At 41.5% G+C, this 72,089-nt stretch overlaps 2 protein-coding genes across 4 annotated transcripts in view; one reads left to right on the top strand and one right to left on the bottom strand.

The window, feature by feature from the left end:
- Positions 1-21,639: 21,639 nt before the first annotated feature.
- On the top strand, positions 21,640-65,164 carry LOC115128271 (sodium/hydrogen exchanger 3-like). Its single transcript, XM_029657964.2, has 16 exons — positions 21,640-21,991; positions 28,464-28,766; positions 28,975-29,135; positions 33,723-33,801; positions 34,393-34,570; positions 35,070-35,290; positions 41,776-41,978; positions 42,124-42,213; positions 48,944-49,014; positions 49,161-49,290; positions 49,583-49,734; positions 55,083-55,203; positions 55,312-55,485; positions 55,585-55,639; positions 61,346-61,426; positions 61,569-65,164. The coding sequence occupies exons 1-16, from the start codon at positions 21,766-21,768 to the stop codon at positions 61,742-61,744; spliced, it is 2,421 nt and encodes an 806-aa protein (XP_029513824.2). The 5' UTR covers positions 21,640-21,765; the 3' UTR covers positions 61,745-65,164.
- Positions 65,165-70,801: 5,637 nt separating this feature from the next.
- olah (oleoyl-ACP hydrolase) overlaps positions 70,802-72,089 on the bottom strand; it is an 11,490-nt gene continuing 10,202 nt past the window's right edge. For all 3 annotated transcript variants that reach the window (XM_029657962.2, XM_029657963.2, XM_065017678.1), the window contains exon 7: positions 70,802-72,089. This exon is cut by the window's right edge and continues 1,684 nt beyond it. The gene's annotated coding sequence lies outside the window, so the exon portion shown is untranslated.

The following is a 72,089-nucleotide window of genomic DNA, read 5'->3' as shown; positions in this document are numbered from 1 at the left end:
CCTACATTACAAGCAGATATAGGACCCTCTAATGGGTCATCCAACCTGACCACATCCATGGCACATATAGAACTGACCAATCATTTGTGCAAGAGACATTCCACCACCCCTGACACAGATTGTAAGGTCAACGACATACGGAGCACGACCGTTTGCGTCCCCGCAAACGCAACTAATATCATTAACATCCCTTGGGGGACTTTAGGGTACTCTAGGCTAAAGGGGAGGGAACAGGTGGGGGCCAATGCACTCTGGTTTGCCGGACATGTCTGGTATATGACATTAGGGAAGGTTGGCGATTGGTCTTGGAGGAATTTGGTGGGGGAGACAGGTAATGGGTGGGAAGACTGGACAACAGACGAGGGGGCAGTGAAATGGCGGAAGCGACTGACTTTAACTAAGACAAATACGGGACTGAAACTTACTGTTAGGCCAGGGGGCCAGCCCTTAGGGTGTTATGATTTCATACTGGCCCCAGGGAATTCCGGGGTCAGATATTGGTTGTGGCGAATTTGCGTGACTAATAATCCTAAACCGACTTCGGTTACAGTAAGGAATGACATGACCACACCCGTAAAAGGGTCCCTGTCATCCCCACTGTTTGGCCCGGTGGAGGCAATATCCAGGCTTAAAAGTCCGGATGATGTAATTTTAACAGCCACAGGAGTCTCAGGTTTTCCAATAATTGGCTATTGTTGACCGAGGAAGCTGCAAATACCACCAGGCAGAGTTGTGTGGTGTGCATGGGAGCTCGTCCATTGCTCCGCATTGTCCCAGCAGTAGTGACTCTAGCATGTCTAATCCCTCTTATGACTACAGATAACCCCAGGGATAATTGTACTGCCTGGGATGAGGTCTATCCGATTACTAAATTCACCACTAGGAACCCAGTGTTTTCCAACCAGGTTGCAAGGGCAAATTTTACTTGTGTCAATATGACGGGAGGAGGAACCGAGGTGGGATGGATTCCTGCGGATTGGTGTCTGGATACAGTTAATATTAAGGGGAGCCTCAGGCCAATATCCAGAGCAGATGTGTGGTGGTGGTGTGGTAGTACGGTCCTGTTTGATAAGTTACCCTCCAACAGTACTGGACGCTGTGCACTTGTTACTCTCTTGTTGCCTGTTTCTATCTACCCTATAGGAGCCGAGGACCTTGTTCTGCGGATCCAGGGAGTGAATCCCGGATATAGGGGACGTTCCAGGAGAGACACCACCCCATCTAGTGTAGACCCCTCCGACATAGACGCTATCGGAGTCCCTAGGGGAGTGCCTGATGAGTATAAGTTAATAGATCAGGTAGCTGCAGGGTTTGAATCATCCATCTGTTGGTGGTGCACAATTAACAAGAATGTTGATCGTATTAACTATATACATTACAACGTCCAAAGACTAGGCAACTGGACTCAGCAGGGTTTTGAAGCAGTACATGGTCAACTGGCTGCAACCAGCCTGATGGCTTTCCAAAATCGTATTGCCATTGATATGTTACTCTCTGAGAAGGGCGGAGTTTGCTCTATGTTTGGTGACCAGTGTTGTACTTTCATCCCTAATAACACAGCCTCGGATGGTAGTTTGACGGTCGCTTTGGAGGGTCTGCGGACGCTTAATGGTAAAATGAAATCTCATTCTGGGATAGATACCTCGATGTGGGACTCCTGGATGAGTGCGTTTGGTAAATATAAAACCCTGGTTTCCTCCATTTTGGTATCCATTTCGGTGTTCGCTGCCATTTTAGTTCTCTGTGGATGCTGTTGCATTCCATGCATCCGTTCCCTTACCACTAGGGTTATCTCTAGAGCTATTGACCCTTCCTCCCCTTCCCAGATGTTTCCTCTGCTGGATAAAGACCTACTTGAATTCGAGGATGAGGAGGAGAGTGCCTATTAAGTTTACATTATATCTGCTGTTGCCTTGTGGGGATGTATGTATGTGTTATGCAAGTGGATCATTCCGCCTGACTTGCCTAGTTTAAGTCACATCTCTTTGGAGATGTGAAGAGAAGGAATCACAACTTTTTCCTGCAGGAAAAAGTTGGCTTATGTGGACAAGCATTTTACTTTTATTTTGAGCTGTTGTTCTCCGCTCTGTTAAATGAGGGTTGTAAGTTCCTAGGTGGCTGGTAGCCAACTTAGTACATAGTGGGATTGAATGGAGAACATGATGGTAATACATATATATCTATTTCTGTTTAATACCGTGCCTTATTTCATAGTCCCTTAGGGAGAAGTTTCTCTTTGTGTCTGGATCTAGTTAGGTTGTGTCACGTCTCTGGTGAGACGTGAAGAGAGGGTTTTGTAAAGAAATGCTATTTCTTATGCAGGTGACCAGCATACTGCTATTACATTGCTATAACTCACAGTAAAGCCTGTTGGGCCCCCTACAGGATAGCTCCCACATTACACACTAACTGCCAAACCAGCGCACACACATAATCTCCTTTCTAGCCGAACATTGTGTGCCCGAAGAGGATTCTACGATGACGGACAGGCAACTGAGCCAATGGCGGAAGACTACAGACTACACCCCAGCCTGAACCAATCCAAAGATCCGATCTTCTAGAATCAACCTACTTTCTGTTCCACTTATAAGGATTATGTAAATTGTTAACGGTCTCTTTTCCTGCTGTTCTGTGCGAGATAACGGAAGAGCCGTAATTACGCTGTACCAGATATCTTCACTCTGAATAAACTGTCGCTTGTCATACAATTTACCACTTTGTCTGAATCGATCCTTGACCGGCTCACCCTTCTACATATCTAATTACTAACATTACCCATCGCTCCACAAAAGCCACAGCCCTTGCAGAGCAAAAGGAACAACTACTTCAAGGTAGTTTATTGAATCGCTATTAGCGTGCACCACCGCTAACTAGCTAGCCATTTCACATCGGTTACACTACGACAGGCAACCACGCACCGCCATCCGAAATGATCATTAGCAAATGTAAGCATAACTAAACTTAACAAATTGCAATTATTATTACTACTGGTTCTATTACATGTACTGTAGTTCTGCGTGTGGTTTGTCCAAGTGGTGTTGCCTTACCCCAGCAGAAGCCATTGCTCGACTGCTCTCTATTTCAATACTTTCAAATGTATTAAGTGAAAACTAGAATGTAATATGAGTGTTACGTAGGCTATATCAATGTCGATAGTGATAGTTTTAACGTCAACGTCAATACGTCAATTCCTCATTTTGCTTTGGAACTGTAATTGTGGAAATAAATCATATTTTGTTAAGTGTCAGTAATTACATGGAGTGGAAACAAACGTTTTTGGTGAAAATGGGCCTGGAAAGTTAATTAGCCACACATTCACCCAGCGACCAACAATGGTGCTCACAGGCGTATTCAACTAACGTTAATGTCTTTATTACGTTATACTGGTCAGAAAGCCCACGTGAAGTCTGAGTAAAGTGTCAACCATTTATGTTGCGCTGCATGTGTAATTTAGCTTTACTGTATTGTATACTGTATAGATATACTGTATAGATGTACTGTATAGTACACTATATAGATGTACTGTATATATTTACTGTAGATTTGTACTGAGTACTGTATGCTGTACGGTATAGCTGTACGGTATAGTACACTGTATAGATGTACGGTATAGTACACTGTATAGATGTACCGTATAGTACACTGTATAGATGTACCGTATAGTACACTGTATAGATGTACCGTATAGTACACGGTATAGATGCACTGTAAAGCTGTACTTGTGATAAATAGCATTATTAGTGTTTGTTTGATTAAAGTGCAAACAGTTTTATTACAGTCAGCTGATATCGCCAAGTTGGTTTTGTTCCTACAACATAATTAATGTTGCTTCAGGACCATCATTGCAACTGACCTTTTTTTTAAAAACTTTTTTTATTTATTAACAACAAATCAATACATAAAGCACATGAGGGAACACAAGCATACATAGATTACAAACAATAGACAATCGAGCTAGGGGGTACAATATCACATTACAATTACACAAGGACCTTAAGGGACATGCATATACTTACAATTCTAACAGCTTTTTTGTTAGTAGAGCATTTAACCGTCTTAAAATACAGTTCAATTTATTTTTGTAGGGTACGAAAATGTGGTTTTCTGTTTGTACATTTACATTTGTGTATATAATCATTGCAACTGACCTGTCGTTAGTTGGTTACGAATAATGACATCACAACAGTCTAATCAAAATGTACAGACTTGTTAGCCTCCATAGGTTAGCCTTTTATCATTTTAAAAGGCTAATTGATCATTAGAAAACCCTTTTGCAATTATGTTAGCACAGCTAAAAACTGTTGTCCTGATTTAAAGAAGCAATAAAACTGGCCTTGTTTATATTAGTTGAGTATCTGGAGCATCAGATTACAGGCTCAAAAAGACCTTTCTTCTGAAACTCGTCCATCTATTCTTGTTCTGAGAAATGAAGACTATTCCATGCGAGAAATTGCCAAGAAACTGAAGATCTCGTACAACGCTGTGTACTACTCCCTTCACAGAACAGTGCAAACGGGCTCAAACCAGAATAGAAAGAGGAGTGGGAGGCCCCAGTGCACAACTGGCAGCTTTTAAATAGTACCCGCAAAACACCAGTCTCAATGTCAACAGTGAAGAGACTGCTCCAGGATGCTGGTCTTCTAGGCAGAGTTCCTCTGTCCAGTGTGTGTTCTTTTGCCCATTTTTAATAATGTATTTTTATTGGCCAGCATCCCGGAGTCGCCTATTCACTGTTGATGTTGAGACTGGAGACAGCCTAGCCGCACTGCTCCTTGACACAATGCCTGCTTAACCCGGAAGGCAGCCACACCAATGTGTCGAAGGAAACACCATACACCTGGTGACAGTGTGCATTGCGCCTGGCCCGCCACAGGAGCCAATTTGTAAGTCGCTCTGGATAAGAGCGTCTGCTAAATGACTTAAATGTAAATGTAATGCGCCATGTCTTTGACCATTTTAAGGGCCTTCCTCTGACACCGCATGGTATAGAGGTCCTGGATGGCAGGGAGCTCGGCTGTCCGTATGCACTACCTTCTGTAGTGCAGTTGGATGCCAAGCAATTGCCATACCAAGCGGTGATGCAGCTTTTTGAGGATCTGAAGACCAATGCCTTTCAGCCTACTGAGGGGGAAGAGGTTGCCGTGCCTTCTACATGACTGTGTTGTTGTGTGTGGACTATGTTAATTCCTTAGTAGAACTTGAAGCTCTCAACCCGTTCCACTACAGCCCCATCGGTGTGGATGGAGGCGTGCTTGGCCCTCCATTTCCTGTAGTCCGCGATGAGCTCCTTTTGTCTTGCGGATGTTGAGGGAGAGGTTGTTGTCCTGGCACCCTATAGGCTGTCTCATCGTCGTCTGTGATCAGGTCTCCCACCGGCGTGTCATCAAGCAAACTTAATGATGGTGTTGGAGTCATGTGCGTCCACACGGTTGTGGGTGAACAGGGAGTACAGGAAGGGACTAAGCACGCACCACTGAGGGGCCTCAGTGTTTAGGGTCAGTGAGGTGGATGTGTTGTTGCCAACTCTCACCACCTGGGGGCGGCCCATCAGGAAGTCCAGGATCCAGTTGCAGAGAGAGGTGTTCAGTTCCAGGGTCCTGTGCTTAATGAACTTGGATGGTGTTGAACACTGAGCTGTAGTCTATGAACAGCATTGTCACATAGGTGTTCCTCTTGTCCAGGTGGAAAAGTGTGGACAGCAATAGAGATTGCGTCATCTGTGGTCTGTTGGGGTGGTATGTGAATTGGAATGGGTCAAGAGAGTCTGGAATGATGGTGTTGATGTGGGCCATGACCAGCCTTTCAAAGCATTTCATGGCTACAGATGTGAGTGCTACGGGGTGTTGAATTTATTTTATTAACGTTGAAAGTCCCAAGGAACAATAGTTTATAATGAGCTTATAATTGTATACGGGTGAAATGTAATGTCCAAATCAAAAGTCATCTATAGATGAGGTTTCCAGGAAGGAGAATACATACTGATTATCATTAAAGAGTCACACACATAGTCAGACAGAAAAGCAACAAAAGTAACTAAGTAACGGTAAATAGCAGATTCATAGAAAACACGCACATAGGTAAGTGATTAAATACCATAGCTACATAACGGTAAGGGTTAAAGATGGGTATAAATTCCTCAAAGGAAGTGCCGGAACTAACGGGAGACGAGCGTTATATGGAACAGAAAGACAAGAGAAACATTGATTTCGGTCTAAAATGGAGAAAGAAATATGATTTTGATGGCCGTCTAAATGTAGAAAAGCTGGAATCACTTATAAAACAGATACATAAGGAATGTGGAAATAATGTGAAAAAGAAGAATAAACAGGGGTTATACACAGCCGGAGTTTGGCTTTCAGAAGCAAAAAAGAGTTGAGGGTGAAAAAAGTAGTGAGCCTAAAAGGAGCAAAGATGGGCTGCTCTCCGCTCCCGCAGATGAAAAAAAGGTTAACCAATTGGGTGTAGTTTGATACCCTCACCTATGTCCTTCTCGAATAAGCCAAAAATACAGAGGTAATCTAGTCGATGAAATAGTGGTGGTGAGAATACGGCTGCAGGAGATATCTGCGGGATTATCACCTATATATGTGAATCCTGCTGAAGCCGAGGGAGGTATATTAGGGGTAGAAAAAGGAATAAAGTCGAGAAAAGAGCATAAGGTGAGTCAAAAGAAAAAGGGAAAATGTTTTAATTGTAACGAAATTGGACATTTCGCCCGGGAGTGTAACACTCCCTGCAAAAGACGTCACTACCAATATTGTAGTTTAACTGAGGGAAAGGTCAGAGGCGACAATCGGGTAAAGAAAAAGGGTCAGATACAAAGGGAGCAAGATTAATGAGAATCCTAACTGAGGGAAAACTTTGGACGTCTAAATTAGGGCTATTTTCTGTTGTTCAGATGCCGGAGTAACAAATACAGATAACTGTAAATTGGGTCTATTTGCGAAGAATCTCAGTTCCGTAGCATAGGTGGTATAGTGGTGAGCGTAGCAGTCTCACAACCTGCAGTCCAGGGTTCGGTTCCCAGCTGAGGCGTAAAAAATAATAATATATATATCTGAGTTTTTGGTTGTAATTAAACTAATTGTTTTTCAGAGAAAGTTATAGTCACTAGTATTGGTATAAGATATAAACTGAATGTTTTAAATAGTTTGTTTGGTTCAAATTGAAAGACTAATTCATTCAACTTAAAATAAGAACGAAGCGAATTTTGATGCAAGACGATGTCTGTTCACTAAATTATCTGTTGGGAATAATGTATTGGGAATAGTCGTAAATAAAATGATAAATCAAAGACGAGACAGTAACTTAAATCAAATGAATTCTGAATAATAACGGGGAAACAATTACGATAGATTTGTGTCCATCGAAATGTTTTTATAAAATTAGCGAATTGAGAGATGTTGAATGATGTTGTAAACTCTAATTCAGGATTCAGATGTGATAAATTAGGTTTGGTTTATCGAACCCGGAAATACTGTTGCTGCAGACAGCCAACCATTATTTACAATTCATTGAAAATCGTTGCGAAGTGAGTCGAGGTTGAGCGCTTGTTGATGACATCACTCGCGAGTCTTTCGTCGCCACGGAAATGATGTCGTGACTGGGGGTAACGGAGAAAATGGTTCGTGTCTTTTAGAAGGAAAATGCGTGCATTATTGTTGAGTCACTTTTCAGAAGTTGACAAAAATGTCGAAATACATTTTTAAAAGGAGTATGTAAGTCGTCAGGAAAGATGCTAAAAACTAGCAGCTGATTCGCTAGGTGGGTATCATTGATTTGTGGCGTTTATTTGGACTGTAATTAGGCCATGAGAAAGGGAGATTGAATGTCTGAATCGTAAAACATCGTGATAATGGATTCTGATGGTTATTGATTCCTGGTTTGATTTAATTTAATTAAGCATTTGTTCTGGTGTGTTTAAGTAAGGATTCTTTATACCGGGACGGATGGAAGTTATCTAAAATATGTGAGTTGAAGGAGCCAAGGGAAAATACGTTACATTTTTATTAAATATCTGGGATTATAATCTTGGGGAGAATGAGGCCATAAACGACCAAATTGGAAAAGGCCTGGAAGTTTTGATTAATCATTAAGGTTTGCAAATATATACACATAAAACATTTGTTAGGACTATTTGTTTTGGTGCAAAGGTATTTTAAAGAGGCACGCTAAAATATGGAACTTTATGAGTTTTTATTTTATGAGTTTTAAATTACACAAGTGAATTTTGATTTTAAGGATAAAGGGTTCTTTAATATGTCTAATGTAGTATAGAACTTGACTATAAAAGGGTGGGTTGACTTATTGACCTTATCATGACTGTCTTATGAGGTCTGATCAGCCTCAGGGGAGAGTCATTGGTATAATGAATGTGGTCATATTGAGTTACTAGTTTTAAGGTAAATTCATTATAATGGAGTTTTGGTTAGGGGTTTGGAATTATTGTTTGAATCACTGAAGAGAAAGTGGTTCAGGATTCTGTTTTACAACATTAGTTGTGAAGTTTTGAATGGGCTATTAATGATTTGGTATTGTAACAGAGAAAAAAAAAATCCTATTTATCATTGAGAATAAATAGGGGAAGATACATTGAGGTTTGGATAGGAGATATATTAAGCCAATAGGGCAGGGAATTACATAGAAAAATAAGTTTCAGTTCTTAGGGGTGATAAATTACTGTAGATAAGGTATTCCACACTTTGCAACATATATTAAATTCATGTTATTGTCAGATAGAATACTGAGGGTCCCTGAAGGAAAGAGCTTGTTGGTGTAGGAAGGATTATGATATGATTAGCATTTGTTTTGAATTTGTTATTAGGAGTTTTTTTTAAATTAGTATTACATTTAACAGTAATATAGGACATCTGTGATGATTTAGGATTATTGTTAGGATTAAGATAGATTGATTAAGGAAATGTAAGGACTTTAGAGATTGCTACTCATAGACATGTTTTTTCTAAAATCAATGATTTTAGATAAAGTCAAACAGTTAGAAGCTTAGTGGTATTTGAGAGATATGAGAGAAAAGGGTTATCGGTAAATATATATTTAAGAAAAGATATAAGTAGCACAGATACTTCTTTAAAGTAGATAAGAAACTTGACAGAGTATTGTTACAGGATTGACATGAATGGACGCCCAAGGGAGAATTGGACATGTGGAAAAGGGGCTCCTACATGATGATGTCAGACATAAGGATAATTTACTAATCTTACCTAAGTCATTGTTTAAGAGTAGGCAAGGTTGTTACCTGGGCAGAGCCAGGTAACAAAGGGGGGATGGGTAAATTGTGTTCTAGGATAGGATGTGACCTACGGGATAATTAACTGATAAAAAAAAAAATATTAGCTAATAATAGAACAAATGAGAAACTGTTTGTTAAGCAAACCTGTATGTCCAAGATTGTATGCACTACAGGTGAATTACAGGTGAAGTCACTCAATCCAGTCCCTGGGGCCTGTTGGGGGGACCATACCAAGTACTCCTGGTGACAGCTAGCAGAAAGAACTACTAACTATGTCAATACTACCCATATCACACTGCGGGAGGGTAAGACACCTTAACACTGTTGAACAATAACAGAATTCGAGAGAAGAACTGGAATTAACAGAATTCTGGGGGCCATCTCTCGAATGAAAAATACCTTACCTGTCGTTTCCTCACTGTTCTTGTTCATAGAAGTGAAAATGTGTCTGACTCTTGCTAATGATGTGTTTTCTGGAAGAGGGTGGGGCTTTATAGGTGAGCTGTCCATCCTAAGCTGTATGGTTGGAGATCTTATTCCTACAACATGAACCCGAGAAGGCCAGAGGGTAATATTGACATAGTTAAACAAGGAGAAATTAGTATTAACCCAGCATGGAAGGAGATGGAGTGTAGTGAAAGTAAGGGTTTCAGTTGATAACCTAGTGCATTCCAGGTAGAAAAAGTTAGAGCAGCTGGTTGCTCTATAGGCAGCAGAATACAAGCATAGTCCATGACAAAGCAGATACTGACTGTGGAGTTGTCCAGAGCCAAGAGCCGGTGTGGATAGTTCAGAAATGGCATTATTCACCTAAGGGAACAGCCTGTATGGTAAAGCTATTCATGGAAGCAGGAAAGCCAGATAATAAGTTGTATGGATTTGCACTATTTATATCCACATGTTCCTCTGAAATCTGAGCTTCCTCCTTTCACAGAGGCAACGGGAGACTGTTTATTATTTGATTCAGTATAGTACTCCTGAGAAATATGTGAGGTAAAATCAGTACTGCAATAGGATAATGTTACTTCTGATGCGACCAATGAGTGATTTGGCAGACTGGTTGAGATCTGGGGATTTCAGTAAGATAAGGAGGCTCAGGGCTCACATCTGTTGAATGTGTGGGAGAATGACATGATGGCTGATTATTATTGGCTAATTGAACAGAGGTATGTGTACTGGTACATTTTGAGAATGCCTTTTACGCTCATTCATGACATGGTGTTGACTAAACGGGAGAAAATAAGTACTCCGACTGGATCTTTTGATGATAGGGTTTGTATTAATAACATTGTGGATCCAAGGGTGGCAGAGGAGATCAAAGCTATAAATTCGATCCTGGCAGGATTAGAGTCAAGTATTTTTTGGTGGTCCACTCTCAATGAGAATGTGGATTGGATCGATTATATCTATTAAAAATCCACAGCGCTTCACCAATTATTTTAGAGATGTAATGAATGACTTGGCAGAATAGAATAGTCTTGGATGTTTGCTGGCTGAAGAGGTTGGGGGTGTATAGGTAATTTGACTCCAGGATATACAGTTAGGATTGATCAGTGACCAAGGCCTTGTCTGGTTTACACACCCTAGTTCACGAGTTGGAAATAAACTCAGGGGTGGATACTTCTTTGGCTAATTGGGTTGACAGTGTGTTTGGAAGATGGAAAAATGTTATGATTACTGTGTTATGGGCTACCTTCACCTGTGTGACTGTGTTCGTTTTGTACGGACGTGGTTGATTGCGTGTATGTATGAAAGTTATCATTTCCAGGACTCAGGAGAAATCGATGACACTTCAGATGGAGATATATGGACCAATCCTAAGCTCTGACCAGTGGAATACAAAATACATGGCTTGGACGTAATAGAAGAATCCGGATCCTTTCACTCGTGAGCAGACCATATTTGATGTTTAGGAAATTTAGATGTTTTCTTGTTTCAATGTATAGACTGTATTTTTCATGAAGATTAACAGAAAATCCTGATAAGTAGAATTAAGATTCTGATGTAGGATAGAACAGTCACGGGCGTTGATTATGTACATACGTGTATTGGTTTGTCTTATTCCTAGGATATCATTGAAGTTTCCTTTTAGTGTTTAATGAAAGTCATTTTCAGGGTGGATTGTTGAATTTATTATGGATTTATTATGGATAAATGAATAAACAATATCCCAATTTTAAATAGAATTGTATCTAGGTAAACTTATACTCTGTTGTATAAGTAATAGACAATATGAGTTCATAAGAAGAAATTGTGTGACAGGACAAGGAGTAATAAAATGTTAATGAACACCATTCCAACTAGGCAGGAACAAATGGGTTGTGGACTGTGTAAACACATAAGGTCGTTAGCCTATGGTTGACCCAACTGAAACTTAGCTCTGGGGTTTTTAGATAAGGCAGTGAGTGCATTCCTAGGGTTTCTGTTAATTAAAACTGTCAGTTCAGTGGTGATCGATAATGTTGAGGGGTCAAAAGTTATCTGGGAGTGTGTTAGTAAGTTAGAATGAACTTTTCACCTTACTTTGTCCCGGTTGAGAGGAGGGGATTCGGTTAAGGCTGTGAAATGACGTCCTGATCTGTATATAAACTGATGCATGTGTTTAAGTGGTAGCGCGCTCCGAGAATAAATTCTATTACCTATTATTTAAAGACTGGTCTGCGTCTATTTTATGCAAACAAGAAATCTTACAAATTCTCATAAAATAGATTAAGGGCTTTCAATTGATGAAAGCACATTGTCATAATTAAATTATACTAACAGGGGTGAGTCATTTAGACAGGTTCTTGGGCACAGGGACTATAGTGTTCTGCTTGAAACATGTAGGTATTACAGACTGGCTCAGGGAGAGGTTGAAAATGACACTTGCCAGTTGCCAGTTGGTCAGCGCATGCTCTTAGTACGTGTGCTGGTAATCCGTATGGACCCACGGCTTTGTGAATGTTGACCTGTTTAAAGTTCTTACTCACATCGGCTACGGAGAGCAAGTTCACACAGTTATCCAGAACAGCTGGTTTTCTCATGCATGGTTCAGTGTCTGGTAGTATCGCATCACTGGGCAGTTCCCTGCTGGGTTTCCCTTTGTAATCTGTGATAGTTTGCAAGCCCTGCCACATCTGCCGAGTGTCAGAGCCAGCATCGTAGGATTTGATCTCAATCCTGTATTGATGTTTTACCTGTTTGATGACTCGTCAGAGATCGTAACGAGATTTTCTATGCACGTAGCGGGATGTTTAATCTTGATATATGTACTATCGGATGAATCCCGCAACATATTCCGGTCTGTGCTAGCAAAACAGGGCTGTAGCTTCCCTCTTAGACCACTTCCCTATTGAGTACATCAGTGGTACTTCCTGTTTGAGTTTTTACTTGTAATCAGGAGGATAAAGTTATGGTCAGATTTGCCGAAGGGAGTGCGAGGGAGAATCTTGTATGCGTTTCTGTGTGTGGAGTAAAGGGGATCTAGAATTTTGTCGCCTCTAGTTGCACATCTGACATGATGGTAAAAATGAGGTCAAACAGATTTCGGTTTCCCTGCATTAAAATCACGGGCCACGAGAAGCGCCACCTCTGGGTGTGCATTTTCTTCTTTGCTTATGGCTTTTGCACTCATTGTGTCACGCCCTGATCTGTTTCACCTGTCCTTGTGCTTGTCTCCACCCCCCTCCAGGTGTCGCCCATCTTCCCAATTATCCCCTGGGTACTTATACCTGTGTTCTCTGTTTGTCTGTTGCCAGTCATCCAGCCTTTTCTCAACTCCTGCTTTTCCCCGGTCTCTCTTTTTTTCACCCTCCTGGTTTTGACCCTTGCCTGTCCTAACTCTGAGCCCACCTGCCTGAGAACTCTGCCTGCCCCTGAACCTGAGCCTGCCTGCCATCCTTTACCTTTGCCCCACTACTCTGGATTATCGACCCCTGCCTGCCTTGACCTGTCATTTGCCTGCCCCTGTTGTAATCAACATTGTTACTTCAACACAGTCTGCACTTGGGTCTTACCTGAAACGTGATACAATGAGCTGTACGTCTTAGTGCCAGCATCAGTTTGTGGTGGGAAATAGACAGCTACAAAAAATATAGATGACAACTCTCAACTCTGGCGAGCAAAAACTTGAGACTTCCTTAACATTAGAGATTGTGCTCCAGCTGGTGTTAACAAAGAGTCACATCCTCCCCTGTCATCTTACCCAAGGCTTCCCGTCCGGTCTTGACGATGCATGGAAAAGCCAGCGAGATGTATATGATCCATATCTTTGTTCAGTCATTACTCTGTGAAACACAGAATATTACAGTTCTTCAGGTCCTGTTGATAGGATAGTCTAGACCGGAGCTCGTCCATTTTGTTCTGTAGTGACTATGTTCGCCAATGCATCTGAGGATCGAGGTGGTTTATTTGCACGCCAACGTAGTCTAGTCAGGATACTGGCTCGTCTGCCTCTTGCACTATTGCTTCCTCTTTCGAGCCCCGGGGATTAGTGCCTGGTCCGAATTAAGCAGAACGTCCAGAGCTGCCGACTCGTTGTAGAAATTGCCATCCACATTCAGGTTAGTGATCACTGTTCTGATCTCCAGAAGCTGTTTTCAGTTATAGGCATTATGTACACAAAAAGTTAGTGGGAAAAAAGAGCATAATTGGTCATAAAATGGCTGCTATTCACTGCAGTGTCATCTTAGATCAATTGAGTTATATTTTACCACTAGGCTACTTTCTGTCATTTCTGCCTCAATGTGGTTCATGTGTGATTTGTGCAATGATGTGACCAGTCTGGGATTTAGTGCACTATTGGGTGAACATGATAAGCCGTCTCAATAGCCTACAGTATTTGCAGCCATAGGTGGTTTTCAAATGTAAGAAAGTATTTTTTTTTACATTGTCACCTTAGTTACATTGATATGTCTTAGTTGTACTGCCTTTCTCCTTTCTAAATCCACCTTTTCAGTGGGATCAAGAAAATCCAGATTTTATTGATTAACGGTCAGATTGGATTATGAAATCACTATCTGTTCCATGTAGTGAATCTGTTATTCAGTTCGTTTGAATGGACTAATGGCAGTAAAGGCCTACAAATATATAAAAAAAGAGGAACAAATACAGTACCAGTCAAAAATTTGGACACCTACTCATTCACCTACTCATATTTGTACTATTTTCTACATTGTAGAATAATAGTGAAGACACAAACTATGAACAATTCAAAATATATTTGAGATTCTTCAAAGTAGCCACCCTTTGTCTTGATGACAACTTTGCACACTCTTACGGTGCATGTACACTAGATAGCGGTAAATTGCCACGTGCCGCTTAGGCCTCCCGCATATGGCAGCATATAGCAGCATGTTAGATTGTGCGTCAATAATTCAGCATAGCATTTTTGTTTGAAGGCCGGATTATTAAATGGGTACATAGTTCAATAGTAATATCCTCTAAAACGTTCTGGTGACAAAAAAACTTTTTTGTTTCCAATCGTCCACATGGCTGGGAGAACCTATTCAAGTAAGTAAATATATTTTGAAAATGTAAAGAAAACAATGTATTATTAACTAACTAGCTACAGTGCAGGCTAACTCAAATGAGCTGCTAAATGTGCTAGCTAGTTGGCTAGCTATCTACCTAGCCAACTTCACATACTGTATAGATAGCTAAGTGAATGAAATGTCACCATCTACCTAACTTCATATTAGCTAGCTATATGCATTTGTAGGTAGCTAGCTAACGGCCATGGAGGCGGGTGAAAGGATAGCCGCCCCAACTTTCAGTGAGAGAGTAGGCTATTCTGGATTAGGGCAGGTACTTTGTTGTTCCTGTCCCTAGAAGTGAGGATGGAGATAATAGTAACATAATATTCAGTGCGGTGTAATATGACTATAATGAAGTCTGTTTCTTGTGAGGTTTTCTGTCTTCAGATACAGAGAGCTGTGAAAGCCTGTCTCCAGATGAAGAGGTCCCAATGAAGAGCAGTGGTTCTCAGTCCTGGTCCAGGAGACTCAGAGGTGCATATTTTTGTTTTTGCCTCAGCACTGCACAACTGATTCAAATGATCAACTCCTCATCAAGCTTCAAGTGGTATTTATGTATTCATTTCTGATGCTATCCTTGATATGATCCTGTTATTGTCACATGCTACACATGCACATGTGTGTGCCAATGCATCTATCAATCCAATGTTATCATGATTTGTTATCAAGGATATTATACTTTAGTAATCCACAATGACCTGGTGATGTAAAAGTCTAATGATTACATTATCTTCCATATTCCTACCGATACCTTGTGACTGGAGATTCCTTCAAAACAATTGCCTACAGTTAACGTGTAGGGCACTGCAAGGTTGGGTGACCAGGGTCATCTGGGACTACCTCCTGGAGGAATTCAAGTGTGTGAAAACTACCAGTGTCCTGCATAACTTCATGAGAATGGACACGAGGACCAGGAGGGGATCTGCAGCCATGTGCCAGAGGAGAAGTCTGCTGCTCTGCAGGATGTTTCAATCAATCACATTTCAATCAAATGTATTTATGCAGCCCTTCTTACATCACCTGATTCACAAAGTGCTGTACAGAAACCCAGCCTAAAACCCCAAACATCAAGCAATGCAGGTGTAGAAGCATGGTGGCTAGGAAAAACTCCCTAGAAAGGCCAGAACCTAGGAAGAAACCTAGAGAGGAACCAGGCTATGAGGGGTGGCCAGTCCTCTTCTGGCTGTGCCGAGTGGAGATTATAACAGAACATGTCCAAGATGTTCAAACGCTCATAGATGACCAGCAGGGTCAAATAATAATAATCACAGTGGTTGTTAAGGGTGCAACAGGTCAGCACATCAGGAGTAAATGTCAGTTGGCTTTTCATAGCCGATCATTGAGAGTATCTCTACCTCTCCTGCTGTCTCTAGAGAGTTGAAAACAGCAGGTCTGGGACAGGTAGCATGTCCAGTGAACAGGTCAGGGTTCCATAGCCGCAGGCAGAACAGTTGAAACTGGAGCAGCAGCACAACCAGGTGGACTGGGGACCACAAGTAGCCATCAGGTCAGGTAGTCCTGATGAGGCATGGTCCTAGGGCTCAGGTCCTCCGAGAGAGAGAAAGAGAGAGAATTAGAGAAAGCATACTTAAATTCACACAGGATGCCGGAAAAGATGGGAGAAATAATCCAGATATAACAGACTGACCCTAGCCCCCCGACACATAAACTACTGCAGCATAAATACTGGAGGATGAGACAGGAGGGGTCGGGAGACACTGTGGCCCCGTCCGACGATACCCCCGGACAGGGCCGAACAGGCAGTATATAACCCCACCCACTTTGCCAAAGCACAGCCCCCACAGCACTAGAGGGATATCTTCAACCACCAATTGCCATCCTGAGACAAGGATAGCCCACAAAGATCTCCGCCACGGCTCAACCCAAAGAGGGGTGCCAACCCCTACCAGGAAGATCATGTCAGTGACTCAACCCACTCAAGTGACGCACCCCTCCTAGGGACGGCATGGAAGAGCACCAGTAAGCCAGTGACTCAGCCCCTGTAATAGGGTTTGAGGCAGAGAGTCCCAGTGGAGAGAGGGGAACCGGCCAGGCAGAGACAGCAAGGGCGGTTCGTTGCACCTGAGCCTTTCCGTTCACCTTCACACTCCTGGGCCAGACTACACTCAATCATATGACTTACTGAAGAGATGAGTCTTCAATAAAGACTTAAAGGTTGAGACCGTGTCTGCGTCTCTCACATGGGTAGGCAGACCATTCCATAAAAATGGAGCTCTGTAGGGGAAAGCCCTGCCTCCAGCTGTTTGCTTAGAAATTATATGGACAGTAAGGAGGCCTGTATCTTGTTACGGTAGCGTACGTGTAGGTATGTACGTCAGAACCAAATCGGAAAGATAGGGAGGAACAAGCCCATGTAATGCTTTGTAGGTTAGCAGTAAATCCTTGAAAACAGCCCTTGGCTTAAGAGGAAGCCAGTGTAGAGAGGCTAGCACTCAAGTAATATGATCACATTTTTGGTTCTAGTCAAAATTCTAGCACTAGCTGAAGTTTATTTAGTGCTTTATCCGGGTAGCCGGAAAGTAGAGCATTGCAGTAGTCTAACCTAGAAGTAACAATGGATGAGGTCCAACAAGGATGGGGTCAAGGATGGGGTCCAACAACGCAGCAAGACAGTCAAACCGTGTGCGGGAGATCTTCACCTCCTACTTCTTCGAAGAGGGTGCTGTTCCCTGGCAACACCATAGACTACACTATGCACAATACGAGTATTCTTCCATTTACTTAGCTATGTCAACTGCAGTTATTCAATTCCCAGTTTCTCTCCCTTTGATTTCTACTTCTCAGTGAGGGTGCTGTTTAGGTAAGGGTGTGATGTCTGTACAAAAACAAAACACGCTATTTTAAATCACCCATATGTTACGTTCCCCAGTTTCTGTGTTGTGGTTTGTGTATTTTCATGTATGTATTTCAGGAAATGGCTTCCTGAAATTCTCCCCAAGCAGCTGTCTTCAATTACCAACTCCTTATGAAGCTATATAAACATGTGTTCTGTTGCTCAGAAGGGAGATGATTGCTGAGAGAGGCTGATGGCTGAGGGTTATATCATATGTTGGTTGTTGCTGAGAGTGAGACAGTACATACCAAAACTGCATATGTTAGTTGTTGCTCAGTCAGAGAGAGCTTATTTGATGTCCTGTGTTTGTCAGTTTTTTAAAAGAAATTGTTTGTAATATTCTGTTTCATTTGTTCCCAGGGGGAAGGGGAAGGCACCTAGGGAGTGCTTAGGCAAGACGCCCGCAGGCATACATAGACCCGTAGTATATACTCTGTCTATGCACACTAGGTAAGACCTGGGCGGACCACCCCCTGTATTTTGGTTAGCGCACCAGGTGGTGCTAAGTTAGATAAGTAGTGGGTAGGCAGGTAAGGTAGGAGAGGGGGCTTTGACATTTACTTTCTTTGCTTTGGTTCCGTCCAGCCTCTTTTCCCCATATTACCGTGTGAAGGAATAAATTCCTAGTAAAAGGTAAATTCCCTACCTTTTGTCATCCTTACTCGCACCTACAGTCCCATACCTCTTTCACTCCACGGGGAGTTGAGTTGTAGCAGGGTGTTGCATTCCCTCTTCCTAGAGACGTGCGTAACACCATATAGATTTTTTTTTAAACAATTAGACAACCTATAACCCACACCTACACACGTATCAATCTGATTGATGGATTGTGTTGTACAGTAAGCAGGCTCAGGTGTATATCTGGCTCCTTTCACCTTCAAAGAATAGGCAAGAGGGCCAACCACGGAGAATAGTAAGACACTTCATTATTTCTATAACTACGCTATATTATTTGTCTTTGTGTCCGTTCATGTTTTTCAGCATAAAGTACTCTGCAGCCACTTAGTGTGGTGTGGACAACAGGTGAGGCCACACACACAGATTCCTGTTGAACACTGTCCCTGAGAGAGGCTGGACTGAGGGCTTGTAGGCCTGTTGTAAGGCAGGTTCTCACCAGACATCACCGGCAACAACGTCGCCTATGGGAACAAACCCACCGTTGCTGGACCAGACAGGACTGGCAAAAAGTGCTCTTCACTGACGAGTCGCGGTTTTGTCTCACCAGGGGTGATGGTCGGATTCACGTTTATCGTTGAAGGAATGAGCGGTACATCGAGGCCTGTACTCTGGAGCGTGATCGAGGTGGCGGGTCCATCATGGTCTGGGGCGGTGTGTCACAGCATCATCGGACTGAGCTTGTCATTGCAGGCAAACTCAACGCTGTGCGTTACAGGGAAGACATCCTCCTCCCTCATGTGGTACCCTTACTGAAGGCTCATCCTGACATGACCCTCCAGCATGACAATGCCATCAGCCATACTGCTCGTTCTGTGAGTGATTTCCTACAAGACAGGAATGTCAGTGTTCTACCATGGCCATCGAAGAGCCCGGATCTCAATCCCATTGAGCATGTCTGGGACCTGTTGGATCGGAGGGTGAGGGCTAGGGCCATCCCCACAGAAATGTGCGGGAACTTGCAGGTGCCTTGGTGGAAGAGTGTGGTAACATCTCACTGCAAGAACTAACAAATCTGGTTCAGTCCATGAGGAGGAGATGCACTGCAGTACTTAATGCAGCTGGTGACCACACCAGATACTGACTTACTTTTTATTTTGACCCTCCCTTTGTTCAGGGACACATTATTCCATTTATGTTAGTCACATGTCTGTGGGACTTGTTCAGTTTATGTCTCAGTTGTCGAATCTTATGTTCATACAAATATTTACACATGTTAAGTTTGCTGAAAATAAACGCAGTTGACAGTGAGAGGATGTTTCTTTTGTTGCTGGGGTTACATCCAGACACAGCATCATTCAAATACTGGAATTTGATACTCCTGGTAATGGATATGACTGAAAAATAATCTCAGACATTCATACCTGAACTGCACCTTTATTTGCAAAGGTAGAGTACATGATCAGTGAATATATTAAATGTACAGGCTACAATGTGGGGATATCATGCATGGTAATAACTACATGCATATATGACTTGCATCCTTTGCTCAAAGTTATATTATATTCTACTCAATCCATAGGCTTCATTAATGTCACTGTTTTGAATTTGATACAACTGGCTATGATAGCTGAGGTTCATAGCTAGGTTCTGAACTAATGTGTATAAAAAACATTTTGGTCCATACACAGATCGGCTAGATAGCTAGCTACACATCCATAGGCATACAGGTATTTTTATCCTCCATTGCACAGTAAGCAAGAACATAGCTAGCTACGTTATTTCATCTATCTGTATTGCATTGCAAATATCAGCAAGTCAAGCTTACAAAATTGTACATTCAATTTGCAGTAAATGCTTTAGCTAGCTAGATTCTTTACATCCACTGTTTCATAAGACGACAGCCTGGTTTGCTGGTTGTTTCAGGAGTCCCTAAAACATTAAACAACCAGAATTACAATTTCCTACTCATGTCACAACACCATAAAGCTAGCCAGCTAGCTGGCTAATGTTAGCTAGACAGCTAGCTTCAAATTGCGATTTTCATAATTTAACTTTATGAAAAAAATATGCTTAATTGTTTGTCTTTACATTAACTAACATATTCCTGTCAACTGTTCATTTTGTGCATGATTTGTTAAAGTCACCTACATTTGCTTCCATCCTAGTGGAAACATCACTGCTCTAGAGGAGATCTGCATGGAGGAATGGGCCGAAATACCAGCAACAGTGTGTGAAAACCTTGTGACGACTTACAGAAAACGTTTGACCTCTGTCATTGCCAACAAAGGGTAAATAACAAAGTATTGAGAAACTTGTGTTATTGACCAAATACTTATTTTCCACCATAATTTGCAAATAAATTCATTAAAAATCCTACAATGTGATTTTCTGATTTTTTTCCCTCATTTTGTCTGTCATAGTTGAAGTGTATCTATGATGAAAATTACAGGCCTCTCTCATCTTTTTAAGTGGGAGAACTTGCACATTTGGTGGCTGACTAAATACTCCCCCCCCACTGTATCTCATGACTTACTATCTCATAACTCGTAGTCAAATTTGTTTTGGGTGATGGGAACAAGCTTCCATAGAATTCTATCATTAACATTTGAAAAACTAGGCCAGAGCTGTAAGTGTCCTTCCTGCAGGGGCGACATGCACCCTGGAAAGTATGTGAGGATGGCGGGGGTCCAGGGGGGGGATAGGGGCTGTCTGTATCCTCCTGACTGCTTTTTTATAAAGATACTACATTTATCTGGGAAAAAATATTTGAAGGAATGTGAGTTTTATTTAGTAATTTCTTGCTTTTCTAAAGTCTACCAACCTTGCCAGCAGGCATGCCGGCTAAGATAGTTAGACAAGCTACTTAACTACTCTAACTTGATTGATAGCCTGAAATGGCTTCTTGGTAGCTAGTTATGAGGTTGGGAGATTGGGAACTTACCTGGGCTAGCTAAAGCCAACTTCATAAAATTGGTAGGTGGCAAGAAGTGTTAGAGAAACAAAAATCTGAGGAGCCACATGTCCCTGTGCCAACCCCAAAATAAATATTGGGCCCCCTCAGATTTTTGTTAAATCCTCTAACACCTTCTAGCCAACTAGCAATTTTATGAAGTTGGCTTTAGCTAGCCCAGATAGGTTCCCAACCTCATAACTAGCCACCAAGAAGCCATTTCAGGCCATCAATCAAGTTAGAGTAGCTAGCTTGTCTAACTAGCTTAGCTTAGCTGGCGTGCCTGCTGGCAAGGGTGGCAGACTTTGGAAAAGCCTCTGGTGTCCTGAGCTAGTGATTACCAAGAGGGTGGCAAGGTGGGGCAAAACCTCCGTCCCTGGTCCGGCTAAAGAGTGGGAGGAGCTTTCATCTGTAGTGAAAAGGTGTACTCTAGCCTGAGCGAGGACAGAGAGGAGCAAACATACTTAGGGCCAGCACTGAAAATCCAGAGACGGTGAGAGAGGACAGAGAGGGAGGGAATGAGAGACAGACACCAAGATTGATCAAAGAGCAAAAGATTTGAAAAGCATCCAGCTCCAAGATGTCAGCTCTATGGCACTCCACGTTCTTCCTGGGGATTGTGCTGCTTGCCATCAGTAGGCCCAGCCTGGCATCTCAGGCAGGTAATGATGACCATCAGATGGGCACAGAAAATGGAACAACGAACCTTATCACCACCCTGCCCATCGTCTCCTGGAACTGGCATGAAATTCAATTCCCATACCTGATAGTAGTCTGGATCCTGGTCAGCTGGCTCTGCAAACTCGGTGAGTACCATGCATGTACATCCCCGTCCCCAGGCTACTTATCGTTATAGCACTTCATCGTACCATAGATCGCGTCCCCTATTCACTCTCAGAGTTATAACAGATGTTATAAACCAAGCCGATGTCAGTTTAAGACCGCTGACTTTACACTGTCATGACACAGCCAATTAACTGTGTGTTAGTGTAAAATTTTACACAATTTACTTGTGTTTCGACAGGAAAGCTGAGGAAACGTTTGGTAGAGTCTGGCAGGTGATGATGTAATTTGTGCTAATGTGTATGTAGGTAGAGATGTGAGTTATGGAGTTTCAGCTTTTGAAGGTGAATGGTTAAAGGTAATGGAGTATTCACAGTTGCGTTGACACGTGAGACGTTGGTTACACTCTGTGTATAGGTACATACACATGTGGGAGTGTGTTTTCCAAGTATACAGCCTTGATGTGTTACTGGCAGATAAAGACTTCCATATAGATTTAGGTATGGCTCTGCTTGCAGATGAACTGAAATGTAGCTGGTCATTATTCCCTTCAAATGACCCTATGCTGACATCTGTGAAACAGCTCCTCAAAACGTAACCACAGCATTTACACTGGTGACTCTGAGGAGTGCTTATCAAACCGTGATAATGTAAAAGTCTCGGATAGACCCCAGGATGGGTTGTGTCAGGTCCCTTTCCATTTAATTTGTCTACATGAATAATGGGTTGTCTGTTAATGAGTCAATGCAGAACTCTACAAACATGCTTCAATTCAATTATAATAGTAATCCGTCACTGTTTTGCAGAATGTTTCTGTAAAGAATGAATGGCTTTTAACCCTGGTACCTAAGCATTTTATATTGCACAAGAGTTGTGGTCTACTGTAGACAACAGTGTGTTTTCCCCATAATGGGAAAAGCACTGGCATATTTCTTCCTCCACAGATGTATGAAGCTTGCTTTCTTCCATCCTCTTCCCCACCAGCTCTCTCAGTCAATTTATTCTGCTTGATGACAATTGGGGACAATGGACCATGTCTGGTTGGTGTGCTTAGTACAGGAGGCCAGGATGGCGTCATACCTCCTCCAGTCAGTATAAATATGCTGTCACGTTCTGACCTTAGTTCCTTTGTTTTGTCTTTGTTTTAGTATGGTCAGGGCGTGAGTTGGGGTGGGCAGTCTGTTTGTTTTTCTAGTTTGTTATATTTCTATGTGTTGGGCCTAGTATGGTTCTTAATCAGAGGCAGGTGTCGTTTGTTGTCTCTGATCGAGAATCATACTTCGGTAGCCTGTTTTTCCCATTTTGGTTGTGGGTGTTTATTTTCTGTTTCCGTGTGAGTGTTTGTTGCCACACGGTTCGGTTTCGTTCGTTTCACGTTTATTGTTTTGTAGTGTTCAGTTTGTCTTTTAATAAACGTTATGGACACTTACCACGCTGCGCATTGGTCCTCCGATCCTTCTCGCTACTCCTCCTCAGAAGAGGAGGAAGAATGCCGTTACATATGCACTATAAAATGACCTGTTTGGACTGTAGAACTTTTGAACTGTTGCATACTTCACCTCCTGTGAACATCTACATGAAGTAGAGAGGAGATTCAGCAACTCTTGGAGGACAATGGAAGTGCGTAAAAAACATGATTTTACAATGAATATTTTGTTTATATTTTACTTTCATTGTCATGCAAAAGTTGCTGAATCTCCTCTTTACAATTCATGCACCTTGGTTGGAGAGTGAGGTAGTAGTGATCGCTTCCCTTAAGATCTACACGCTGCGCCTTGGTCTCCTCATTATGACGAACGTGACAGTAAGACTAAGTGCAGTCTGTGTGAAGTAACAATGTTTATTGTAACAACAGGGGCAGGCAAACGACAGGTCAAGGCAGGCAGGGGTCGATAATCCAGAGTTGGAGCAAAGGTACATGATGGCAGGCAGGCTCAGGGACGGGCAGAGTGGTCAGGACAAGCAAGGGTCAAAAACCAGGAGGACGAGATAAAGAGAGGCTGGGAAAAGACAGGACAAACGCTGGTAAGCTTGACAAACTGACAACAGACAGACAGAAAACACAGGTATAAGTACACAGGGGATAATGGTGAAGATGGGCAACACCTGGAGGGGTGTGGAGACAAGCACAATGGCAGGTGAAACAGATCAGGGCGTGACATAACCTAGGGTTGACAACTTGTGATGGACTGATTTCTTGTATTCATCTAATTCAATCGTCACAAAAATCTCCTGGGCTGTCTTCACTATTTGACAGGAGGTAACTCCAGTCCAAACTGGAAGGTTGGCAGTCCTGATTAGTAATCTGTAAAGAGACCTTAGAAAGAGGGGTTTCCCATGGGTAGAACATCAAAAACATATTTGGCAGTGGTTACTTATGGAAATGTGCTATAGAAGTATTTTATTGCAGGCGTAAGGTCATTTTACACAATTATGAAAATGTAAAGGACATTACAAAGCACATGAGTATTCTGAGGTTGCTGTAGGTCGCCTTCAGCAACCTGTAGGTCGCCTTTAGGGCATTAGTAGCAGAAACGCAGAAGGGTTAAAAGAACACCTGAATGCTATAGCTCGTAGTAACTCAATTGCAACTGGTATGAACTTCGCAAATGTTAAATATACACTGCAAAGATACAATTCCACAAGAATATGTAGTGTGTCTACAACTTCAGGCACAAAAATGCCATTTGTTTAACCTTTCCATCTTTCCAAGACTGAACCTTTCTAATCAGGTGTTAAAAATGGCATACTTTTACATGCTTGGAGGAACATGGGACTCAAGGCCATAATCATGTTTAACATTTTAAAGGCTAAACAGCAGGCTGTGCGCTGGTTAAAATGATACATTGGGACATTAGTTCATTTACATGGCTAATAGTGTGAATTGATGCATGCCATATTTTCCCACCCTATTTAGCCATGGAGTTAAACATTTGCCTGTAAATCAAGTAGATAATAATAAACCCGCCTCTAATGTATGTTAAAATAACATTTGACTTATTTACAATGTGTGCAAGTTAGATTACTCACCGGGTCTGTTATGCAGATGCATCCTCATGTGAATGGCTTCAGTTTCACAACACTTCCACCTGTTAGGCCTTGTTAAGTCCAACAGGCTTATGTGAGCACTGTGTTACATTGACTGCTGAACAAGTCACTATATGTACACATATACTGACACATACTGACGTACTGACTTATGACTTATTCACTTGTACACATATTACAAGCTATGATAGCAAAGAGTTCCACATTAAGAGTAGCCTAGTGGTTAGCGTGTTGGACTAGTAACCGGAAAGTTGCAAGTTCAAACCCCCGAGCTGACAAGGTACAAATCTGTCGTTCTGCCCCTCAACAGGCAGTTAGGCCACTGTTCCTAGGCCGTCATTGAAAATAAGAATTTGTTCTTAACTGACTTGCCTAGTTAAATAAAGGTAAAATAAATCAAGTTTCAGTTGGATTACCTGTGTAAGGAATATTATTCGTTATGCTGATTGAGTACAGTACATGTCCAGTGACAGTGTAGTTTTAAGGAAATAAAACACATATCCTAAATAATATGTCATGATGCCTCCGGACCCAAACAACATCGTCACTATGGAGTTCACCAGAATAGTGTTCTCATCACAAATACATGCCATTGTATACTACTTGATACGTTTCTGTTGTGCACTATATCAATTACGTTAACATACAAATACGTATCCACAGATTTCTTGTCCCATGTACACACACCTGCGTGAGAATGTGGGCATGAAACACCTCTCTGAGGCCAGGCAAACAATGAACTGAAATTACACACCAAATGTAAAAACTTCTCATTTGGCTTGAAAGCACAGATTAGTATGAAGTTTCCTCCTTGAGAGTGGCATAGTAATCTCTGCCCTTGATTGAGTACAGTAGAGACTGAGAAACACAGAGAGAGTCTCTGCCTTTGATTGAGTACAGTAGAGACTGAGAAACACAGAGAGCGTCTCTGCCTTTGAGTACAGTAGAGACTGAGAAACACAGAGAGAGAGAGAGAGAGTCTCTGCCCTTGATTGAGTACAGTAGACTGAGAAACAGAGAGAGACTCTGCCTTTGAGTACAGTAGAGACTGAGAAACACAGAGAGAGTAGTTCTGCCCCTGATTGAGTACAGTAGAGACAGAGAAACAGTCTCTGCCCTTGGCTGAGTACAGCAGAGACTGAGAAACACAGAGAGAGAGAGTCTCTGCCCTTGATTGAGTACAGTAGACTGAGAAACAGAGAGAGACTCTGCCTTTGATTGAGTACAGTAGAGACTGAGAAACACAGTCTCTGCCCCTGATTGAGTACAGTAGAGACAGAGAAACAGTCTCTGCCCTTGGTTGAGTACAGTAGAGACTGAGAAACACAGAGTCTCTGCCCTTGATTTGAGTACAGTAGAGACTGAGAAACACAGAGAGTCTCTGCCCTTGGTTGAGTACAGTAGAGATTTTTTGCAGCATTATTTATTTAGTGAAATGCCAAGCAGAACTTGCTGCTGGGGGCAGCGTTGCTGACTTGCACCATGGGCCTAGTGGTTGAGGGTATGGAGGTGGGAGCACCCCATGGGTCGCATCCAGGGGTGGCGGGATCGAACCACAGCCAGGCTGGAATGGACCATGGGTCCAGCCTGTCAGGGATACAAATTGTGACTTATGTGGTACCATGTGGAAGCCCCCTACCTCATTATCCTACGAATACTGGTGGCTGGGGTACCCAAAATGGGTATGCGGTCAGCTTTAGGGGTCTTGAGGATCAGATGACACAGCTGCAGATTCACTGTTAGGCAATGATCATTGATACATTGTTTGAATTGAGTGTTTTGAACTTTTGGGGAGAGCAGTTGTGATCAAATTAAAGCTTTAAAGAGGAAACAATACTACTCAGACTAAATCCAGGGTTCACTTCTGCCACAGTTTAAAGTAATGTTACAGACACAATCTATGTCAATGAATATATCGCAGAGTTGGTAGTATTCACAACGATGCTGGCAGACAGATAAGGCTATGAAAGTTGTAATGACTTTCTCTGTGGCCTGTACTCAAATATGACTCATGATCCTAAAACATAATCAAGAATTTGTTCTTAGATTCTGATCTTCATGTATTTTTTTGGTTAAATTCTCTTTTTTTTTTAACCTTTATTTATCCAGGCAAGTCAGTTAAGAACAAATTCTTATTTTATGTATACTTCGTGTCTCATTTCAAACGAGAAAGTTAACTTTCATAATTCAATACAATGTTCATGGGAGGGAACATGTTGGCCTAACTGAGTGCAGGACAAAGAGGGGAATAATAGGATTTGAAGTCTATTGTAAAACATCAGATCGAAGGGAGCAGGCAATATCATCCAGTGAGAATGAAAGCTGTGTTTTGTATAGCATTTGGGCCATAAATAGGCTCAACACAATTCTACTACTGTCTGGCAACTATAGCCCTCATCAGTGTTATCAACAAGTATAAGTAGCTGCGTCCCGGACTGGTTTCTATTTTATTTTTTTACCTTTATTTAACTAGGCAAGTCAGTTAAGAACGCATTCTTATTTTCAATTACTGCCTAGGGACAGTGGGTTAACTGCCTGTTCAGGGGCAGAATGACAGATTTGTACCTTGTCAGCTCAGGGATTTGCAACCTTCCGGTTACTAGTCCAATGCTCTAACCACTAGGCTACCCTGCCGGTCTCAGAGTGGGTGTGTCCAAAGCGCTCTGCTATAGGTTAGACGCTCTTGATTGAACGGTGTTGTCTATGCCATTAAGTGTTCCCATTGGTCAATCCCAGACCGTTCTCTACCTGATGTTGCGGAGCCTTGTGACATGCTGCGTTGTTTTGTAGCTAATATATTTCCTTTGTTTTCTTTTGCCGATTTTCAAAGTCACTTACTATCCAGAGCAAATGAATCACCATATTTGTCTAAACAGTGGGTAACACCGTAACAATAGCTTTTTCCATGCAATAACCAATGTTTTTTAATTTTAATTTTTTATTCATTTTACCTGTATTTTACTAGGCAAGTCAGTTAAGAACAAATTCTTATTTTCAATGACGGCCTAGGAACAGTGGGTTAACTGCCTATTCAGGGGCAGAACGACAGATTTGTACCTTGTCAGCTCGGGGATTCGAACTTGCAACCTTTCGGTTACTAGTCCAACACTCTAACCACTAGGCTACCCTACCCTGTACCAGCAGTTATAGCACAAAAGTAGGTTGCCTACAGTGGATGACTAAATATAGCATGCACGCACAACCTTACAAATATAGTTGAATTATACGAGAAACACACAGAGTATAAATGATCAATGGATAGACAGAATAACATTTACATAGGTAAGACGGAACACAGAAATCTTAAGATGATAAAGTAGTGTACATATGAGTCTGAAAGTGCTCTGTTATCATTCAACTTTCTGACCCTCTTTATCTTTCATTCACTCTACGTATCTCTGAATGTGTCTCTCTTGTCCTTGTTTCTCTCACTCTCTTCACCAACAGTGTTCCAGCTGATCCCCAGCCTGACCAGTGTGATCCCGGAGAGCGGCCTCCTCATTTGCATCGGTTGGGGCCTGGGCGGCATCATCTATGGGGCAGACAAGGTGCAGACCTTCAGGCTGCAGCCCTTCATCTTCTTCTTCTACCTGCTGCCCCAGATCGTCCTGGACTCGGGCTACTCCATGCCCAACAAGCTGTTTTTCAGCAACTTGGGCTCCATCCTGGTTTACGCCGTTATTGGCACCTGCTGGAACGCTGCCACTTTGGGACTTGCCCTTTGGGGTTGCTGGTTGGGCGGGGCCATGGGTAAGGCAGCCAATGTGTGTCCCAAATTCCTATTATAGTGCACTACTTTTGACCAGGGGGCCCATAGAGCAGATCAACATAAAATATGGGTTCTTCTATAGTTTTCCGATGATTGAAAAGGGCATTTGTGCGGTCCTCAATCAGAGTTAATGTGTAAGGTAGATGAAAGGTCTGAGATCATAACACCTTTTACCCTGGGCCTCTGTAGGTGATATCGACACTGGTCTTCTGCAGTTGCTGTTGTTTGGGAGTCTGATTGCTGCTGTGGACCCCGTGGCTGTGATTGCCGTGTTTGAGGAGGTCCATGTCAACGAGGTCCTGTACATCCTGGTGTTTGGGGAGTCCCTTCTCAACGACGGCGTCACAGTGGTCAGTCTCACAATCTTCATCTTCATTTATCATTATTAGGCTGCGTCACAAATTGTACCCTTTTCCCTATGTCAGCCATGCTGACCAAGAACGGTGTCAATACGGAATGAGGCCTACATTTTTATTTTTTTTGGAACTCCGAAGCGCTTTCAACTTACTCTTCTTGAAAGGTGTAATAGTGGAATACACAAGCTGCAATTTTGTAATTTGGCAGTGCTTCAACAGTTTTACACTTATGTCAGTCATCGCTGACCTGAAATAGCTATTTATGACAGTTGATCAACTAGCCCATGTTAGCTAACGTTTTTCACCCCATTGGTTTTGTTGTAATGTTTGAGTCACTCAGATATCACATGAACACAATTAAGACATGGCAAAATGAGAAGTGGGGGTCTGTTACTACGCTGATAATGACAATATCCATTCGGACCTTTACCATCCTAGGAAATTTGTGTGATTGGACTTTCTCAAATACTATTTGAATATCTCTGTCCTACTGTATATAGTGCACTACTTTTGATCAGGTTCCCTTCAGTTGGTAGCCTACAGTTTGTATCATTCCATTTGCTACATCTGTAAACGCTGTCACATCCGTGTTGTTGTTGCTGAGGATCACTAGTAGTAGTTCATAATATTTCATGTAAAAAAAAAGAAAAAGACATGTCTGCTAATTAAATCATTATGGAGCGCAGACCAAGCCGTAACAGTTTGAACCTGAGGCATGGCGCAATACTTGGCCACTGGGAAAATCACTTAATTTCAAGGTGGACATTTGGTTGAGACGTTCATCAATGAGATTTAAACCTTTATCCACCCAACTCCAAAATAAGAATTCCTAATGTGTACAACTTAATTCCAATGGAAAAACTGTCCGATTTTGGGTTTAGGTATCATCTAAATGTGTCATCAACTGTTGTAAAAGCACAACAACGTTCAAATGGGAATACAATGTCTGAATAGTTTGTATTTATACAACAGCTTAATGCGTTATCAGTGTGCTTCATCTAGAAACAATCAAATGACCTGGATTGCAGTTGAGAGTAGTGCATTCAGAAAGTATTCAGACCCCTTGACTTTTCCACATTTTGTTACGTTACAGCCTTAGTCTAAAATGGATTAAATAAAACATTTAAATCCTCAGCAATCTACACACTACACCCATAATGACAAAGTGAAAACAGGTTTTTAGAAATGTATGCAAATGTATTACCAATAAAGAAAATGATATCATATTTACATAAGTATTCAGACCCTTTGCTATGAGACTCAAAATTGAGCTCAGGTGCATCCGGTTTCCATTAAAAATCCTTGATGTTTCTACAACTTGGAGTCCACCTGTGGTAAATTCAATTGATTGGACATGATTAGGAAAGGCACACACCTGTCTATATAAACCTGTTTTTGCTTTGTCATTATGGGGCATTGTGTGTAGATTGAGAATTATAATTTTTCTAATCCATTTTAGAATAAGGCTGTAACCTAACAAAATGTAGAAAAAGTCAAGGGGCCTGAGTACTTTCCGAATGCACTGTACATTAAAAGTACATAGTGCAAGTCATCAATGCTGTTCGAGATTCTGCTCCGATTATTATAGCAATTGTGAAGATCAATACAGACCTGCGACCTTTTCATGCTATCTTGAACACGAATGCTTTCTATGACAACATAAGGACGTTTAGTTACAGTAACCTCAATGTGGCCATGGATGTTAACGGATTTAAGGTTGAATAAATGCTGTTACATTAGAGAGCCTTAACTTTACGCTATTTACTGTATTACAAAAGTAATATTGAAATGTGTTTTGTTGACAACGCAAACAAGTATTAAAATCTAAAGGAGATGTCTCTAATACTTGGATAATTTGAGATGAAGATGTGAATCCAGCATATCAATTATTAATTTGTAGAAAAACTGGAGTAAAGGCAGGCTAAGTCAGTGGCACAGAACATGCATCTCCTTCAAATGTTGGTGTTTGGTTGTGCTGACAACAAACAAAATTCAATTTCACTTTTGCAATAGAGTAAATAGCCTAAGTTGTCGACAAGTTAATAAATAATATGTCAGATTTACGTCTCCAACTAAACCAAAAACAAAAGTTAAAGAATAGGATTAAGCCATCTCCTTCAAATGTTGATATTTGGTTGCGTTGATAATCAAAAACAATTCAATAATCCAGTTTGTCTACAAATGAATAAATTATATATAGGATTCATGTCTCCATCTCAACCAAAAATTGAAGTTAAAGAATTGCACTAAATCAAATAAAACATTAAATTAAGTTAGTCCTATTATTTAACTTAAATATGGTGTCTTATCCATTCACCCTCTGAATGGCACATATACACAATCCATGCCTCAAGGCTTAAACATCCTTCTTTAACCTGTCCCCTCCCCTTCATCTACACTGATTGAAGTGGATTTAACAGGTGACATCAATATGGGATCATATTTTTCACCTGGTCAGTCTGTGTCATGGAAAGAACTGGTGTTTCTAATGTTTTGTACACTCAGTGTATAAAGTATGGTTACATTTCATTTAAAGGAGTTGCCTTGCCGCTTTGGTAGTAGCCGAGACAGAGCTCTTGTAAATGTGTACATTTTTTGTTATTTTCAAATGTTTTTATCCATTGTTTTTGTAACCAACATTTACCATTTTTACGAGTTTTTATTGCACATTCTGTATATTGCAGATTGACTGACAGGTCAACCCTTTTTGTTTTGGCTTGCTAGCTAGCTGGCTAATGTTTTTGTTTATGCATCTGGACACAGTACCAGATTATATATTTCACCTGTCTGCCAGTTTCTGATATTTTGAGAACATCGTGAGAGGAATGGGAGATGGACGAATACAGTGCTGAGGCAGGGTTTATAGAGGGTTTATAGAGAGGATGACTGGCTACTACTCTGAACTGTGTGTGGTTTCTGGTGCCCAGAGCTGCCAAGGCATCGCCCTAGTGGGTGCTACCCAGAGTGGAAGAGGCGAAGTCCAGTGGCTATATGACTCAGGCTTGGTTCCCAGACTTGCCCTCTACAAGACCACCAGCAGACCTCACCATCATCTACCATCCTCTGTCCAGCTCCCTCCGCTCAACCCATGAACTGACCCTCTCCATCAACAGAGGATGCAGCATTCAAAGTCTTGGCCTCAGTTGGTTGACCTGACCTGTCATGATATATTGTTTTGTTCTTTGCTTATGAAGCGTTTTGAGATTTCTATTATGAAAAGCGCTATATAAGTAAAATGTATTATTATTATTATTTGCTCTGTTAAACCAACCTTTTAGAATGACTTTGATAGCAACAGTGAATCTATTTAGTGGAGATCTCTCAATCATTCTCACAATAGCACATTGGTAGTAGTCAGTGACAGATGTCAAAGCTAAGCAGGGCAGGGCTAGGTTAAAACCCTGGGTGGTAGAACATAGGGATAGCTGTAGATCAACTTTCCAGTAGGAGGTGCTGCCCAGTGTATTTTTTCTGATAGTGGATATAACATCAAAGATCTATGTTTGTCTATGTTGAGTGATGAAACAGTACTGGTTGACATTCTGCAAATCCACGTGTTTTACACGTAGATTTGTTTTACACGTAGATTCCACGACACAATACACGTGACAAATTATATTGAAACAATGTTGATTCAACTAGTTTGTGCCTAGTGGGATCACACAGTTCCATGGTCAGGGCAACCAATAGGCCAGGGTATACTATTGTACACTATTCTCCATATTATAATTATATGCTAATTTTCCAACATTACCATGGGTTGAAGACCTGAATGTGGCCATTTTATTTAATTTAAAAAAACTCATCTTTTTTTGTGCAAAACCATATTTTTCCATGTGCGCAGCTTAGGGTTCATGAAAACTTCCCTAAGCATATAGTTAAATATCACTGCTTTTATGCATGGATCACTTTTCTATGCATGGATTCTGAAACTAAAGATAAATATGTTTTGATGGCTATCTTTCATTGATGTCCATTCTGAACGCCTTCTTCATAGGCTACATTCTAATGTTGTTCAGATCCCATTCCGTATTTAAAGGGATTACTTTAAATACTCACTGATCAAATTGGTAGGCCACCCAGTGGGTGTATTTTCTGGGATTTAATTCAAGCCACACACACCATTCTTGTTACCCATGTGCATAGGGTAAGTCTGAAGATGCCTTTCATATGGAATAGGGGTGCCATTTGGGACACAGGTTTAATGTTTACACTACAGTTTTTTGGCAAAAACATTTACATCACTTTTTGTAATGTGTTAAATAAGAATTTTGATGGGTTCCAAATGTAATGCTATTCATCATGGGAAACCTAAACCTCAAAAATGAAGTGCAAAGGCAATACACAAGACACGGCACCTTTACTGAACTGCACCAGTCAGCCACATGACTTACTTCTGGGAATGCTGTCTGTCTGTAGGTCGCCATAACAACATCAATCACGTACAAATAGACCAATAAAACAATTGTAATCTAATGGATTACATTACACAATTTATTAAATGAATTGTAATGTTTAATGAATTTGGTTGCTTAACCTCCCCACCACAGACCGGTCATCTTTATTTCCATGTTCCCTCAGGTGCTGTTCAATGTGTTTAATGCATTTGTGTCGCTTGGAGGGGCAAAAATCGACGCTGTAGAGATCATCAAAGGCATAAGTACGTAAGAGCGTCACACCTTGGCTACGTCCCAAATGGCACCCTATTCCTTATGTAGTTCACTTCTTTTGACCATGGTCCAATGTGCAGTACTTTTTACGAGAGCCCTATGTGGGGAATAGGGTGCCATTTGGGACGCATTGTTAGATTTTTAGGCCAACAAATAGAGCCCTGTCACGTAGTCAACAGCGACAGCTTCTTGTGCCAACTTGAAGCAAACTGCTAGGATAATGCAACAAGTAATTGAGTATGTAATCTATCTAAACCAGGGGTAGGCAACCCTGGTCCTGGAGAGCGGTTTTTGATTTAACCGACCTGAAAGACCAGGTATGTTGCATTTAGGCAGTCACTGAACTGATCAATTAGCTCAGTTGGTCAGGTAGGGTGGCTAGTTGGGACAAAATCCTGCAGCACCTGCGGCTCTCCAGGAACAGATTGTATGTTTTGTATTTATTCATGAAACAAGTATCTTTGTTCCCTGTTTGCCTCTCCATATGTCATTCTGTCTCACTTCTTCCTCTTCTTTCACCCTGTTTCCCTTTTCTCTGTCTCTCATCACCCTCCTCTCTCTTCCTCCTCTGCCCTGTGTAGTCTCGTTCTTCGTGGTGGCGGTTGGAGGCGCCCTGGTTGGTGTCGTCTTTGCTCTGCTGATCTCGCTCCTAACCAGATGCACCAAGAACATCCAGATCATCGAGCCAGGCTTCATCTTCATCCTGGGCTACCTCTCTTACCTCACAGCCGAGATGCTCTCGCTATCTCCTATCCTGTCGTAAGTCCTTCTGAGTGTTATGTTGATTTATTAGCCTTTTACAACCTTTCCATTACAATAGACGCAGGGGGTTTCCATTGAAAACCTAACATGATATTTCCACTTACCTTGGCTTAGTTTTTAGATACAATATGTATTTCAGTTACATAGCTCTTTTTTTTCTAAGTGTGTACTATCTAGAACCTAAGAGTTCTTCAGCTGTCCCCATAGTATAACCCTTTTGGGGTTCCAGGTAGAACCCTTTCACAGAAGGTTCTACATAGAACCCAAAAATATTCTATGTGGAAGCAAGAAGGGTTCTCCCTGGAACCGAGAAGGGTTCTACTATGGAGACAGCCGAATAAACCTTTTTTCTCAGAATGTATGTTTGAGCCATGTATGGCCCTTGGAGGTTGACTCTGGTCGACTATGGCAGAGCTCTCTACATACCATTATATACAGTACCTACTGCGTTTTAGTCTATTCTAAGTGACGTGACTCCTTTCTTGCTGTGACATAGGTGTACGTTCTATGGCATCTGCTGTCAGAAGTATATCAATGCCAACATGGACGAGAGGTCAGTCAGCACGGTACGATACGCAATGAAGGTGTTCGCAAATGGCTCAGAGACCATCATCTTCGTCTTCCTCGGCATCACGGCCATAGATCCGTCTATATGGGTGTGGAACACAGCCTTTATCTTCCTCACACTCCTCTTCATCTTTGTGTTCAGGTTCATAGGTGAGTTTGGGTCATAATCTTTAGTATTATTTTGTGAGCGGAGAAATCAATGGAGATTCTTTTCCCTTAGAACAGCTTAAATTCGTGGAGGCACGGATTCTAGAAGGTGTCGAAAGCGTTTCATAGGGATGCTGGCAATGTTGACTCCAATGCTTCCCACAGTCGTGTCAAATTGTCTGGATGTCCTTTGGGTGGTGGACCATTCTTGATTCACACGGGAAACTGTTGAGCATGAAAAGCCCAGCAGTGTTGCAGTTCTTGACACACACAAACCGATGTGCCTGGGTAGGGCAGTTGCGGTGACCATATTACCGCCACACCGGCAGTCATGAGTCATGACCTCAGTAATATTCTATGTGACCGTTGAGTCACAGTAATCTCCTCTTATGTACTCTGAAAATGCGTTGGTAGTACCCAACTCGCTAACGATCATCAGGTCGCTAATGGCCTGATACTCATGGCTCCATTGTCCCTCTAACCAAATGCAATCAAAAATCACATGAAACACTTAACTCACATCACTGTGATTGATCAATTTGAAGAAAGAAGTTCAACAACCGGTTGAAACTGAGTGGAAGGCACAGTTGTCTAAGGCACCGCAAAGCAGTTGCTGGCTGTGCCACTAGAGGTTCTGAGTTTGAGTCCAGGCTCTGTCACAGCCGGCCGCGACCGGGAGACCCATAGGGCGGCGCACAATTGGCCCAGCATCGTCCGGGTTAGGGGAAGGCATGGTTGGCAGGGACGACATGCATTGATCAACAGGCTGCCATGAGGCCCGGGTTTGTGGGGCAGGCAGAAGTTAAAGTCTTCGCCTTCTGGTTTACGCATTTCACACTTCTGCATTATGTCGTGACAGTGGGCTCAAAGAGGAGGTCTAACTTTTCTTTGTCTGTTCAGCTGAATAGGCTTAACCAAAGGGCCCTTTCGCCTACCACTGCTAAGGTCATGGTATGACCACAGCTTTGGATAGCAGTGCGGGAGACACGGAGGGTGAGGTCTGTGATATTACAGATCTCTTCCCAATCTGAATGCAGCCATCTCCCCACCTCCTCCAATAGTTCAGTCAGGTAAGCCATCAAAAAAAAGGTCTCGTTGAGAGCTCTTCTGACAGACTGGGCTGAGGCTTTGTATGGTTTCTGGAAAATGGAGGCAGTAAAGCGATCCATCTTATCAGGGAGTGAGGCATCGGTAGTGATACCTATAAGGCGTGAGGGGTAGCTGTGGTAAGCCAGAGATGGTGCCACTTTAAAGCTGATTCAAGGAAATTCCGGCAATCGCAGTGGCCATACAGCATTTATGGTGATGCGTCCTCCACAGAAATCAGGGCATTCGTACTTCTTGCACTTCACAGAGTGGAGTGTCACTTGGTCTGCACAACTTAAAGCACACCACTCATAGTGATTGAGGGCTTATCGCTATAGCCAGTCAGCTATTAGAGCAGCTGGCTAAACAAAAAGAAAATACCTCTTCTAAGATGTTGGAGTCGGTTTCCTAGGAGTTCAGGCTATCCATGATTTCGTCCCAGCTGGTCATGGGAGCAGAGCTACAGCTCCCGCTAGTGGCTCAGAGGCGAACCAGGCTACCGAGAGAGAGGCCCGTTTTACCTCAGTTAGCGACATGCAGCACTTGTAGGACTCAGTCCTTGAGTGCCACCTTGGCATGTTTCCCTCCCAAGCACATGATGCATAGAAGGTGATAATCCTTCCTAATCCTTCCTAGCTTCCGGTCCAATTTGTAAGTCGCTCTGGATAAGAGCGTCTGCTAAATGACTTAAATGTAAATGTAATTCATGTCCTGAGCTAAGCTCGTTTTGGGTACGGGTAGCGGTAGCCAGTGTGAAGAAAAAAGCCTTGCGGCTGAGGGCTAGCAGTGATTAGCACAGTAGAGAATGCTATAGCAATGAGGCTGAAACGTGTTAGCTAGCTAGCAGCTACCTGGAGGTGTACTGTAGCTAGCTCAGTGCTAGCTGAAGGGGTTGAGCTAGGATAGCATAAGCCTTCAGGTTAGCCTACTCCCACGACTTGAAGATCTGTGTGGCTGGGTAGACGGTCTAGTTAGTATCGGTGAATTAACACGGGTTAAAACTAGGCGAGGGGAAAGCTAGCAATGCTACAGTGTTGCAGGTAGAATTGTGTGGTTCGCTTGACCTGCAGCTAGCTAGCTGAGTTAGCCTGGGCTAACCGAGTCACACTAGCTCGCAATGTAGCTACCTAGCAGGAGGGGGGACCGAGGTAAAGAGATTTCTACACGTGCAGTACTACCGTGCTGCAGGTAGAATAACCTTGCAGCATGCTAGCCAAGTTAGCATGAACAGCGCAGTGTGGGCTAACTGAGTCCCAATAGCTAGTGGTGAAGCCAGCTAGCAAAGGTAGAAAAGTACATTTCTACAAGTAATACGGTTACTACTCTGCCTCATGACTGGGTCCGAAGTTTCACGTCTGGCAGCGATAAGCCTTGCGGGTGGCCTCCACTTTTAAGTGGAAAAACAGAGAACCAGTCAGAGTAGGATAGAGCAAGAATTGTCTTCAATGAGAAAGAGAAACTAAAATTGTCAGTGTGCGGGAGAGTGGCTTTGTCAGGCAGGATGAGGGCGCACCCAATTCACTGTTTTTACAGTCTGTTTTGCAAAATATGTTTTATGATTTGGTTACTTCAAGTTATGGGAATTCCGGGAATGAAATCCCATTGTGAAATACAAAATGTAATTTGAAAGAGAAAGCTCTGCAAATTCAAGTATTGTGGTGGCAGCATCATGTTATGAGTATGCTTGTCACAGGCAGGGACTGGGGAGTTTGTCAGGATCTAAAGAAATATGAAAGAAGCAAAGCCTGGGTAAAAAGTTAGAGGAAAGCCGGCCTCAGTTTAATGAAACCTTAACACTGGGATGTAGTTATTTTTTTGCTGGATGATTACACACATTTTAATAACAAAGACACACCAGAATGGGTTTCCAAGACGTATTGAGTGATCCTGAGTGGTCTAGTCTCAGTCCTGACTTAAATTTGCTTCAAAATCAGAGATTTTTATATTGCTGTCTGTCAGGATTTGGCCAGAGTTGTTCCGGTTTTGGTCACTAGATGCCCCCATTGTGCTTTTTGACCCTTTTGTTTTCCCTTGTTCCCAGTTATTATTGGCACCTGTGCCTCGTTTCCCTTGATTGTATTTAAACCCTTAGTTTTCCTCAGTTCTTTGCTCTGTGTTTGAATGTTAGCACCCAGCCCCAGTGATGCTGTGAACATTTGTTGCTCCAGTTGGACTCTCTTGTGGAACTCTGTTTTTGTTCTTGTTTATTTATTTTTGAGTATCTTTTGAGGCTTTTTTCTGCTGTACCTACCACCTTGTGGATTTACCTTTTCTTGGAGGATTACCTTTGTTCTCTTGGAATTACTTCTGACGTTGTGGAGTTATATTTTTGCCTGAAGAACTTTCCTTTTTACTTTATTAAAACACCGTCTCAAGTACTGCTGTGTCTGCCTCATCTTCTAGGTTCTGCCGACTATTCGTGGCTCAGTTTGCTAAGTGACTGTTTCTCACACCGGAGACCCGGGTTCGTAACCGGGTCCTGACAGCTGTCCATCAATGATTCTTAAACAAATTTACTGAACTTGAGCATTTTGGGCAAGAACAATGGATATGTTGCCCTAAAAGTTGTGCAAAGTTGGTAGAATCTTATTAAAAATGCTTCATAGTTGTAATGGCTACCAATGGTGCTTGCTTCAAATGGGAAACTGGGAAGTCCGATATAATTGTGTTCAAGTGCTTTTGAAGTTGGAACAATTCTTCAACCAATAAAATTTTAGTTCGCTTGATAAGCTCGCTAACATTGCTAATAAAAAAGTTAGCTAGCTTGCTTTATGCTCTGGAACATTGGCGACTACTAGGTATTTTTTAAACCTCGCGCTTTGGGCTGGATGTGTCAATGTGTAGTTCATATATGCATAATCTATGAGCAGAATTAATGTTTAACATCAATTAGCCACGAAATCCCTAGTTTGAAAGGTAGTTTTTAATGGAAGCTGTGCTGTGCCATTTTCCCTACATTTTTGCCTATGTGGGCCAGGCCAAGCAATTTGAGTTGAACCAATGAGATTCAGTCCCTCACCATATGAGTTAATGGTAGAAAGAGGCACATCAGGTACCCACAGCAAAGCGAGAAAGAGCAATGAATGATGTGGTGCACATATTTGACTCGTTTCAGAAAACTAGGCATATGTCGCGGGTCACCACTTCACAAGAGAGCCCCATTTGAACGTACACGTTTTTTAAAATTAAAATGCATTTTTTCATATTTTGTAAAGAAATGCCATCTGGAACATGTGAACCTGCATGTGCCTTAATAACAGATATGTATGCCATCTGTAAATACAAATAAAATGTGTTAAATTACGAGCCTAGTTGGTTTAGCTACAGAAAGATAGAAACCTTCCCGCTAGCCATGATTGGCTGAGATAATGAGTGGGCTTGACATGCTGAGAGACGACAATGAGTTCAGATTGGACTGCATAATATACCACGCTTCTGTCTATATGAGCTGGTCAGTATGTGTAGGTAATCCTGTCTATCATAGCTAAGGTAAGATAGTCTAAGCTAGCTACATTTTCAGATATTACACATTTCTAATTTTGACAGTCGTTATCACTTCAAAGTATAGTGTTAGCTAGCTAACTAACGTTAGCTAACTGGCTCGCTCACATTACGTGTATGATCTTATTATTCGTATCTGAGCCATTTGCTTTGCTAGTTATAGCCTAATTTTAGCTAGCTAACATTGAACCTGGTTGCAGATTCATGCAGGGTAATAACATCATGAGTTGGGATTATGGTTCCTTGTTTAGCTAGCTAGCTATGTCTTAACAAAAAGACTCCACTATGTAAGTAATTATTTCAATAGATTGTCACTGTGACAACTCTTGATAGGCGTAGTTGGTAAATTCGCTCTAGCTATCTACTCCGATTTCAGAGCACTCTCGTCAGAGTGTGCCAGAGCGCAGAATAACTGACGAGTTTACGAACACTCAAAACCTGTTGAATATGGCCGGTGTTAATAAACATTGGCAAAAAAAGCGCAAATTGTTGCCAGCAGCACAGTTGCAGTCACCAACACTCTGGATAACATAAAAACAGCCTAACTAGCTCTGCTAGTGTGAGTAAAATGGTCAGTGAACAGTTCTCTCATGTTAGCCAGTTAGCTTGAGTGCTTGACTGTTGAACTCGTATCAACCCTTAAAGAGATGGGTGGTGCTAAAGCTTAAGAGGGTGTGAACGATACTGAATGGGTGTAGACAAAGAGGTCTCCAGTAGGTAACCAAAACATTCAAAGTCCATTTTCTCCAAAAGTGAAGTAACAAATTTATCAACTTTCAAAGCAGAATTACTCAAATGTAGTGTATAATATACAATTTTGTAGCTCTGTGTGTCTGCTTTTATCCAATGTAAAAAAAACAGGCGGTCGGTCACATATACACATGTGTGACGTAGTACACAATTTTTGAGGACCACTTTTGCTCATATGCACTACTTTCAGAATTTCTGGCAAAAAAAATATACAAAACTACCAGATAATCTCTTTAACATTGACAATATGGTCAGAGTAGCTACATGATCCATATTGATAAGGTTGTCATTGTCAAAAACGGATTTGTTGTCATCTTTTGGTTGAAAAGGTAAATGGTCAGTGGAGAAACGTCACAACTCGGGTAACATTTTCCCACTTGGAATTCCAACTTGGATGGTCATTCATTTCCCACTGAGAACTAGGAGTTTCCGCTAACTCCGATAGCATGTGAACGCGGCATAACTCTGAGGTGTGAAGACATTTTTTATTTATTTAATTAAGAACATCTTCTATAATTTTATTTCACTTTGAAAATGTGAAGTAGGCTGTGTATCTGTAGGGGAAAAAAATCTTATTGTATCCTTTTTTAATGCAGCAAAATGTGAAGACTACAAGGCACATTGATAGGAGAATTATGTTCTCCAGGTACATCACCCAATTGAATTATATTACTCTCAGTCTGCAAACCAGAATTTGTAGGATCCTGGTCGAATGAAACAGACGGAGGCCCAGCTAAATGGTCAAAAAGGTTTATTCACGGAACGTTCTGAAGTCAAGAATAAAAATCAATTCATTTTATACTGACTTCTCACACCCACACACGTCCTGCTACGCACACACTCTGTGTCTCTTCCCAGCCGACAGAGATAGTGACTTTGTCCTTGAGACGTACTCCCCGTTCTCTCCCAAATCTCTAGTCAGGTCGGCATCGAGCTTAGACAGTCTGTGTTTAAAATACCATAAAGGCATATTGTTTTACCCTAATTCTGACTAGGACTACACATTTATTGATTATGATTTTATACATTCTAATCAATTTCATATAATTATGTTTCAGGGTGGAATATTCTAATCATTCAATTAACAGACAATCCTCACCTATCACACATGTAACACAAACACTGCTTTTCTCTGTGTGTTTATATCACAGGGGTCTTTTTTCTCACCTGGATTCTCAACCAATACCGACTGGTTCCCTTGGAGTTTATTGATCAGGTAGTGATGGGCTATGGTGGCCTACGAGGGGCAGTAGCCTATGGCCTTGTGGTCTCACTGGATGAGAAAAAGTACAAGGAGAAGAACATGATGATCAGCACCACCCTCCTAGTGGTGTACTTCACTGTCATGCTGCAGGTAAAATAGCTCATTTAAATGTCAAACTTCAGTCCATAAATATTTCACTATTTGTTGTTTTCTTTCAGTGTAATATGTCTTCACTTGAACAGACTGGTATATTGTAATTTGTCGCCGGTTTACTATATTTTCTTATTTGTTGCAGGGAATAACTATGAAACCACTGGTCAACTGGCTAAAAGTGAAGAGAGCAGCAGTGACAGAATGCACACTAGCTGAAAAAATACAGAATAGGGTAACTATTTAGTCAGAAGTCTTTGTTGTTCATCAACCCAAAAGAATCAGACAACAAACCTTACATCTCTCTAATAAATATCCAAAGTAAAGTGTTTACTTTTTGTAAACTGTACTACACCACCTTTTAATACACAAGGGGAGGTCCTCGGGACAAGTCAATCACAGGTCTGTCAAATGAACGACAAGGTATATTAAGAAGAGAACACACAAATAAATTAGTAGCAGAGCATGATTCATGCAGACTTTAAAGCACATTCGTGATGAAATACTCTTTGTGAGCTAGTACAGTCGTGATGAAAAAAACTCTTTGTGAGAGAGCACACATGGTATAATAACACACTTGTGGTAATTGGCATGTGAATGCACACTGCTTTTGAATTAAATAGCTCCCTCTTAAGAACAGCCTAGAAGGTCTCTAGGGAAGTGGTGACACAACATACAAACAAACATTTATATGACAAAGAAAATTGTACTAATCTGCCCACTAAGGCAACCCCAAATCATTTGCATGGATACCAGATCATTTGCCATGGCAGACTACACAGAAAAACCTCAAATCTACCGGGACACAAACTAACTCAACAGTAAGAATAGCACGCGATCCAAAAGCTCTGAAAAGTTCAAACATAATTATAACCCTGGCTCATTTACACAATAGCAGTATCAAACATGTTATATTTTAGTAGCCCTTTCCTGCAGTCAAATGACCTAGTCGCTTCATGGGTGGAATGTGATTTAATATTTTTCATAATTTCATTAATAAACATTTGTAATATTGCAGTCTTTTGTGATGTATATTATCAAGTTTAATATTGGGATGTAAACTCAAAACTGAAAAAATTTCAACTTTTTTTAAGCCCATAACCGTGTGTATGAAGTGTATACTTTGGTTTCAAAGTCATTTGTTTTAGAAACACTCTGTGACCCTGATTTAGCCCACTGCAGTAAAAGGTTAAATAAACAGCATTATTAAATAGACTTGATTCACATTACAATGTTAAAAGTGAATACCATTAAAATGAATGAGCTATACCCGTCTCCCAGCTCATACACTCACTACCGTCTTCCAAGCCACTTTTCCAAATTAGGAAAAATGAGGGAATGTGAAATGGGAGTGGGTTGTCTCGCTTTCTCTACCGTCTCTGCTGGCACAACCCACAGCCCACAGGTATGTTTTTCCCTAGATAAAACAGTCACAAAGTCAAAATTGTCTATACTGTGGCGATAGCGGACCCACTCCTTAGCTAGCTGACAAACTAGAAGAACGAGGAGACTGTAGCTGAAGTTGAACCGGTGTACCAGATATTTAATGTCCTCAAAATACAGACTAAAAGAGGGTTAGAAGGGTTGCCCAAAACAAATGCATCTGGCTGTCAAATAACTCAAAGGAGATGTTATTGTGTCCCATTCAGCTTCTCAGACACCCTCAACCCCCAAAACTAGTGGCCTATCAGCTATCTGAACTAGGGGCAACTCCTCCCCCATACTTTCCACATGAGCCCCCCACATGATCTTTGGTATTTTTGGCATTTTAGGATGGCGATAGAGCAGTGTTACTCACTATTGTTTTGTAAGGGGGCCACTTTGGGTTGAGACAATCATTCATAGGGCCGCAAAGATCTTTAATTTGTTGTACTTTTTCTACCAATATGATCAATTATCAATTGAGAGCAAATTCAGAGCAATAGAGCACATGCAATTGATTTGATGTACAGCACATCACAAATACAGTGGTTCTTCCTTTATAAGTCACGAGCTTATGTCACGACTGTTAGTGGTAGATGGTGGCATTCTGTTATTGCACAACACTATCACAAGGGGGAGTTAGAAGGCTGATCTATCGGTAGTCTAAACTGTGGCACAAATTGACTATATTTTTGTAAATTAATGGACGTGTTGTTCAGTCTGAGAGTCTCTCTTCTCTGGCACTAGAGTCCTGCATCAGGTAACAACAACAAACAACTGTTGTTGGTCCTGGAGTTTAGAGAGATCTTGGGAAAATACAATGGGGGATTTATACTTAACATGTGGACTGACAATTTTCAATAAAATAGGCATGGTGAGCTTTTGGTTTCTCTCCCACTAAAAATAGAAATAAATAATTCTAAATATCAAACTGGCTTTATTTACAAATAAGTAAGAATGTCTCACCCCATGTTCAAGAATGGCCTTTTCCCCTTTATTCAGATTACAACAGCTCACTTTCGGTTACTTGAAAACAAAATCATCTCCAAAATATCAAGCCATAGAAAGTTGATTGCAATTTCAGTTTAAACCACCAGAAAAGACAGAACAAATAATACAACAAATATTGTGGTTAAACTCAAATATACTAATTGATCAAAAAAATGTATCAATCGGAACCTTTATCAAGTGGAAGGGGGAAAAAGTAAGTCATTTTTCTGTCCACCCTGCATTAAAGACCAAAATTGTTTAAAGAAAATTGTGATAAATATATACCAGTTTAATTTAAGGACCAAAATATTGACAACTGTGCCATATAGATTGCAAAATAGTTAAAGAAATGTTCAATGTACTGATTCCATGGCACATGGTTAAAGAATTGACACGCAATGTTCCGTTTCTTATAACCTACTGCAGGCCTAAAACCTATGGGTTTAACCTTCTGAATTAATGATTATATTGAAGATAGAAGCTGCCTCTTAATGAGTTCCCGAGAGTTATCTGTTATCCAACAATTATTGTTATTATTATTAACCCTAATTATATAAAGCCCCTTAGATATTCTGTTTTTTTTTATTTACAGTAGTGATGGACACCTGGAGTCATTTTGTTTTTCACAAGCGTAGCAGGCTGTGAATTCTGCAAACAACGTTTACAGGATGGGCTATTAGCAGAACAATAGACTCTTCAACCTTTATAAAAGGATAGTCTAATAGCTCGTAGGCGAGAGAAAAAAAATCCCCCCAATTTACAATGTATTAAGTACTCTGTTTAACATCCCTAACCCCAAACCTCATGCAACCGCAAAATGTCGGATCAAGCATATATACTGTAGAGTATTTATGCTTTTGTTAATAAAATAATGATAAAAATACTCTTTCAAAATGTAGATGTTTATTTCAACTATCAGCAGGACAATAGGGAATAAATAGCACTGAATGACAGAGCGTGGGGACTGGTCTTGATAAAACAATCAGATTTTTATTTGGAACGGTTAGGATTATTTTGCTCTTCACTTGCAGTCACTTAGTAGCTTGGGCCTACTCCCGACCGGTCACGTTGTACAGCATCATATTTTCCAAACTGAAACCCTTAATTAAATCGCTTTAGCCGTGATGGTAAAATGAATCAAGGCTCACTTTTTTATTTAGTTTTATAACTAAAATGCTTGACTGTATTTAATGACATGGAAGACGTGGATGCTGTGTGATGACATGCACAAATTCATGAGCGATTGATTGATGTACTGTATATTTAAGTAGGCCTTTATGCCAATAAGTAAGTTACGCTAAAACAGCTACACTAACAAATCGCATTGTAATTCTCTTGGAATAGAAACATGTTGTACAGTGCCATATGTTCCTAACAGAAACCTTTAGGACTACAGTACATCGGTTACAGTAAGAAATGCATTTTTTTTCTTGGAATAGAAATATGTTGTACAGGGCCATATTTTCCTGAAACCCTTAGGCCTATTCTTGGAATATAAAAAACATAATATTCATCAAATGAATTAAGCTTAATTTCTAAAAATCTATCCCGTATAGTCTGTTCTATTCAAGGCTCCTTTTTATTTATGTATTTTTTAAACTATTTACCCCATTTTTCTCCCCAATTGGTAGTTAGTCTTATCTCATCGCTGCAACTCCTGTATGGACTCGGGAGAGGTGAAGGTCGAGAGCAATGTGTCCTCCGAAACAAGACCCAACCAAGCCGCACTGCTTCTTGACACAATGCCCGCTTAACCCGGAAGCCAGCCACACCAATGTGTAGGAAGAAACAACCGGTGACCATGTTAACGTGCATGCTCCCGGCCCGCCACAGGAGTCGCTAGAGCACGATGGGACAAGGACATCCCTGCCGGCCAAGCACTCCCCTAACCCGGACGACGCTGGGCCAATTGTTCGATGCCCCATGGGTCTCCCGGTTGTGGCCGGCTGCGACAGAGCCTGGACTCGAACCAGGATCTCTAATGGCACAGCTAGCAACTGCTATGCAGTGCCTTAGACCACTGCGCCACTCGGGAGGCAAAGCTCCCTTTGACTCTTAGGCCTACAGCTCCATGTCACTTCAATAATTAGCTTCTCAAAGATGCCCTCTTGTGGGCAAACTAGCACTAACTACTATTAATGGCAACAATAGCTGACTCTTACACCTGAAGTCGGAAGTTTACATACACTTAGTCATTAAAACTAGTTTTTCAACCACTCCACAAATTATTGTAAAAAAACTATAGTTTTGGCAAGTCAGTTAGGACATCTACGTTGTGCATGACACAAGTCATTTTTTCAACAATTGTTTACAGACAGATTATTTCACTTATAATTCACTGTATCACAGTTCCAGTGGGTCAGAAGTTTACATACACTTATGTTGACTGTGCCTTTAAACAGCTTGGAAAATTCCAGAAAATTATGTCATGGCTTTAGAGAGATTCTGATAGGCTAATTGACATAATTTGAGTCAGTTGGAGGTGTACATGTGGATGTATTTCAAGGCCTACCTTCAAACTCAGTGCCTCTTTGCTTGACATCATGGGAAAATCAAGAGTAGGCAACAACACGTCTGCCACACTGACCGTCAACACGGGGACCCCTCAGGTGTGTGTGCTTAGTCCTTCAGAAATTTGGTTTAGACCTCCCAAAGTCTGGTTCATCCTTGGGAGCAATTTCCAAATGCCTGATGGTACCACATTCATCTGTACAAACAATAGTACGCAAGTATAAACACCATGGAACCACGCAGCCGTCATACCGCTCAGGAAGGAGATGAGTTCTGTCTCCTAGAGATGAACATACTTTTGTGCGAAAAGTGCAAATAAATCCCAGAACAACAGCAAAGGGCCTTGTGAAGATGCTGGAGGAAACAGGTGCAAAAGTATCTATATCCACAGTAAAACGAGTCCTATATCGACATAACCTGAAAGGCCGCTCAGCAAGGAAGAAGCCACTGCTCCAAAACCACCATAAAAAAGCTAGACTACAGTTTGCAACTGCACATGGGGACAAAGATCCTACTTTTTGGAGAAATGTACTCTGGTCTGATGAAACAAAAAAAGAACTGTTTGGTCATAATTATGTTTGGAGGAAAATGGGGAGGCTTACAAGCCGAAGAACACCATCCCAACAGTGAAGCACGGTGGTGGCAGCATCATGTTGTGGGGGTGCTTTGCTGTAGGAGGGACTGGTGCACTTCACAAAATAGATGGCATCATAAGGTAGGAAAATGATGTGGATATATTGAAGCAACATCTCAAGACATCAGTCAGGAAGTTAAAGCTTGGTCACAAATGAGTCTTCCAAATGGATAATGACCCCAAGCATACCTCCAAAGTTGTGGCAAAATGGCTTAAGGACAACAAAGTCAAGGTATTGGAGTGGCCATCACAAGTTCTGACCTCAGTCCCACCGAAAATGTGTGGGCAGAACTGAAAAAGCATGTGCGAGCAAGGAGGCCTATAATCCTGACTCAGTTACACCAGCTCTGTCAGGAGGAATGGGCCAAAATTCACCAAACTTATTGTGGGAACCTTGTGGAAGGCTACCCGAAACGTTTGACCCAAGTTAAATAATTTAAAGGCAATGCTACCAAATACTAATTGAGTGTGTGTAAACTTCTGACCCACTGGGAATGTGATGAAAGGAATAAAAGCTGAAATAAATCACTCTCAACTATTATTCTGACATTTCACATTCTTAAAATAAAGTGGTGATCCTAACTGACCTAAGACAGGTTACTTGGATTAAATGTCAAGAATTGTGAAAAACTGAGTTTAAATGTAGTGTATGTAAACATCCGACTTCAACTGTAAATACGAATTTTGCGGCAGCACGCAAGTATGGCACAACTTTTAAAGGAAGAACCACTGTTTATACATACATCAAATAGGCTTCATCACATGTATAAGACCCATATTAAGGGTTAACTCAGTAGTTGGACGAGCGAAAATGTCCCCTTTTGACTAAATGTATTCAAAATGTATAATCTGTTGCTTGTGAGGCAATCTAGGTGTGCATTGGTTCATTGTTGAAAATGTTGTTTTATATGAAAAAGTGCTGACAAAAAAATGTAACTTTTTGCACACACTGCTTCAGAAGTGGATACTATGAGTTTGTTTCAAGGCTCCAAAAATGGGTAACACCTGATCTTAGATCATTTACCAACACAGATCAGAGGCAGTAGGGATGACAACGTGTTATATTGATAGGTGCCATAATTCTGTCCCGTTTGAGCATTCTAAATGCAACGAGTACTTTTGTGTGTCAGGGAAAATGTAAAGAGTAAAAAGTACATAATTTTCTTTAGGAATGTAGCGGAGTAAAAGTTGTCAAATATATAAATAGTAAAGTATAGATACCCAAGAAAAACTACTTAAGTATGGTGGGGGTATGGAAGATTAAGGGTGTTTATCAAGGGCTGAGTGTTGCTAAACCCCTCTTTTGTAAAACATCAACCAGCTCATCTAACAGTGTTGAAAATGGTCAACCTAAATATAACCTTGACAAAATAAATCCATGGATCACCATTCCTTTTGATTTTTTCAGACCTTTGACCACATTCTTGTCGCCATAGAGGATATTTCTGGACAAATAGGACATAACTACATGAGGGACAAGTATTTGGACATCATATTATCAATTTCAATACGTTATTATCATATTATGACTATTATTTAAATGCATTTATTACATACCATACCTTCAAAGATTAAATTTAACACTAAATTGTTTTGTTTTTACTCTCTTCTCGTATCCTTCTAAGGTGGAATAACTTTGAGGAGAGGTGGTTGTACTGGCTCTTGATGACGCCCTCTGCCAAGAAGTCTTGTGACCACATATTCAACATCTTCCACAGACTCAACCTCAAGGATGCCATGAGCTATGTGAAAGAGGTAAGAGTGACTTACAAGGTTGGAGAAAGCCCTGACAACTTAATACTACTGTAATTACGACGTTACACAATAGATTAACCAGCAGGATCACTGATTTACATTAACATTACAAAAAATATACTCTTTTTGTTTATTTTTTATGGCAGATGTTACAGTAGGTGCAGAAAAATGCTTGAGTTACTAAAACTGTTAAGAGCTAATAACACAAGCATTTCACTGCTACCATCTGCTAATCTGTTTACGTGACCAATAAACTTTGATTTGATGAAGTATTTTTATCCCATCATCATAGGGTGAACGCAGAGGCTCATTGGCGTTCATTCGGAAAGAAACCAAGGTTGATGTGGATTTCTATAAGAAGTTTGGTGCCAACTTCTCAGAGATGATGCCTTACATCATGACAGAAAATATGGGATCGGATCATGTTCCAGTCTCTTCCATCTTGTAAGCAACATTGCCTGACAGTCCGCATCTCAATGGCAAACTATTCCATAGGGCTCAGATCAAAAGTAATGCACTATAGGGAATAGGGTGACTTTTGGGACGCAGACTTCTGCATGCATCACTAACATGGGAAGGCGGAAATGTTTTTGGTATCTCAGATTGTTCTGGCAGTTCTCACTTAGAAACTTAATTGAGGGGGAAGGACATTTGACATGGCCAACAAAAACAGGTTTAGGTTGAAGTAACCTTGGACAGCCCTGGGTCAAAGTACAGGCACGAATGGTGAAACTGGCATTGCGTGCAGCTTACTTACCCATTTTGCACATTTAAGTCAATCCCTCCTCAGAGCAACCAGCGGGAGCATGGTTTCCCTTGTCGTATTGTTTCAATACGGAAGGTAGACATCTGTATTAGTCTAGCAAGAGTGCAATACAGAACTGAGCGTATGATCTGTCACAGCGGCATCACCTTAGGAAAACACAAGCATGGTATGTTCCATTGGTCCCATAGTCAACATCCCATATTTGGCACCAATGTAGCGAACGGCGGGACAGGGAGGCCAAGCCGGATAGCTGGGGTGGGAAACAAACACCCTACGCAAGGCGCCCAATGATGTCTATAGTTATAGCTAGCCGAATAGGTGAAAAGTGCCTGATGTGTCTAACAGTCTGGGAGCCAGTCTGCTTGGTGAAGAGAGCAAACGCACCCTTGCAGTTGCGAGTCGTCAGTGTAGTAAAATCCCTATATTAGGATGGAAATTATGTTGAAGGACAGTTTTATGGAAAACTAGATACCAACCCGAGGAGATTCTATATGAGCCTAGTGGATCCTTGATTGAACCTTTTAGGATGTGCTCCACACCCACATGAAAAAGACTATAGTATTCACTGTAGTGTTTTTGCTGACTTTACTGTAGTTTTTCCTGTAGTGTTGCGTACATGACTGTAGTATTAAAAGTTTACTATAGTATAAATACTCTAGTAAAAATTTTTTTTTTTAAATACTATAGCAATGAGTAATGTTTTTGCAGACTGTAGTATACTACATAATTTACTGTTGTGTTTTTGCGGACATTACTGTAGTATTTACTATAGTGTTTTTTTTTTAAATGATATTTTACATAGCAGTGGGGGCTTTCTCCTTGAGGAAAACTACTGGATTGAACTGTTCTTTCCATAACCTGTATGGAACACAATATATGGTCTATACTTGGCATGTTGGTTTCTCACTTAGGAGTGGCACAAATTGGGATATGGAGAGGGAAATGGGCAAGGTAAATGCAAATAAATACTGTAGCATATACTATAGTAATTACTGCAGTGTTTTGCAGACTATAGTATTTTTGCAAACATTACTGTAGAATTTACAGTGCATGAGGAAAATATTAAGACCCCTCAACTTTTTCCACATTTTGTTGCATTACAGCCTTACACTAAAATTGATCAAATAATTCCCCCCCCTCTCAATCTACACAAAATACCCAATTATGACAACGCAAAAACAGGTTTTTAGAAACCAATCGGAATCCATGCTTCAAGATTGTTTTGATCACGCGAACTAGGATATGTTCCGGGTAGCCTCGGAGATTGACATTTATGTATACACGGACACGGTGACTGAGCTCATCAGGAAGTGTATAGGCGATGTTGTTCCCAATGTGACTATTAAAATCTACCTAAACCAGAAACCGTGGATAGATGGCAGAATTCCCGCTAAACTAAAAGCGAACCATGGCAAGGTGTCTGGGAATATGGCCGAATACAAACAGTGTAGTTATTCCGTCCGTAAGGCAATCAAACAGTCAAAACGTTAGTACGGAGACAAAGTGGAGTCGCAATTCAACGGCTCAGACACAAGACATACGTGGCAGGGTCTACAGACAATCATGGATTACAAAGGGTAAACTAGCTACGTTGCGGACACCGACGTCTTTGCCCAGATAGCAACCCTAAGCCGTGTCCTCAGAGCATGCGTAGACCAGCTGGCTGGAATGTTTACGGCTATATTCAATCTCTCCCTAGCCCAGTCTGCTGTCTCCACTTGCTTCAAGATGTCCACCTTTGTTCCTGTACCCAAGAAAGCAGGTAACTGAACTAAATGACTATTGCCCCGTAGCACTCCTGTCATCATGAAGTAATTTGAGAGGCTAGTTAAAAGGATCATATCACCTCCACCTTACCTGCCACCCTAGACCGCCCCAATAGATCCACAGACGATGCAATCGCCATTGCACGGCACACTGCCCCATTCCATCTGGACAAGAGGAATACCTATATGAGAATGCTGTTCATTGACTATAGCTCAGCCTTCAACACCATAGTACCCTCCAATCTCATCATTAAGCTTGGGGGCCCTGGGTCTGAACCCCGCCCTGTGCAACTGGGTCCTGGACTTCCTGACGGGCCGCCCCCTGGTGGTGAAAGTAGGAAACACCTCCACTTCACTGATCCTCAACACAGGGGCCCCACAAGGGTGCGTGCTCATCCCCCTCCTGTACTCCCTGTTCACCCATGACTGCGTGGCCACACACACACGTCTCCAACTCAATCATCAAGTTTGCAGACGACACAACCATAGTAGGCTGGATTACCAACAATGGCGAGACAGCCTACAGGGAGGAGGTGAGGGCCTTGGCGGAGTGGTGCCACGAAAATAACATCACCCTCAACGTCAACAAAACAAAGGAGTTGATAGTGGGTTTCAGGAAAAAGCAGAGGGAGCATGCCCGTATCCACATTGACGGGACCGCAGTGTAGGTCGAAAGCTTCAAGTTCCTCGGTGTACGCGTCACTGATTATCTGAAATGGTCCACCCACACAGACAGTGTGGTGAAGAAAGCTTGAATAGTGAAAATGTTGCCCCTAAGACCATCACAAACTTTTACAGATGCACAATTGAGATTATCCTTTCAGGCTGTGTCCCCGCCTGGTACAGCAACTGCCCAGCCCGCAACCGTAGGGCTCTGCAGAGAGTGGTAGGTCCCTCCAGGACACCTACAGCACCCGATGACACAGGAAGGCCAAAAAGATAATTAAGGACATCAACCACCCAAGCCACAGCCTATTCACCCCGCTATCATCCAGTAGGCAAGGTCACTACAGGTGCATCAAAGCTGGGACTGAGAGACTGAAAAACAGCTTCTATCTCAAGGTCATCAGAGTGTTACATAGACATCCCTTGCCATCTACCACCCGGTTACTCAACCTTTCACCTTAGAAGCTGCTGCCCTATATACATAGACATGGAATCACTGGTCACATTAATAATGTTTACATACGGCTTTACTCATTTCATATGTGTATATACTGTATTTTAGTCAATGCAACTCCGACATTGCTCATCCAATAAATAAATAATAAATACTATATATACATATATATATACACTGCTCAAACAAATAAAGGGAACACTTAAACAACACAATGTAACTCCAAGTCAATCACACTTCTGTGAAATCAAACTGTCCACTTAGGAAGCAACACTGATTGACAATAAATTTCACATGCTGTTGTGCAAATGAAATAGACAACAGGTGGAATTTATAGGCAATTAGCAAGACACCCCAATAAAGGAGTGGTTCTGCAGGTGATAACCACAGACCACTTCTCAGTTCCTATGCTTCCTGGCTGATGTTTTGGTCACTTTTGAATGCTGGCGGTGCTTTCACTCTAGTGGTAGCATGAGACTGAGTCTACAACCCACACAAGTGGCTCAGGTAGTGTAGCTCATCCAAGATGGAACATCAATGCGAGCTGTGGAAGAAGGTTTGCTGTGTCTGTCAGCGTAGTGTCCAGAGCATGGGGGCGCTACTAGGAGACAGGCCAGTACATCAGGAGACGTGGAGGAGGCCGTAGGAGGGAAACAACCCAGCAGCAGGACCGCTACCTCCGCCTTTGTGCAAGGAGGATCAGGAGGAGCACTGCCAGAGCCCTGCAAAATGACCTCCAGCAAGCCACAAATGTGCATGTGTCTGCTCAAACGGTCAGAAACCGACTCCATGAGGGTGGTATGAGTGCCCGACGTCCACAGGTGGGGGTTGTGCTTACAGCCCAACACCGTGCAGGACGTTTTTCATTTGCCAGAGAACACCAAGATTGGCAAATTCGCCACTGGCGCCCTGTGCTCTTCACAAATGAAAGCAGATTCACACTGAGCACATGTGACAGATGTGACAGTCTGGAGACGCCGTGCAGAACGTTCTGCTGCCTGCAACATCCTCCAGCATGACCGGTTTGGCGGTGGGTCAGTCATGGTGTGGGGTGGCATTTCTTTGGGGGGCCGCACAGCCCTCCATGTGCTCGCCAGAGGTAGCCTGACTGCCATTCGGTCCTGAGATGAGATCCTCAGACCCCTTGAACCAAAACACCACGCAGAGAAAACCTTCGTTAAATTGTGTCGTTGAGGCATGTGTCAATACTGAAAGGGTCGAAAGGAAGGCAGTGCTGCGCTCGGATCAGCTTTATCCAGTCAAATCATAGAAAGATCCATCAGCTCCTAGAAATATATAATCTATGGCTGCAATTATTGAGGTGGCTTATTCTAATACTTACACTAATATAATGCACTAAATTAAGACTTGGCACATAATTGTGCATGGAATATAGAGGCTAAAATTATAAACCTATTTTAGCAAAAAAAAAATAGAACTCAGTTGAATGAACAATTTATTTCAATATTGAATTACATAGGCCTATGTAGCCTATACTGTAGGCTATTTATCTTTTAATGCATTCATCTCGGTTTTCATTTGAAGAGTATTTTCATCCTTCACTTGTTTGTAACAATTGCAACAACATTGGCAACTTTGTATTTGTAGTCAACTTCGTTGTGAAGTTATTGCCGTCACAGAGAGACAGATAAACGTATTGATTCAATAGCGGAGATCTTCTGTGTATAAAGTGGCGTGGTATGGAAACAGCACATTTAACAGCGCACTAAATTGTTCCACGAGTGGTCTGAGGCAGTCAGTAAATAACAAGCATTTAAATGTTTTGGTCGTTTAGCAGATGCTCTTATCCAGAGCGACGTACAGGAGCAATTAGGGTTAAGTGCCTTGCTCAAGGGCACATCGACCGATTGTTCACCCAGTTGGCTTGGGGTTTCGAAACAGCGACCTTTCGGTTACTGGCCCAATACTCTTAACCACTAGGCTACCTGCCAAGTGCAACATTAGTAACGATGGTTTTGGAAAACAGCTCAGAGATTTAATGGTGCTCCTACGAGGGTTCTAACGATGAACTTAGCCTTAAGATGCTTTTGGGAAACCGTGCTCAAATAGGTTTTCAGAGACTGCCCTCCAGTGGCCAGCAAATTACCAACAGTGAACTTTTATGTTTCTTCCCTTCTAGATGGGACAGTATGCCCTCTGTCTGCCTGGACATGCATGAGCAGGACCTGAAGATGAGGGAGTCAGAGGACTTTAATGCACACCATCTACTGCAGCAGCACTTGTACAGAGGCAAGAAACAGGTATTGCTTAGTCGAAGACAATTAGACCCCCCAAAAACATTTTTTTCTCAGGGACGCTAAAAAGCAATCTGTTTTTTACCCTCTTCCTCTCATTCCTTTACCTAACAGCACAGACACAGGTGCAGTCGGAAGCACCTCGAAATCAACAAGGACAAGAATGAGGTGCAAGAGATCTTCCAGAGAACCATGATGAGCCGTCTAGTGTCCTTCAAGTCAGCCAAAATAGGTGTCACTCCACCCAAGAAGATAACCAATCATCTGAAGAAAGACCAGCCACAAAAGGTCAGGGATGAACACACTTATTCTCCTTCCCCCTTGTCTTCATAACCTCTTGGAGGCAATGTGATAATATGTACAGTATGTTGTGTATTTCATTTTTAGATGCCACATGGAAAATCCACGGATAACAGTAAAAGCCATGCTTATGAGGATGAAGGTACTACTCTGCTTTTTTCTTTTCACTTCTCTTTTGCATTATATAAGAGGCTTGGGGGAAGGGGTGTTCTTGAATTATGGTGGTGTGTTTTCCTAGATTTTCTTGGGGTACCTATTCAAAATCAACTACAGTGCCCTCAGAAAGTATTCATAGCCCTTAACTTGTTCCACATTTTGTTTTATTACTGCCAAGTGTCTTCACTGACATTTTCAACCTCTCCCTGACCGAGTCTGTAATATCTACATGTTTCAAGCAGACCACCATAGTCCCTGTGCCCAAGAAAGTGAAGGTGACCGGCCTAAATGACAAACGTCCATAGCACTCACATCGGTAGCCATGAAGTGCTTTGAAAGGCTGGTCATGGCTCACACCACCATCATCCCGGAAACACTAGACCCGCTCCAATTCACATACCGCCCCAAAAGATCCACAGATGATGCAATTTCAATCGCACTCCACACTGCCCTTTCCCACCTGGACAAAAGGATCACCTATGTTCATTGACGATAGCTCAGCATTCAACACCATAGTACTCACTAAGTTAAGGACCCTGGGACAAAACACCCTCCTCTGTAACTGGATCCTGGACTTCCTGACAACAACACATCTGACTCACTGATCCTCAACACTGTGGCCTGTCAGGGGTGCATGCTTAGTCCCCTCCTGTACTCCCAGTTCACCCACAACTGGGTGGCCAAGCAGTCCCTGGACAACAATTTCTCCATCAACGTGAGCAAGACAAAGAAGCTGATCGTGGACTAGAGGAAAAGGAGGGCTGAACACGCTCCCATTCACATCAACAGGGCTGTAGTGGATCAGGTTGAGAGCTTCAAGTTCCTTGGTGTCCAAATCACCAACAAACTGTCATGGTCCAAACACACCAAGACAGTCGTGAAGAGGGCACAACAACACCTTTTCCCCCCTCAAGAGACTGAAAAGCGTTGGCATGGGTCCTCAGATCCTCAACAAGTTATACAGCTGCACCGGTAGAGAGAAACCTGAACGGTTGCATCACCGCCTGGAATGGCAACTGCTTGGTATCCGACCGTAAGGCGCTAGAGAGGGTTGTGCGTGAGGCCCAGTACATCACTGGGGCCAAGCTTCCTGCCATACAGGACCTACAGTTGAAGTCGGATGTTTACATACACCTTAGTCAAGTACATTTAAACTCCGTTTTAAACAATTCCTGACATTTAATCCTAGTAAACATTCCCGGTCTTAGGTCAGTTAGGATCACCACTTTATTTTAAGAATGTGAAATAGTCAGAATAATAGTAGAGAATTATTTATTTCAGGTTATATATCTTTCATCACATTCCCAGTGGGTCAGAAGTTTACATACACTCAATTAGTATTTGGTAGAATTGCCTTTAAATTGCTTAACTTGGGTCAAATGTTTCGGGTAGCCTTCCACAAGCTTCCCACAATAAGTTGGGTGAATTTTCAGCCCATTCCTCTTGACAGAGATGGTGTAACTGAGTCAGGTTTGTAGGCCTCCTTATTTGCGCACGCCTTTTCAGTTCTGGCCACAAATTTTCTAGAATGGAGGTCAGCGCTTTGTGATGGCCACACCAATACCTTGACTTTAACTTCCTGACTGATGTCTTGAGATGTTGCTTCAATATATCTACATAATTGTCCTACCTCATAATGTCATCTATTTTGTGAAGTGCAGCAAAGCACCCCCACAACATGGTGCTGCCAGACTCCAAACATAACGATGGTCATTATGGCCAAACAGTTCTATTTTTGTTTCATCAGACCAGAGGACATTTCTCCAAAATTATGATTTTTGTGCAGTTGCAAACCGTTTTTATGGCGGTTTGGAGCAGTGGCTTCTTCCTTGCTGAGCGGCCTTTCAGGTTATGTCAATATTTTACTGTGGATATAGATACTTTTGTACCTGTTTCCTCCAGCATCTTCACAAGGTCCTTTGCTGTTGTTCTGGGATTGATTTGCAGTTGTCGCACCAAAGTGCATTCATTTCTAGGAGATAGAAAGTGTCTCCATCCTGAGTGGAATGACGGCTGTGTGGTCCCATGGTGTTTATACTTGCATAATTTTGTTTGTACAGACAAACATGATACCTTCAGGCATTTGGAAATAGCTCCCAAGGATGAATTAGACTTGTGGAGGTCTCCAATTCCTTTGAGGTCTTGGCTGATTTCTTTAGATTTTCCCATGATGTCAAGCAAAGAGGCACTGAGTTTGAAGGTAGGTCTTGAAAAATATCCACAGGTACACCTCCAATTGACTCAAATGATGTCAATTAGCCTATCAGAAGCTTCTACAGCCATGGCATCATTTTCTGGAATTTTCCAAGCTGTTTAAAGGCACAGTCAACTTAGTGTATGTAATATTGACCCACTGGAATTGTGACACAGTAAAATATAAATGAAATAATCTGTCTGTAAACAATTGTTGGAAAAAAGTAGATGTCCTAACCGACTTGCCAAAACGATAATTTGTTAACAAGAAATTTGTGGACTGGTTGAAAAACTAGTTTTAAATGACATCCAAACTAGTGTATGTAAACTTTCGACTTCAACTGTATGTATTAGGCGGTGTCAGAGGAACGCCCAAAAAATTGTCAAAGACTCCAGTCACCCAAGTCATAGACTGTTCTCTCTACTACCACACGGCAAGCGGTACCCAAGCGCCAAGTCTACAGTCATGGCAAAATGTTTTGAGAATGACACAAATATTAATTTTCAGTCTGCTTGCTTCAGTATCTTTAGATATTTTTGTCAGATGTTACTATGGAATACTGTTTAATTACACGCATTTCAAAAGTGTCAAAGGCTTTTATTGACAGTTACATGAAGTTGATGCAGAGTCAATATTTGTAGTGTTGACCCGTCTTTTTCAAGACCTCTGCAATCTGCCCTGGCATGCTGTCAATTAACTTCTGGGCAGCCCATTCTTCCATAATCATTGCTTAGAGTTTGTCAGAATTTGTAGGGTTTCAATGGGATTAAGGTCTGGGGAGTTTCCTGGCCATGGACCCAAAATATTGATGTTTTGTTCCCCGAGCCACGGTTGACGGAGGAAGAACAATGATTCCGAGCACCACCCTCCCTTTGAAGCTTTCAGTCTGTTATTCGAACTCAATCCGCATGCCAGAGTGATCTCCAGCCTTGTCCTCGTCAACACTCACACCTGTGTTAACGAGAGAATCACTGACATGTTAGCTGGTCCTTTTGTGGCAGGGCTGAAATGCAGTGGAAATGTTTTGGGGAATTCAGTTCATTTTCATGGCAAAGAGGGACTTTGCAATTAATTACAATTCATTTGATCACTCTTCATAACATTCTGGAGTATATGCAAATTGCCATCATACAAACTGAGGCAGCAGACCTTGTGAAAATTAATATTTGTGTCATTCTCAACTTTTGGCCATGACTGTAGGTCCAAAAGGCTCCTTAACAGCTTCTACCCCCAAGCCATAAGACTACTGAACAATTAATCAAATGGCCACCCGGACTATTTACATTGACACCCCCCACCCGATGTTATTTTTACACTACTGTTACTCGCTGTTTATTATCTATGCATGGTCACTTTACCCCTACCTACATGTAGAGATTACCTTGACTAACCTGTACCCCCCCCCCGCACGTTGACTTTGTACCATACACCATGTATATAACCTTGTTTTTTTTAAACTTGAGTTTATTTACTAAAAAAAAATATTTCTTGAAGCTTTTGGTGAGAAGTGTAATGCTTTAATAATGTCTTCCCCTCCAAATTCATATTCATATAAATAGGCCTCTTTAATTTTGTCTGGCTTGCCTTTTCAAATAAAATTGTTTTAGCAAAAAATATTCAAACACTTTGTATTCAGGACAATAAGTTAATTGCTTTGCCATATTTTTTGCAGTATTACTTTAGTGCCTTGTTGCAAACATTATGCATGTCTTCCTCCTTTGTTGATTCATCACAGCCATTAGACTCCTACTGTTTTAAAGTCACAATTGGCCTCATGGTGAAATCCCAGAGTGGTTTCCTTCCTCTATGCCAACTGAGTTAGGAAGGACGCCTGTATCTTTGTAGTGACTGGGTGTATTGATGCACAATCCAAAGTGTAATTAATAACTTCACCATGCTCAAAGTGACATTCAGGCTTCATTTTTACCCATCTACCAATAGGTGTCCTTCTTCGCGAGGCATTGGAAAACCTCCCTGCTCTTTGTGGTTGTACCGATTTGAAATTCAGTGTTCAACGGAGGGACCTTAAAGATAATTTTATGTGTAGGGTACAGAGATGAGGTAGTCATTCAACAATCAGGTTAAACACTATTATTGCTCACAGAGTACATGCAACATATGTGACTTGTTAAGCAAATGTTTTACTCCTGAACTTATTTAGGCTTGCCATAACAACGGGGTTGAATACTTATTGACTCAAGACATTTAAGCTTTTCATTTAATTTGTAAAAAATTTGAAAATCATAATTCCACTTTGACAGGAGTTATTGTGTGTAACAAAATGTGGAAAAAGTCCAGGGGTGTGAATACTTTCTGAAGGCACTGTAATATGGCAGCTTAATGACTTTATTTACTACCATTATGATAACATTGTGCCACCAGAGAGTTGTAACACCAACGACACATTTTTGTTAATTGAGGGTTTTCTTTAATGGAGGCCATGATTTACTAAAGCGCAATGATTAATAATTTTGCTCATGTAATTTCACTTATTTTAAATTGAGTAACACCAATGACACTTTATAGTTATGTAGAAGTATTGCTTCCTTCTCTCTCCTTGCCTCGAACCAGGGACTCTTTGCACACATCGACAACAGTCACAGATTTAAATGCTACTAGCACACACCAGTTAAACTCACCCGGGTCACGGCACCAATATAATAGTATTGCTACCGTCCCTCTTATTTGCCCCAACCTGGGCTTGAACCAGGGATCTGCAAACATAGACAGCAGTCCCCCACAAAGCATCGTTACCTATCGCTCCACAAAAGCCACGGCCCTTGCAGAAAAAAGGGAAACAGCTATTTGAAGGTCTCAAAGCGAGTGGTCAACAATTGAAATGCCTCTAGCGTGCACTGTTATCTAGCTAACCATTTTACACCGGTTAAATTTAGACACCAAATTATCAATGCAATTCTCAATTTTCTAACATACTAAATGGGTATGATTATCTAGTACTTTTCTTTTTTAATATAAACCCCTCCTAAGTTTAACTGGAGGGAATGCTCATGGTCCTTCTATGTCTTTGGAGTCATTTCCAAGGCGGTAACACCAACAACTTACTGACACATACAGTATCATATTTGTAAAAAAATCTATATATTTTAATAGCCTTTGTTTTTATTGACCTATACAATGTATTCAATAATTTTGTTTACTTAGCATTCAAGATCTCTAAATCCCCAAAACATGTCACTACAACTGTACTGGGTCCAGCCAATTTGCTTACCCTAAGTATTTCTAACATATCAAATATTGTGTTTTATTATTGATGAACAGTTAAATATAAACAAGTGTATGATGTAACTATATATTCATAATTTTAAACTTCTATGGTTGCAAGGGCGAAGGACGCAAATGCCACCACAATCCAAGACCTATCAGGGGGGGAAAAACGAGACTGATTACATTTGCTTTCTGCCATTCAGGTTTAGATACCTCTGCATAAATAAACATAACTTAAGTGTTTTCTGGTTGGCTGTTTCTCTCTGCCTTCAGATTTTGAGTTTTCTGAGGGAGACAGTACCTCTAGTTGCGAGGCTGCTGACGGTTCATTCCCCATGAGAGCCTGTAGAGGTGGTAAGTCTTAACATCAACTCAAAACTACTGAAGTAAACCAAGTTAAACATGTCAGTCAGACCCAAACACTTCAGTCACAAAGCAACAATAAGCTCACCTCTTAGAGATCTTTCAATTCATTGAAATCTCTTTCCTGGTCTAGCTGGAATCCTGAACCCAGCCTTCAATGCAGAGATGGACCCCATGCCACCAATGCAGCAGATTCCGCCATTGACTGAAACAGAAGTGGACAGCAGGGCCGTGGTCCCTTCTCAGAGGACTCAGCTGAGACTGCCCTGGACACCTAGAGTTAGAAGTTCATCTAGGGGTCATGATTGAGGCTGTACCAAATGATTGATGTATTAGAATAATTGATTATGCTTATCTTGTATTAATAGAAGGGGAGGGTTTATAAGACCCCTCCCTCTTTACATTTATAGGGTCCTAGAGTAGATTAACAATATACATACATGGGGTTTTAATATTGTTCCACAGTTGTTTGCTAGTTCTCTCTCTCTGCCTCTTATAAAGAGACCCCTCTTTATAATGCAGAGGTGTGACTGAGACAGAACTCTGCAGGGGAGTGTAGGAGATAAGACTAGTCAGACATTCCACTATAAAATCAACTAACATTTACTGCTAAGCTTTTAGATAACACACTAAAAGCCTTGTTTTTATAGCCATGTGGGCATGGTTTTGGTCTCATGAGTAAAAGATAATGACGTAGGCAGTGACATCACGAGGGCTGGACTTCGGGTTTGATAAAATAACTTGGGACCTTTTCTTTGATGCAGAACTTACTCAGAAACATGCGTGCTATGTTCCTGATTGTCAACTTCTGTCTGCAATTGCATTAAAGGTTTTTGAATTATTTAATTAAAGATAGTCATACTGCTAATTTCACCAATGAGCCAATGATTGACAAGGAACAGGAACGAACCCTAACACTAGCAACCTCCAACGCCCTGGCATCGCTGCACCTAATCACACACTCCTTCCTGCTATATACACCATTTCTTACTGTGTTTAGTTGTAGGTTAGGTTTTTCAAAGGAATAGGGACAGTACTGTATGCAACTTCATCGTAACACAGGGAGATAATCATGAGACCAACACCAAATAAGAATGATTGGACATGTGACCTCACAGTCCAAATCCATGGTCAATACTGACTCGGTTTACCTGACAAAACAAATCCCCTAAACAACCCAGGCTTTGACTCCCATGGCTTAGATCCCATGTTGCCTGACAGTAAAAGTTCAACCACACTCACCATGACACCAAACAAGCACATTTATGCATGTATTCACTGTCCTTTTTGTGACAACCTCACCCTCAAAGAACCTACATTTATATTTTAGATATTGCAATTTTATCAATAGAAAGTCTTAATTGCTTTGTTTTTTTCTATTTTTGAGAGAATTGTATCAGCCTGTTTAACTTTGCATGAACTGACGAGTGTGAAGTAACACAAGCGTTGACAATGTACCTTTCTCATGGGAAACGACCCAGGACTTTTATTCAGGGGAAGAAACAGAATGCGCAAAAGCGCTGAGTAACAATTAAACCAAAACAAAATCTAGCTCATCTTTGAGCTTTTCTACACGGGTCTTCCGGTCCCTCTCTGCAACCGGACAGCTAAGCTCTTTACCTGCATATCCAACAAAAGTAACGTCCGGTAGGTTCCTGTCCAGTTGGGTTCGATGTTCATCCCAGGATTGGAGGACCCTGCATGTCAGCTCTTGCTGCTCTAGACCAACAACAAAAAATCTGGCCAAAGCCAGGTTAAAACAGCCACCACCCACAATAATTAGATTCAGGTGTGTGTAATTAGGCTCTTACCCTTCCGGGCCATCCTCTTTCCTGGCCAACAAATGTAGACAACAAACAGGAATATACAGGCCTTCACACACCATTACATAATCGAAGCAGAATATTTATCAGGAGAGACATATTCACAGATGGTGAAGGCTGCAAAACTCATTCACTTATGATGGTGAATCTTTCTATAGCTATAGAGTGAAAAGTATAATTTTTCTATACTTTGTCTAGTACTGTCTTTTTGCTAGCTTGGGCCATCTACTTTAAGTGCTGCCTGCCTCCCAGTAGCCTACTACTTGGTGTGAACTGCTGGCAAGGCAATTTGTGAGGCATTTCAATTGTTGATCACTCACTTTGAGACCTTAACATTGTTTCCCGTGGCTTTTGTGGAGCGATGGGTAATGATGCTTTGTGGGTGAATGCTGTCTGTTTGCAGATGGTCTCTGGTTCAAGCCCCGGTTGGGGCAAGGATATACAGTGGGGCAAAAAAGTATTTAGTCAGCCACCAATTGTGCAAGTTCTCCCATTTAAAAAGATGAGAGGCCTGTACCTACTCTTCTGTCTACACCCATTCAGCATCATTCACACCCTTTTAAGCTTTAGCCTCATCCATCTCTAAGGATTCACATTTGAGGCTATGTCCTAAACAACCAAAGCTTTCAATACTAAAGGCTGGTTTATACTACGGGTGTGCTCTGGCTGTTCGTAAACATTTCGCTCTCAGAAGGCATTTCGCTCTCAGAAGGCACACTGGACACTCTGGCCGAAAAGGAGGGTTAATCCGAGTGTTCTGACTTAACAACAGCAGTCAAGCACCCTAGCTGGCTAACGTTGGCTAGCTACTTCCAGACACAAATGAGAGAACACCTCACTCTGACCATTTTACTCACACTAGCAGAGCTGGTTAGGCTGTTTTTATGTTAGCCAGAGCGTTGGTGACTGCAACTGTGCTGCTGGCAACAATTTAATCACGCTTTTTTTTTGCCAACGTTCACTGACACCGGCCATATTCAACGGCTGTTGAGCGTTCGTAAACACTTCAACGAGAGTGCTCTGAAATCGGAGTAGATAGCCAGAGCAAATTTACCAGCTACATCTATCGACAGTTGTCGCAGTGACATCATAAACATTCTATTGAAATAGTTACTTACATAGTGGCATCTTTTGTTTAGACATGTAGCTAGCTAGATAAACAAATAACCATAATCCCAACTCATAACGTTACCATCCTACATGAATTTGCAGGTAGCTAACCAATCAGGTTCAATGTTAGCTAGCTAACATTAGGCTATAACTAGCAATGCAAATGGCTCTGAGATACAAATAATATAACTACACAGATCATACACATAACATTATCTAGCCAGCCAGCTTGAAATGAAAACGACTTTGACAAAATTAGAAATGTGTAATATCTGAAAATGTAGCTAGCTAGACTCTCTTACCAGTATACATAGATGGACGTTTCTCCTGCTCTGTCATGGATGCCATGGTTTGAAGATGTAATTTGGAGACTTCTGTGTGTTCTTTTCGACTCAGTCTGCATATTTGCAATCAAAACGGCAGATTTTTCTCCATCTCCTTAGTATCGTACTCTAATTCCACTGATTTCAAAACGCGGTCCTCCAGAAAGTGGAGAGCAACACTTATTCAGTTCTACTACATGATATCTTTCAAAAAAGCTGCTTTAAAAGGGATTACCTACACATACTGACCATTTCATGGTTATAGACAGAAGCGTGCTACATGGCAGACCAATCCGAGATCATCTCTTGTTATGTCCAGCCCACTCATTATCTTAGCCAATCATGGCTAGCGGGAAGGTTGCTGTCTTTTGGTTTCCATAGCTAAACCAACTATGTTCATAATTTAACCATCGTATTCGTATTTACAGATGGCATACAAGTTAGTTTAAGGCACATGTACCAGAAGGCATTTCTGCCAAAAAACACATTTTGATTTTAAAAAAGGAAAACGTTTGCATTCAAATGGCACTCCTGTGAAGTAGTGACGTGCGACATATACTAGTATTTTTACAGTTGATCTTTAGAAAAGTACATTTTACTTGAATAACTTGTATTCAAATAAAACATTTGTTTCTTAATCTTTCTAGCTGTGTCTATATGATCTACGAGTTTCTAGTGGATATACCATATGGTTCAAGAGAAAAGTCTAAATAATCGAGTCAACAATAAGTTAATCGGCAATTAACTCTACAACTCATCCAACTATTGACTATGTTTTGCAACTGCCAACAGTTCGGTGCCAAAACACTTACAACAAAGATATGACATTTTAAAAAGGTGCTACATAGAATTTTTCTGAATTCCTCCCTTATGTGGAAGTTATGTGAATTGTAACAGCACAAGGTTGCATTCATAGTCTCCCCCTCCTGGCATCCCATTTCCCCATAACATGCTGGAGACTTGCTCTTGAACCTTTTACTTTTGGTTATGGTCCACCAGCTTAGAACAGCTGTAATTGAAAATGTATTTCAGAGCGATTTAGATGGTACAATGATTCCCTACACTATTCAGTGCTTTCTCACATAAACGGAAATTGAGTGTAGAATTTTAGCAACCAGGAAATTACAAAGCGTTTTCTACATTTGCCGATTGACCCGATTTCCACAGCCACGAAATCCAAACAGCTTTCCCATTTTGACAACAGATACCGGCGTGATCAGTGTATTACTTACCCACCAGTGTTGCGATTGGCGGTGTTAGATTCTGGGTTGAACTTAGACACTATCCTTCTGAGTAACCATGTTCTAACAGTGAACAAGACTGGTTTTTACATCAGAAGTTACGGGTTATCTGTAGGAGTCAGATGGCTTTAGAATGTGTAGGGGAGACGGGTGGAGACCTTATAACCTAACAATGTCACTGAATGAGAGAGGGTAATGTATAACATTTACATTATGTCTGGATACGTTACTGTTAACCCTCAGGGATCTTATGGGAGGGATCCTCTGGGAGGAGAAGACACACAGTCTGGTATCAATAACGATGACAGCCTTTAATTGATTTATTTCACCTTTATTTAACCAGGTAGGCTAGTTGAGAACAAGTTCTCATTTACAACTGCGACCTGGCCAAGATAAAGCGTAGCAATTCGACACATATAACAACACAGAGTTACACATGGAATAAACAAAACATACAGTCAATAATACAGTAGAACAAAAGAAAACAAAAAGTCTATATACAGTGAGTGCAAATGAGGTAAGTTAAGGAAATAAATAGGCCAATTACAATATAGCAATTAAACACTGGAATGGTAGATCGGCAGAAGATGAATGTGCAGGTAGAGATACTGGGGTGCAAAGAAGCAAAATAAATAAATACCAGTATGGGGATGAGGTAGGTAGATAGATGGGCTGTTTACAGATGGGCTATGTACAAGTGCAGTGATCTGTAAGCTGCTCTGACAGCTGGTGCTTAAAGCTAGTGAGGGAGATGTGAGTCTCCAGCTTCAGAGATTTTTGTAATTCGTTCCAGTCATGGGCAGCAGAGAACTGGAAGGAAAGACGACCAAAGGAGGAATTGGCTTTGGGCGTGACCAGTGAGATATACCTACTGGAGCACGTGCTATGAGTGGGTGTTGCTATGGTGACCAGTGAGCTGAGATAAGGCGGGCTTTACCTAGCAGAGACTTGTAGATAACCTGTAGCCAGCGGGTTTGGCGACGAGTATTAAGAGCGGGCCAACCAATGAGAGCGTACAGGTCGCAATGGTGGGTAGTGTATGGGGCTTTGGTGACAAAACGGATGGCACTGTGATAGACTGCATCCAGTTTGTTGAGTAGAGTGTTGGAGGCTATTTTATAGATGACATCACCGAAGTCGAGGATCGGTAGGATGGTCAGTTTTACGAGGGTATGTTTGGCAGCATGAGTGAAGGATGCTGTGTTGCGATATAGGAAGCCGATTCTAGATTTAATTTTGGATTGGAGATGCTTAATGTGAGTCTGGAAGGAGAGTTTACAGTCTAACCAGACACCCAGGTATTTGTAGTTGTCCACGTATTCTAAGTTTACTTGCGTTTAAGAGCAGTTGGAAGCCACGGAAGGAGAGTTGTATGGCATTGAAGCTCGTCTGGAGGTTAGTTAACACAGTGTCCAAGGAGGGGCCAGAAGTATACAGAATGGTGTCGTCTGCGTAGAGGTGGATCAGAGAATCACCAGCAGCAAGAGCAACATCATTGATGTATACAGAAAAGAGAGTCGGCCCGAGAATTGAACCCTGTGGCACACCCATAGAGACTGTCAGAGGTCCGGACAACAGGCCCTCCGATTTGACACACTGAACTCTATCAGAGAAGTAGTTGGTAAACCAGGCGAGGCAATCATTTGAGAAACCAAGGCTGTCGAGTCTGCCAATAAGAATGTTGTGATTGACAGAGTCGAAAGCCTTGGCCAGGTCGATGAATACGGCTGCACAGTAATGTCTCTTATCGATGGCGGTTATGATGTCGTTTAGAACCTTGAGAGTGGCTGAGGTGCACCCATGACCAGCTCTAAAACCAGATTGCATAGCGGAGAAGGTATGTTGGGATTCGAAATGGTCAGTAATCTGTTTGTTAACTTGGCTTTCGAAGACCTTAGAAAGACAGGGTAGGATAGATATAGGTCTGTAGCAGTGTGGGTCTAGAGTGTCACCACCTTTGAAGAGGGGAATGACCGGGGCAGCTTTCCAATCTTTGGGAATCTCAGACGATACGAAAGAGAGATTGAACAGGCTAGTAATAGGGTTTCAACAATTTTGGCGGATAATTTTAGAAAGAGAGGGTCCAGATTGTCTAGCCCGGCTGATTTGTAGGAGTCCAGATTTTGCAGCTCTTTCAGAACATCAGCTATCTGGATTTGGGTAAAGGAGAAATGGTGGGGGCTTTGGCGGGTTGCTGTGGAGGGTGCCGGGCAGTTGACCGGGGTAGGGATAGCCATGTGGAAAGCATGGCCAGCCGTAGAGAAATGCTTATTGAAATTTATCGGTGGTGACAGTTTCCTAGCCTCAGAGCAATGGGCAGCTGGGAGGAGGTGCTCTTATTCTCCATGGACTTTACAGTGTCCCAGAACTTTTTTGAGTTAGTACTACAGGATGCAAATTTCTGTTTGAAAAAGCTTGCCTTAGCTTTTCTAACTGCCTGTGTATATTTGTTCCTAACTTCCCTGAAAAGTTGCATATCACGGGGGCTATTCGATGCGAATGCAGAACGCCACAGGATGTTTTTGTGCTGGTCAAGGGCAGACAGGTCTGGAGTTGAACCAAGGACTATATCTATTCCTAGTTCTACATTTTTTGAGAGGGGCACAGCCTTGAGTTGGGGAGGAGTAAGCACTATGGGGTAGAGGGCAGGTTAAATGAAGTGAGGAAGAACAGATATCACTAAGGCTCTGTCTAGCAACAGAGATGCATTGGCTGTTCATTTGTGGAGGTGGAGACTCAACCTAGGAGAAAGGGTTAAATATCAGTGCTTGTGTGAAATGTCATTTGTCTGAATTACAGCTGTACCGACCCTTTGGGAAGAATTAAACTTGGTTAAGCTTCTCTAGATTTATTTACTCCCAAAATCAGAACCTAACAGTGGGTAATACTATGAAACACTATCATTCCACTATCACTGCAAAAATGTTTTTAAAAAAAAATCCTGTGTAGCACCTTTAAAATAAATAAAAGCGTGTAAAAAAATATACAGGACCTTCCATGCTGAAACATTCATATTAAACAAAAGGTATTCGGTTAGTTGATGTTGGTATTATTTAGGATAATGTTTCATTGAGTTGTCATTCTATTTTAACATTCAATTAATCTTATTTTATATATTTAACATTATATATTTTTTAAGTTATTCAATTATAAAATTACCTTATTTCCTATAGACAAACTGTTGAATAAAATTACAGAAACGTTTAAAACACCGGTAGATTGCTACTCTAATCACGACAATAATCTAAATGTATGTGTAGTGCGATTGTTTTCAATCTCAGTCAGCAGAATGAGTTTTAGCTCATAGAACCTTGATAAGACGAGTAACAGTTGATATCCACAATTAGCGGCTGGTACATCTATTGTGACCCCATTCCTGAAAGCTCATATCGCCAGGAACACAAACACTCTTTCCTTTACAACACAGAGTTTTACAATCACGTGTCTGGATGTTGTCTGTATTTAGGACTGAGCATACCTATCAACCCAAAACCAAGTGGATCCCACAAACACAAATTAAACTTTAGAACCTAGAGGATAGTTATTTAAAAGGTTTATATGTGTTTATTATTTTGATAATAAAAATATGAATTTATGTACAGTGAAACAAAATATAAACATGTAAAGTGTCAGTCCCATGTTTCATGAGCTGAAATAAAATATCCCAGAAATGTTCCATATGCATAAAAAGCTTATTTCTCTCATATTTGGTGCAAAAATGTGTTTACACCCTTGTTAATGAGCATTTCTCCTTTGCCAAGATAATTCACCTGGGGCGGCAGGTAGCCTAGTGGTTAGAGTGTTGGACTAGCAGCCGAAAGGTTGCAAAATCAAATCCCGAGCTGACAAGGTAAAAATCCATTGTTCTGCCCCTGAACAAGGCAGTTAACCCACTGTTCCTAGGCTGTCATTGAAAATCAGAATTTGTTAACTGACTTGCCTAGTTAAATAAAGGTAAAAAAAATATATAAAAAAATCCACCTGGCAGGTGTGGCATATCAAGAATCTGATTAAACAGCGTGATCATTACACAGGTGCACCTTGTGCCAGGGACAATAAAAGGCCACTCTAAAATGTGCATTTTTGTCACACAATTCCAGTCTCAAGATTTGAAGGAGTGTGCAATTGGCATGACGACAGCAGGAATGTCCACCAGATCGGTTGCCAGAGAATTTAAATGTTTATTTTTCTACCATAAGCTGCCTTCAACAATGTTTTTAAGAATTTGGCAGTACGTCTAACCAGCCTCGCAACCACAGACCACGTGTAACTACACCAGCCCAGGACCTCCACATCTGGCTTCTTCATCTGCGGGATCATCTGAGACTAGCCACCCGGATAGCTGATGAAACTGTGGAGTATTTCTGTCTGTAATAAAGCCCTTTCGTCAGGAAAAACTTATTCTGATTGGCTGGGCTTGGCTCCCCAGTGGGTGGGACTACACCCTCCCTGGTCCACCTATGGCTGTGCCCCTGCCCAGTAATGTGAAATCCAGATTAGGACCTAATGAATTTACTTCAATTGACTGATTCCTTATATGTAACTCAGTTACATATAAGGAATCTTAACTGTAACTCAGTAAAATGTTTGAAATTGCTGCATTTATATTTTTGTTCGGTATATTTGTATTATAACATCTGAAAAACATGTAAACTCAACTGTTATTAGGTCTCAATATTCACTAAACATTGTAAACTCTTTACATACAGTATATGCATTTGAAGTCGGAAGTTTACATACACCTTAGCCAAATACATTTAAACTCAAAAGTTTTTCACAATTCCTGACATTTATTCCTAGTAAAAATTCCGTCTTAGGTCAGTTAGGATCACCACTTTATTTTAAGAATGTGAAACGTCAGAATAAAAGTAGAGAGAATAATTTATTTCAGCTTTTATGTCATCACATTCCCAGTGGGTCAGAAGTTTACATACACTCAATTAGTATTTGGTAGCATTGCCTTTAAATTGATTAACTTGGGTCAAACGTTTCAGGTGGCCTTCCACAAGCTCCCCACAATAAGTTGGGTGAATTTTGGCCAATTCCTCCTGACAGAGCTTGTGTAACTGAGTCAGGTTTGTAGGCCTCCTTCCCAAGGATGAACCAGACTTGTGGAGGTCTACAATTTTCTTTCCTGAGGTCTGGGATGATTTCTTTTGATTTACTCATGATATCAAGCAAAGAGGCACTGAGTTTGAAGGTAGGCCCTGAAATACATCCACAGGTACACCTCCAATTGACTCAAAATAGCAGAAGCTTCTAAAGCCATGACATAATTTCCTGGAATTTTCCAAGCTGTTTAAAGGCACAGTCAACTTAGTGCGTGTACATTAATCCACACACAAAACGGTTGACCGACATCAGTTCAGTTTATCTTTCGATCACCCACGTGGGTAAAACCAATGGAGATGGCACGTGGGTATCTGCTTATATAAACCAATGAGATGGGAGAGGCAGGACTTGATGTGAGGCCTGTGGCAATTGCCTCTTCTGTCTAATGGTAAGTTCACCACTGCATCATTTATTGTGTTGAGATTCCCATTCACTAGCCTAACCATCCATTTTTTGCAAGTTCGTCAAGACGTTTGACCCCCGGTCGAGGTTAGAATCCCAGTCGAGGCTACCTCCGAATGAGCTACAATACACTTCCATAGTTGGTTTGTATTTATTATGGATCCTCATTAGCTGCTGCCTTCCTGGGGTCCAGCAAAATTAAGGCAGTTTTTACAGTTTAAAACATTAAAACAATACATTCACAACACAGTGTGCCCTCAGGCCCATACCACATATCTACAGTACTAAATCCATGTGTATGCATGTGTCTGTGCCTATGTTTGTATTGTCGTTCCATAAGGTGTTTTTTTTGTTGTCTGTTTTTGAAATCACATTTTACTGCTTGCATCAGTTACTTGATGTGGACTAGAGTTCCATGTAGTCATGGCTCTACTTTGTGCCTCCCACAGTCTGATGAATTCATGAATGCCATTTTTATGTATCTGCATCCAGTATGATGGAAGTTAGAGGACGTTGTGTGTGAAAATGCTAACTAGCTTAGCACAAAGACTAGAAGTCTACAGGAACAGTTAGCATGCTAACACTTTTGATCAGAACACAAAGTGACAGATGCACACATGGTGCCAAAACTGGCACAGATATT

The sequence above is a fragment of the Oncorhynchus nerka genome, linkage group LG4, assembly GCF_034236695.1.
Source record: "Oncorhynchus nerka isolate Pitt River linkage group LG4, Oner_Uvic_2.0, whole genome shotgun sequence".
NCBI classification, from domain to species: Eukaryota; Metazoa; Chordata; class Actinopteri; order Salmoniformes; family Salmonidae; genus Oncorhynchus; species Oncorhynchus nerka.
Note: the sequence above shows the minus strand (reverse complement) of the source record. Positions and strands in the feature narration are given on the sequence as shown.

Excerpts from the sequence above, each read along its gene's own strand:
- LOC115128271 (XM_029657964.2), top strand. The coding sequence starts at position 21,766 with ATGTCAGCTCTATGGCACTCCACGTTCTTCCTGGGGATTGTGCTGCTT. Across the intron at positions 28,767-28,974 it reads CTGGTTGGGCGGGGCCATGG|GTGATATCGACACTGGTCTT; the intron begins GTAAGGCAGCCA and ends GGGCCTCTGTAG. Across the intron at positions 49,291-49,582 it reads CCATGAGCTATGTGAAAGAG|GGTGAACGCAGAGGCTCATT; the intron begins GTAAGAGTGACT and ends CCATCATCATAG.